This window comes from Polyodon spathula, chromosome 1, assembly GCF_017654505.1.
Source record: "Polyodon spathula isolate WHYD16114869_AA chromosome 1, ASM1765450v1, whole genome shotgun sequence".
Classification (NCBI taxonomy): Eukaryota; Metazoa; Chordata; class Actinopteri; order Acipenseriformes; family Polyodontidae; genus Polyodon; species Polyodon spathula.
In genome coordinates this window covers 94480446-94552534 of record NC_054534.1, presented here as the reverse complement: position 1 = coordinate 94552534, position 72089 = coordinate 94480446, and the positions used below count along the sequence as shown (strand labels likewise).

At 37.3% G+C, this 72089-nt stretch overlaps 1 protein-coding gene across 3 annotated transcripts; it reads left to right on the top strand.

Annotated features, from left to right (window-relative positions):
* Positions 1 to 13311: 13311 nt before the first annotated feature.
* On the top strand, positions 13312 to 51382 carry LOC121324613 (cytoplasmic polyadenylation element-binding protein 2-like). 3 transcript variants are annotated; one of them, XM_041266690.1, is made up of 11 exons: positions 13312 to 14663; positions 19857 to 20138; positions 29300 to 29390; positions 33696 to 33746; positions 38714 to 38737; positions 39537 to 39695; positions 43902 to 43991; positions 46904 to 47022; positions 47548 to 47662; positions 47902 to 48083; positions 50641 to 51382. In XM_041266690.1, the coding sequence occupies exons 1-11, from the start codon at positions 13365 to 13367 to the stop codon at positions 50866 to 50868; spliced, it is 2640 nt and encodes an 879-aa protein (XP_041122624.1). In that variant the 5' UTR covers positions 13312 to 13364; the 3' UTR covers positions 50869 to 51382. The 3 variants fall into 3 exon arrangements, with proteins under 3 accessions (XP_041122624.1, XP_041122634.1, XP_041122642.1); XM_041266700.1 differs by lacking the exon at positions 38714 to 38737; XM_041266708.1 differs by lacking the exons at positions 33696 to 33746; positions 38714 to 38737.
* Positions 51383 to 72089: the final 20707 nt, after the last annotated feature.

The following is a 72089-nucleotide window of genomic DNA, read 5'->3' as shown; positions in this document are numbered from 1 at the left end:
CTTACAACTTCTTTGTTGTAAATTCAAGAAATGTTTTCAGCATTCAAAGTCAAAAGGTGAGGTATGATTCTGAGAAAATGAACACCACTCCACATTGAATCAACACCCGCCCAGCCCATCTCACTGTAACCCAGTACACATGGAATGTGGCAGATGTGTCCTTACTTGTTTGGTTGCAGAGGCACAAATGCAATCAAATCTATTTTAATTGACTATGAAATGCAAATGTGTTCCATTTTTATCTCCACAAGATCCATTGTCTAAGCAAGCGAAGCGTAGCATAATGCCAATTACAGATTTTGCATAGTTAATAGTGAGCCTGTGAGAGTTATTCCCTGTACTGAAGTATATGATTGTGTGTGTGTGTGTGTGTGTGTGTGTGTGTGTGTGTGTGTGTTTCGATATCATTAAAATTTCAGAACATTTTAAATAGAGTTGTGTTGCAGGTATAAAAAAAATATTTAAATATTTTGTCAAATTATATTTCTAGACCTCAACAAGATGGAATTTTTTTTCAAGCAAGCTTTTGCATCATGTCAATTTATTCCAGCCCTCTCTTTCTCCATGTAGTAGCAGGAAAATATGCATAAATTTTTCTTTCCTATTGATATTTGTACTGCATTTCATATGCCTATCGGCACAGACACAGAGCAGATGGGACACATTTTGTTTTATTCTCTTTCAGCTTAAATATTAAAATGCATGCCTTCTGCCCAAACAAAGCTCTCCAGTTTTCTGTTGGAAAACATATTTTGTTTGGTCCCTCACGTCATTAGTTTACAGACACTTTCAGGTTGTCATTACAAAAACAAACTAAGAAGATTTGGTTTGAAGTGGTGCCATATTCACTAGACCACGAATGGTCCACTTTGATGCCCAAATAACCAGTCTGCATGTGATGTTTCTATTTCCAACTATAGGCAAGAAAACGCTTCTAGGGGAATGACACAGCAAAGGGGACAACACGCCAGCAATCAGAGGAGTAATTGTAGTGGATTTAAAGCAGATTATGTTGAAAGAGAATACAAACTCCTCAAAATACAGTATTGGACCAGCCTGTTTCCTGTGATCACCATTTATCAACTTTTTTTTTTTAAATAAAGGGGGTTCCACCAGTCATATGGCCCACAATGTCAAGAACAGAATCAATTAAATCACAGTTAACATTTAAAGTCAGATTATTTTAATATCAGAAGACTGGGTGCTTGATCTAGTGCCAGCTGTGTTAGAAAACGTTGAAAAATTGCTTGTCTTACACAAAGTCATGATGACAGATTTGCACTTTCCCTTTTACGAGGCACACTTATTTGACAGTAGATTTAGTCTGGGGGGAAAAAAAAAAAAAAAAACTTTAACTATCACAAAAATCCAGAGTGGCGTTCAGTCATGAGGCAGCAGCTTCTGTCTTTTGTTTTTACAGTTATCTGACTTGAGAAAAAATTATAATTGTTGTTAATATTTAATGGCAAGCACTCTTTGCAAAGGCCAAATACCAGTAATCGTGTATCTATATATCTTATGGTTTTAATCACTTAAACATCTGCAAACGCAGGAAGCAATCTCAAAAAGCAAGCTGTGGATTTATTGGACAGGCACTGCTGCTACGACAAGGATTACATCTTGATTAGTATGACACGAAAGCTTGGTTTAAAAGATAATATTAATAATAGAGGAATAAGTAGTTAAAATGATACTGCAGCTTTGCCTCCTGAACACATTTATGTTGTAAAAAGAGGTGGGACAAATGCCCCTTCTTTGCCCTACTCCCCTTAGTTGATCCTTTGAGGGCAGGCTACAGACATGCTCATGGGGCAATGTGGAGAAGTGCACACACATATACTATCCCTGCACTGGGGACAAATAGAGGACTTCAGCTGCCATTGCTGCTAAATCAATACCCTTGATACACTTTCTTTAAATAATCATGAATACTGCATTAACCGATTCAGATTTTTATAATAAATCAATCTAAGAAGCAACCCTTCCCTTCAGACATAGATCAGTTTTGCAGTAAGGAATGAACAGGGAAATACAGTTTTAGAAAGGTGTCCTGCATTGTAATGCTCTGTGTTACACAACAAATCCAAAGTAATGCAACTCAGTCATATTATGCAGAAAATAAGTTTTTTTTTTGTTTTATTTTTTGTGTTATTGTAAACAATAAAAAAAGTGTGCAAACGCACTAAAAAACAAAAAATCCAGTGTTGGGTCAGTGTTTTAAAGGGACAAATGAACTCAAGTGAGTGCAGCAATCTTGCATATGGTGGCAGGGTGGGATATGCTCCTATCTGACCCAACTGAAATCTAAAGCTTAAAAAGAGACCAGAGTAGGGGTTGCCAGACCCGGAGGTCTCGGAACCAGAGGTGTCGGAGTTGCAGCGGCTGCTGGCAAGAGTGGTGTGGTCTGCACCACAACAAGAATCACCTGTGATGAACCAAGAGTCACTGGGGCAGAGCAAGAACCGCCGGTGGCAGAGCAGGATTCATCTACAGTGGAGCTAGAGGGGATATAGTTGGCTACGGACAAGGGGGAGGAGGTGAAGAGTACACCTCGACCACAGCCCCGACCACCACCCTTACAATCCAGTCCGGTGCCGCTGGGTGCGGTCTCTTGCACCATAACACCCCGCTGGAATGCCTAGACCTTCCTGTGCTGGACCTAGTGCCCAGGTCGGAGCACCACCATGCAGTCGGTCGTCTGGTCTCCATACTCCGCCCCCCCTGAAACTCCAGATGTCATTGTGCTGTCAGTTGACGTCACTGGTGTTCTCCCTGTCTTCTTCTACTTAAGAACATAAGAACATAAGAAAGTTTACAAACAAGAGGAGGCCATTCGGCCCATCTTGCTCGTTTGGTTGTTAGTAGCTTATTGATCCCAAAATCTCATCAAGCAGCTTCTTGAAGGATCCCAGGGTGTCAGCTTCAACAACATTACTGGGGAGTTGATTCCAGACCCTCACAATTCTCTGTGTAAAAATGTGCCTCCTATTTTCTGTTCTGAATGCCCCTTTGTCTAATCTCCATTTGTGACCCCTGGTCCTTGTTTCTTTTTTCAGGCTGAAAAAGTCCCTTGGGTCGGCACTGTCAATACTTTTTAGAATTTTAAATGCTTGAATTAGGTCGCCATGTAGTCTTCTTTGTTCAAGACTGAACAGATTCAATTCTTTTAGCCTGTCTGCATATGACATGCCTTTTAAGCCCGGAATAATTCTGGTCGCTCTTCTTTGCACTCTTTCTAGAGCAGCAATATCTTTTTTATAGCGAGGTGACCAGAACTGCACACAATATTCCTTCCCCTCCTGGTGGATCAGACGTCGTTGTGCCAAATCTAAGAATCTCACCTCTGCCTGCTGCTGTAAATCACCATGTACCAAGAACAATAAATATTTTAACTGGTGATACCATCTACAGAACTGTTTGTAAATCCACTGTAACAGCCACATTTAATATATTATGATTTATTTATTTAAATGATTTAGAAAGGGACATGCAACTTTCTGATCTTTATATAACATTAGGCTAAGAGCAGCTCTGTTGAACTACTACAGGCCATAGTGATCCCCTTTTAAAAACTGTTGTAAAAATAAAAACATTTTATAGAACATTTGAACAGTCACAGGAATTAAACAATCTCACAGGGGAAGCAAACATGTATCTTACCCACACAAGTCCATTATCTTATCCTTTCCTCTGCTATAAATTGCTGAAACAAAAAAGACCCCCTACCGCCTTTAGAAATGGCAGCTGTTTATTACTGAAGGGCTGCAGGGTCATTAGGTGCCAGAATATCTTGCTACCTGGCAACATCAGGAGTCCTTGATAAGAAAGATATTCTCATTACCGTATAGAACTGACATTTTAACCTTTTTAATCCTTGAATAAACAAAATCCCTGGATTAAGAGTCACACTTTGCTTCTCAACGACAGCTAACCAATTTTCACCAATTGCTTTTTTAAAGCGGGCATGCGATTTAGCGATCACTCAACCTTCCTTGGCGTAATATGTAGAAACCTAATTTTGGCAACATGCCCCTCCTAACCACCACACTCATACTTCCCTAACTAGAATGGTGCCCCCACCCCAAAGAAATCAAAAATATTGACAAACAATATTTCATCTAAACTGACTTTTCTTCTCGTTCACATAAATGGAGCTCCCAAAAAAAAGATTCAGATCTTCCTCACCCTTGTATAATATATACATTGATGTAAATTAATGTGTCTTTTCTAAGTGAAATCCAAATATGTTGTTTAAAAGAAGACCTATTGAAATGAATAACTATGTGTGTGAATGCACTGAACAGTAAACTATAAAATACAAATGTTGTTTGTGGCTTGGACTGCAATTTGTAAAAATGTACTGAGAGTTTTAGACAATGTATCCTGGGGCATCATGGAAACTTATCTCCTGTTTCCTGATTTGTGGAGGTCACCACCCACTTCAAATTTGTGAAGATTGGAGACTAGATGAACTGGGGGCTCTACCCTTGTCCGAGTATGACCGAATGACAATTCAAGACACTGTTATTTAAACATCATCATGTTTCATGAATGTCAGCTTGTGACGGGGTACCCCCCGCTACGGTTAAACTTCCCCATCCAAGCTAACCCCGTGCAGAATGTTTAGAAAATTAATTTGGAGACACATGTATATAAACCCATAGCTTTGGCTAATCAGAGAGGGTGTTCAGAGGCAGAAGAAGAGAGCGAGACAGTAGGAACTGAAACGAAATGCATATAACAATTGCTAGGTGCAGTGGCTTTTCACCAGCATGATACACATTTTATTTAGTGCCCATTTTGTTTTGTCTGTTTGTTTTGTTTTCTGTTAAAACCTTCTATTTTTAGTAATTCACTCATCACTCTATGTCCCTATCCTTCCTGGTCTGATGTCACCATAAGCTATCCTTCTACACAGCCTTAATGTCTTGAAAGGTTCTCTTGACACTGTAACTGGGTGAGAACTGGCAGCCTTGTATTTGCCCAGCAACCATCCTAAACACTATCAATTAATCAATCAAACAATTAATTTTTATTTTATATAGCATCTTTCATAGTGGACCAACATCACAAAGTGCTTTACAAGATGCAGTAACAACAAGAAAATCCATAATACTTAAAAGACATCAGCAATGGAGAAAGGAGAGAAGGAGAAGACGGCAGGAGGGGCAATTGGAGGAGCGTCAAGGTGGTCAAGTAGTAAACTGGGTTCGTAGTGGGAGAGAGTAGAATAGATGTTGTCGATTTAGTTCCGAAAAAAAGAGAAATCATGACAGGTAAGAGAGGAGGATGAATGGGAGATTGATCTGTCTGTGGCTGGATGTAAGATTTGGTCAATGGTCTTAAAGAGAACATTGGGTTTACTGTGTCCCATAGTTATAATTTCAGAGAAGTACTTCACGCCTGTAGCTCGCAAGATGGTCAGAAAAGGATCAATACCTTTGAAAAATGTTGTCAAGCCCATCAACACATCTCATTACCCGTGGGCCTCTGGTGTCTGTAAAAGCTGTGCATCACACAGCAATGCTTGTGACAATAGTATCACAAATCTATTATGTGTAGGAATATAATAATGAAATATAAAAAGTAGGAATATCAGGAAAAAAAGGGAAAACCATCTCCATGTTTTTTCATTTGTTTCCTTGTACAGTAGTATTCGAAGGTACAATTCCCAGTTACAACAGCATGATATTGTAAGTTCCCACTTGTAGGCAGAAATAGAACACAATTAAGTTTCTAAAATTTAGGCAATTAAATGTTTTTAATTTAGCTCGGCAGTGATTCTGGCATCCTAGATTCACTCCCCCTCTGTCCCCCACTCAGCTAAGCCCAGCTTACTTACCTTCCTTTACGTCAACATTTGTCTTTTTTTTTATTATTTCTACTTTGCTTGAGGTCCCCAACCAGCATCTTTTCATCTCAACCGGAACCATTTACTACTCCCCTCTGCTGCTTCAGAGATGTTCTTCATTATGTGTTGCAACTGTTGACCATTGAATCTGATGTCTCAGAGAAACCAGGTTGTGGATATACAGGTATACAATTGGGTATACTAAAATGAATGCTGCTGCCGAGTGGGTTCATACGCAGATGTTGGGCTTACGGTAGTCATTTATTTGCATAATGTAATAGTACCTTTGTGTGGCAGGATATAGACAATGAGTGAATAACATGCATCATCCCTTTTTGTTCTGTACACCTCCTAATAGCATTTGTTTTCCTAAGCCCTTGCTTATTTTATTGAAATCCATTATTTATCAAATTACACTCAAATACTTTACAATACAAGCAAGTCAGATGCTATTAAAATGTTATTATATTTGAACTTAACTGTGAATTTGTGACTATTATGCTGTTATGTTGGAAGACAAAGGCAGCATCACCAACAGGTTGCCATTTTTCCCCCCAGTAGGTACTGTGACAGTAATAGGAGTAGTGCCCCAACAGTTGTTGCAGGGCAGTGTAACTCTGTAATTAGGATACGATATGTAGAACAAAGTACACAAATTTTCTGAATGGGTTATGATTATATAGATACATGTAAAAGTGATTTAAGAATGTTTCTTTTTCTATAGACTAGTTTATAAGTTGTCACACCAAGAGCTATGGGAAGCATGCATTTGCTGAAATAAACTGGTAGTTTCTGTACGAAATGTACTGTGAAAACACTGCAGTACTGTATGCTCCAGTAACCGTAGGTTACAGAAGAATGCCTGTATGTATAAAATGTGTACAAACTGTTCTTTTCATTGTATGTTTATTTTTCAATGCTTGCCTCTGTCCAGTGAGCTGGAGCAATAAGGACAGCTTAGGTTCATGTTATTCAACAGAGGATCATAAATTAAATGGAAAATAAAATGTTGCAAATAATCTTGTTACCAAAGGTTTTAAGCTTTATCTTTGTAGCAGACATCAGACTCCTCATCATATCGGACATCATAGTGGTTCGCTAACACATTTTAGGACCCAACTGTAACTTAATCCAATAAACTGATGTTCTTTATTTATACTTATATTTATGGATTTTTGCCAGTTAAGCCAGGGGCTGATGTTCAGTGAAGCCCTGATACACAGAACCATGCATCCACTTTTCCTGCTTATTTTGAACAATACTTTGATAAACAGTTGGTGGCAGAATACGCCTTGCCTTGCATGTACATGCATATCAGACAACGACCATAAAGCTTAGCCCCGGCAGTACTGTAGCTGCTTCCTTACTATCAGTAATAACACGCTTGCTCTACTTTTCAATCCATGATTACCTAGACTGTCAGGTTTTATTTTTTAACTCTCTATTGAGGCAGCTTTTTTTTCCCCCACCATCTGTTGACATACTCCAGAGTGTCAGGGTATATAGTCCAGCTGGTACTCCCTAAAATATGACACTTTCAGATCCCCTGAATTTGGTAAGTGGCAGTGGGACCAAGGGAACTTCAACCTCTATAGGCTGATAGCACACCAAGGCATGGGGGGGCCTATCAGAGTAGTCAGGGATTGTGCCAAAATGTTATCACTGCACAACCATCCTCCCACCCCCCCCCCCCCACCCCCCCCCCCACCTCAAAGCTTAAATTTTACAACAAGCAAACGTTGGCAAACCGTTTACCTATCAAAGGATAGTTTTTCCTGTTGTCGACGTCAAGACACAGTCCAGGCACACACGATGCGTCTGTTACGATTACCTCATTGGATAGAGCTATCATATTTTATTTATAGAATACAGCATCCTTTTCAGTGCCCTAATTAAGATTTTATTTTATTTTATTTTTTTTACAGGACTGTTAATTAAATTCAATAGTCCGCTAAATATTGTCCACGTGCACTTTGCAACACACACACACACACACACACACACACACACACATATATATATATATATATATATTATATATATATATATATATATATATATATATATATATGCCAATTACTTTTTTTTAAATTAACTCATGAATCTAGCAATATGATTAATCCATAATGCATTTTTAGGTCCGGCTATAGATAATTTTAATATTTAATATTTATTACATAACCATGGATTAAAATCTGAAATTAAAGTATTTAAACTTCTTTTGCAAATTTAAATGAATTGCTTTATAGAACTGTATAAAAAAATTTTTGAATACTTTGCAAACTGATGGTTTATGAAAGACAAACATAACTATGTAACATATTTTTGTATTATAAAAAATGCAATTTAGATTCGGTATTTGAACTGTATTCAGCAGTTTTTCCTACACTACGGTTTTTAATTGAATTGTAATGAAGTTGTATACAGGGTCTTTAATACATTTGTCTGAGATATAGTCATATGCAGTTTGCACTGAAATTAGATTTAGTTTTTTCAATGCATTTGTCTCCTTGTTTCTACATTGTGGAGCTGTGATCTATCAGAGCCCATCCCCCACATCACCCCTAACCGGCAGCTGGCTGTCTACTCTATTATTTGTGCCTGATTCAGTCTTGCTAATTACAGCCACTGATTACTCAGCATTGGGCAGCACTGTCACCTGCCTGACAGGATTATACCATCTGTGACACATGGCTGGGGTATGAGGAGCTGGCAAGGGGTCATAGAGTGGGGCAAATAGCCCTTAATGGGGTGTAAATGTGTTTATGGCGATGACAACTGACAGCGTTGCTGGGGTATAGAGGTTCACAGCTGAAAAAAAGTCCTCGGAACAGGGTGGCATGGACAGAGCCTCTGGCTATAGGGTTAATAATTAGGCAGTTCTCTGACATGAAAGCACTTAAATTATTTAAAATGTATGATTATTAGCCCCACTCCACCCCATAAATATTTGTCTGCTTTAACACATATTTATGTTTGTATGCATACTATGCTGTATGTATAGATGGTAAGCAAGCAAGACTGAGAGGATAAAAAGAATGTCCCAGAACAATATTTTAAAACTATAATTCACAAAAGTAACATACTGATAATGGGACCGAACTAGAAACAGCATCACTTTGAAGTTCCAAAATCCCGCATAGTGTCAAACCACATACCTGGGTTGGATGGGGTCCCAGTGACCCACTTCAGTGGTAGAGCGAGACAAAATGCTTGACTGCCATTTGTGAGCTGATAGGGCATTGATGTTCGTATTGTGCACTTGTGTCTGTCACCCAGGTCAACCCTGCTTTATCAAAAGCAGTGTGAAATCGCATAGCCGGCCCACATGACACTGGGTCCTGCCCAGGTAGGTTCTGATCTGGGTAGAGCAAGCGAGTGTGAAAGGGGCTGTAGACATTTAAACACAATCTTGGGAAACTATGCAGAATGTTTTTGTATGTTTTCTTTCTTTAGTGTCCAATTATTCTACATCTGTTATTTTACTACTTCACTTCAAGTAGGGGTGCATGATGCATAGTTATTTGACAATAAATAATTTATAAATATTATTTATAGAACAGCAGTCTATATGACAGACATATTGGTTGATTCAATGCTACAGGTAATTTAGAGCTGTCAAGGGTAGGGGTACTATAACAAAAACTGCAAACATGAATGGCTGATTTCACAGATTAATATCTAATATATAAGACCTAATATCACTTTAGGTAAGTTAGACCAAGACTAGTGCTAATCGGGATCTATGAACTAGCTGTAAATTGAATTTTGGGGATATACTGAAATAGTCTTTTAAAGATTAAAAAAAAAACTGCAAATCCTTCCAGCTTGCTATACTATGCTTTGGATATAATTTTTCCTTTTTGCAGTTGATAGCCCAACAAAAGCACTTCTGCAAATATTTAAGTTGCTATATAATGTATGTTAAATAGATTTCCGTATCAGTACATTATAATTTAGGTTGCTTTTTCAACCCTAAATGGTATATGCAGTGAGCATAACCCAGTCCATGTAAACATTCTCAAAAATATTTGTAAGCTGAGTGATCTTCCTTCATTTTCTTTTCCTTTGTTCTCCCTCTGCACAACCCCCACCCCCACAACAACAGAATTATGTGATGCTCCATCCTTTGGCTTTTCCCTCTTCCTGTATTCCTTCAAGATCTTAATAAAATGTTTATATTTTATGTTAATTCTTATATTTTATGCTTCTGAGTCAGTACTCTGTACTGTGTCATATAGTACAGTTTTAATGTGTTCTTTATTACAAAATACATTGGAGACAATGATGGAGAAAAAATAAAATTACATTTGCATCTGTTTCAATTTACAGGGTGATCAATTTACAGCTTTGAATGGTGTTAAGTTGAAATAAAAACCCACCAATGGTATGTTGGTTAAATAATATTAATAATAAAAAAGAGCCAGCTGATAGAAGAAATGAGAACTTATCTTTTTCTTTTTTTGTCAGTCTCAGTAGAAGACCGATTGACAAAAGCTTTTCTCCTGAAAGGCCCTTATTTGGGCCAATATTTGTGTTCTAACTATGTCCATACAAACGTATAATACTGCAATACAATATTAAATGGAATTGCTTACAAAATTCTTCAATATGTGGTCTACTTTACAGTTTAGATATCTCCAACAGTAAACATGTAACTATATGTAACTACTACACATGATACAGGTAAAAAATAAACACTTTCATGTAATGATTACACTGTATCTCTTACATTTACAACACCAGCAATCAGTGATCTGCATTTTTAGAGTAGATGATACTGTATGTTTAGGGCCAACATACAGTATTGATTTCCTACCCTAATGCGCAGAGGTAAATGTTTGATAAATAGGAGTAGAACGCCAGCCTTCATACATGTTTGTGCTGAAGAATGCAATAAAACAGAAAACATCCACTAGTTAGCAAACTTAAGAATTCAAGCGGTAGATTCCAAGATGAAATAATAATACAATGCAGATTAAGACTTCATGCATCCATACAGGACTTTCAAAAATGTACAAATATACAGTTGTTACAAAGTATCACATTACAAAATATTACATTACAGATAAGGGCAGTTATAAAATACAATAAAACAGATTTCAACAGTTGTATAAGCGACTAACAAAAATAAGAACTACATATTTGTTTCAATTCTCCCTGTTGACGCAAACTCTGATTGAGTTATCTATTTTCTTTTTTTTTCTGGATAATAAACTAATTAACGCTATTTAAATTTAGGACTTCTATTTTTATCTTTCCATCGCTTCTCAGCTGTGACCTAACTGTTTTCGCACATCTAAAAGAAGACCAAAGCAAAAAGCAGTCATTGAGATTGTTAATCTACTACGACTGAAATCCAATCCCATTGATTCCAGGCACTCTGAGGCACATCTATAACATCCAAATTTCAGTGAAATATGTATTCAAGTTTGTACTGCTTTAAAATAACTAAATGTAGATTCATGTTTTAGCCATTGTCAAAAGTACACATGGCACATAAAAGTAGGTCTTTAAGCTAGGTTTAAAAGCATTAACAGTGGCAGAATCCTTGATCTCTTTAGGAATGGTGTTCCAAGGTTTTGGTGGCACAATAACAGAAAGCACTGCTGCCCATGTAGGTGAACAGAGGGAGCATGTAACCACCCAAGATCTGTTGAGCAAAGGTTGCATGAAGGAGTGTAGGCTGTGGAGCCAAACCATGTACAGCCTTAAAAGTAGGAAGTAAAATTTTAAAATCAACACAAAATCTGACAGGCAACCAGTGCAGTGACTCCAGAACATTAGTGATATGATCCCTCTCATGTGACCTTCTCAGGATAGGCTGCTGAGTAATGAACATGTTGGAATTTGAACAGTGTGCTATTGGAGACGCCTGCAAGAGAGCGTTACAATTATCAATCTTCGTAAAAAAAAACAAATAAATGCATGAACCAGCTTTTCAGCTGCATCAGCAGTTAACTGAATGTTGACTTAAAAGTTTAAAAAATTAAATTAAACTCACTGATTTTTTTCTTAGAAACCTAGATTTAACATGTTAAAAAAAGAAGCTTTGGATCTCATTTGTCACAAGTCACTCGTTAAATATATATATATATATATATATATATATATATATATATATATATATATATATATATATATATATATATATATATATATATATATATATTACACACACACACGCAATTTACAACATTAAATCCGGAAAAAACACCGGTTAAAAAAAGTTCTAACGTTTTAACATCGTGTCAAGATTGCTGCACCAACACGTTGCATTATAATATGTCAATAACTGACCAATAAAACTGTTAATGAAATTATTAATTTCAAATATTTTAATTTGGACTGTTTTATAGACAATCAGTACTCCTATGTTTAGCTAATCACTGTATATAATCTTTCAACGTGTGGACTTTATTATTATTATTTTATTATTATTATTATTATTATTATTATTATTATTATTATGAATAAAAAAGTTGACATTTTTCAACTGGAATTTGTTTGGGAACATTTTATTTTTTGCTGTAAATTATACTTAACAGAACATTCTACTGAAAAATAAACCACTGAGTTTCAATGGCAATACTAAAATACACTACCCGCCATGGTATTATTTTTACTTAGGTGACGGGTAAACTGTTATGGACCGCTACAGTCATCGAAAAACATTTTAATGGAAACCGTATCGCTTGTCTATTTGTTGTAAATGTAACTGCTATACTTTATAGTCTACTAACCGGTGCTTTCTCCTCGCTCTGGGCACAAAGCAGTTAACTCTGATTTATTTTATTTTTTTTCCCCCACGGAGCGAGTTAACTGCGTTTCTGTGCACGTGCAAGGTTACGTCAAAACTACAGGGAGGGGGAGCGTGAAAACCAGCTTCCCCTTGTCTTTGCAGCCCTGTCAAATTCCAGCTTGGAAAACACAAGAGAAAAAGAAACAGACACACACTCTTCTGGTTTACTATTAGAGCAGCGTGACGAAGCACTGCGGCTAATTAATAATAAATAGTATATTGTGTTCCAATGCAGACCTCCAGTTGAGGTCGTGGTTTATATTAATACACAGAAGGGGGCGCGGTCGAGAAGACACTATGATGCGTTGTGACGCACATTCCGGGGTTTTTAATGATCCGCAGCAGCAGTTCAGCTGGCAGAGAGGAGGAGAGATTGGAGTGCTGTGTTGCTAAGAGGGGAATATTATAGGGAAAGAATAAAAGAAGATTAATATCTATATATGTAGTAACACGTAACAATTTTAAATGCCCTAAAATTTTCATTTCTGAATATAAAAAAGAAACTGAACTGATTTTGGGCTTCCTCTCGCTTTTAAAAAAAAAAAAATATATATATATATATAGATCATATATATATATATATATATATCATTTTATTATAAAAAATATGCATAACGTATTATTTTGTATTTTTAAATTAAATACACTATAATTCATCTTTTTTTAAAAAACCTTTTTTTTTTTTTTTTTTTTTTTTTTTTTACATAATAAATGGGGGATTACGGGTTCGGCTTGTTACAGACAGCAAATATACCCAATAGCTCCACAATCTTCGGCGGAGGCACTTTTAGGTCTTATATGACAGCTACACCGGCTTCTACCCAGTTTTCTCCTCTATCGCTCAGCAACATCTCGATTTCAAGCAGCAGCAGCAGCACCAGCACCAGCAGCGATAACGTCAGTGTATCCTCTCCGTTCCTGTCAGCTGCTGCGCATCCTCAAAACATGCAGGATGAGCTGCTTCTTGGCGTGACAACAACGCAGCAACACCACTCTCTACCATCAGAGAGAAACAACAGCAACAACATCCTTAACAAGACGGGTCAACCCACAAATAACAACCCCGACTTTGGCAAACAGCTGGATCAGCAAAACCGGCTGGATTTCTACCAACTAAACCAGAAGCAACGGCAGCAGTTCTCCGAGTTCAACCCCACGGCAAATTCTGACACATTCGGGCAGCAAATGGATAACTTGCAGCAAGAGCTGAAGAAACACCATCAGCAGATACATCAGCAGCAGGCAGATTTCGGCAAAAAACAGCAACCCCATCCACCGCCGGCGCAGGTTGAATTCAATCACTTCGCTCAGAATCAGCAGCAGTACCAAGCCCTGAACCAACAGCAGGGTTCCTCGGAATCGGATCAAGGAAACTGCGAACTGGAGAGTCCTATTAAAACCAGCTCGCCGGTGGCGGAAGAAATAGGGGTTTCTGAAACCAATGTTGGGGCAGCTGCCTCGTCATCGCCGTCTCCTGTGAATCCCAACAAGACTAAAATCCAAATGGAATTCCCCAATAACCACCTGATCAACAGCAACGGGAGTAGCGCCGCTAATAATATGTTGCCCGCAGGTCTTGTGGCCTGTTTCAATAACCTTCAGAACCAGGAGATGCAAAACCAGCAACAGACCCACGGGGGGTCATCTTCGCCTGCTCTGCCTGGTTTTGGCACCCCTTGGTCAGTGCAGACCAGCTCTCCACCGCCCCCAGTCACCAACTCAACCACCCCAAACCATGCTAGCCCCATGAATCAGATCTCCAACGCTGAGACTGACAACAGTTTTTACCCCGGGATCCCCTCCTCTGTAAACACTGCCTTTTTCCAGAGCTTTTCACCAGTGTCTGCTAATCCCTGTGCTGGCATTAACGTGCAGGGCTTCAATAGCCCTTTCTCTCCCCAGATTAATGTACCTCAGCAACAGAATAGGAGATCTCCAGTAAGCCCCCAACTGCATCATCAACATCAGACCGCTTTCCTGCAGCAGAGAAACAACTATAACCATCATCAGGTATGATATTTTCATTTTTAAGCAAACCCTGCAGATTGTGCTTGTTATTCCATGTGTGTGTGTCTGTGTGTGTGTGTGTGTGTGTGTGTGTGTGTGTGTGTGTGTGTGTGTGTGTGGGGTGGGTGGGGGGGGGGGGGGGGGGTGTAATATCTTGCCCATAGAACGGGTAACGTCTTGCAGTTGTTGACTAAATGACTAATAATAATAATAATAATAATAATAATAATAATAATAATAATAATAATAATAATATTATTAATAATAATAATAATAATAATAATAATAATAATAATAATAATAATAATGCCACCCACCGTTTCTCTCCTCATATCTGTATTAGGTATAGGAGTATAGAGATAATGTGTATAACTCACTGTTGGAATGATAGCAGTTAAATTACCGTTATCGTGTATTAACCTACACCGGTACTTTGTGCATTGTTGTTCCAATGTAATGCCCACTCTCAACTGTTACATTACGTGGTGAAATAACCCACCCCCACTTCTGCCTCCTGTGCTTCTGAAGACAGACCTTCACAGATATATTACTCACGAAGTAGTCGAGTATGGTATATGTCATAACAAACTATTTTTCAAACAAGAGTTTCTTCTAATAGTACCAGTGGTACGTCGTCAGCACTATGATCCATGAAACAATTTCAAATTGTATTTTTTAAGGATGTGGATGGTGTATAATAGACCTTTCCCCTGTCACCTGACCTGTCACTTATTACACGTATTGGAATGCTCTGATGAAACTTACTTTAGGGACACACATTGCTGATAACCCTACAGGAAACTCAGCTTGAACTCTCCAGGCAAACTGTTCAGTTGAACCCTTCTCACTGTCATTCATTCCCAGGGAAGCTACACTATTTTGTTGAAGCCAGTGTTTAAAGTTACAGTTTATATAATAATATATAATATATAGTATATATATTTATATATATAATATATATATATATATATATATATATATTATGCGTAGCAACTGCAGGTATAATTGATTTAGATAAAGTAGTCTTACCATTTATTGACAAATGCTGGATATCTGAATACTACTGTACAAATACATTAAGCAGCAAATACTCCCCACAGTACCAATAGTATTTATATTGCATTAGAATTCAGATCTCCCACCTACACAAGTACTGTATGTAGGCAGCAATGCAAGGAATCAAATTCAATACACAATGTACTTATGTATGAGTCACATTTTAGGGTGTTCACAAATATCATAATGTAATTTAGAATTTATTTGTTTATTTCCAAGCTGTGTGGAAAATGTTGGCGTAATAACAATTGTATTTACTTGAACATCAGTACCTGACTTGGCAGATTTCGATGATTAAATCCAGACATATAGAGTACGTTTGTATCTATTTTTGACAAAAGTTCAATTTGATTAATGTTTTTGTTGAGCAGACTGCTGATTGTTTGCCTTTAACTGGCAGATCTGTCTCGCTCGTATACTAACCCTGTTTAAACCTGGGCGAAGGCCTGTTCTTCAGGTTACATTACAGCCTGTTTTCTAATCAGATTGTTGTTTCCAACTGTTCAGACTTATGCTTATAAATCATACAGTGTGCAGTTTGGTTTCTCAAATGCACATAACTGCTCTGTAACAACCTTTTTCTGAGAAGGTTATATTACAAAAACTAAGTCAATATTCAAGAAAGCCAGGTATCAAAAGACTATTGGGATAGATTTGTAAAGCTTTTTTCTACACTATTGTTTTCTGTAGAGAAAGCAATAACAATTACAATTCTAAGGTAAGTAATAAACAACCTCCCTTGTATCCATCTAAATCAAGCTTGATTTTGGTAACCTTCCTTGGAGCGATGCTCCTTTTATAAATACATACATAAATAAATAAAATCATAAGGACTACATTATTGTTGCATTATTTCTCCAAATAATATGGGAAAACAACAGCCTACCACCTCCAACTTGATTATGTACTATAGCATACCTTTTATGACAAGGTTATGGGAAAACACTGCAAAAAATATATAATAAACTAAAAAACAAAACAGAAAAAAAAGACAAAATGGATATTGGTACTGTAGGTTGCACAGACAGGCCTCCAGGACTGACCGATAGATTATTTTTCTGGTTCAAGGTTATGGAGAGCTGATGTACTGGCATGATATTACTGTGTCTAACTTGTTTAACAGGCATCCTGAAAGTATCCTCACCCCGGATACTAAAACCGCCTCACTGCGTAGTGATCTGCAGTCGGACCACTAAAAGCTAGAGGCTACTGAACATCATATTTGACCTTCTAAGGAATGACTAAGCTTAGTTTTTGGCAGTCAGTTTCATTTGGAGTCCAGAATCCTGTAATGCTAAATTTGTATTAAAGTAGTGTTTGTTGGAAATGTGTGTTAAAAAAGTGAGATGTATTTTTTTTTTATTTTGTACCCACAAGCATATGGCACCCTATAATGTAGCAGGTTGTTGGTGTGTTTAAAATGAATAAATAATAAATACGTTTTTTAAATGATTTACCAATTTCATCCCTTGCTACCTTTTCACAAGTAACAACAAAAAATGTCAATGTGTGAAATACCAGAAAAATCTGTTTGTGTTTAAAGAGTAAGCTACAGTGAATGCTGTATTTAAAAAAATAAAAATAAAAATCTAAGTGTAACCTGCCTAGATTTGTATAATATATAGCATGTACTATACTGTATCCTTGGAAGGATGTTTGTCTTAAATGTCTTATTATTTGGACAGGTACTGTACTGTAAAGGAAGGGAAGACTAGGCAAGGACTTGATTGTTTGTTTTGTTTGGCATTTACTGCCATATTAGGAGACAATAGATTAAATGTTGTACTGCATTGTCTTTACTGATTTAAGTAATTAAAAAGTGTTGTTACATTCAGTTAATAGTACATGGGCCTCTTTTCATAAACTGTAGCTTATGACATCAGTTGTCATGATTTATTAACCAAGTCTTCTTGGAATTGTTCTTATTTCAATGTGTTGATGTTTGTATTTGAGTAGAGGTGGTTGTAGGGAGAGGAGAGAGGTCTCTCTGTACTGAAGTCAAATCGTTTTTTTCGGTCAAATCGGGTTTTGCGGTCTTCAAGGGCAGCTGACCAATAAATTCAGAGGCTGTTACATCGACGGCCGGTAACCGGCATAATCTCCCTAGATTGTAAACCAGCATTGGATGATATGTGAAGTAAAGGACTTCTTTACTACACAGTCATGTGTTCTTGTTAAGCCAATCACAGCACTTAATTTATCCAAGCCATTTTATAAAGCTTAACATACTAAGTCAGTTGCAGGGGCACTCATTCATTCCAACACCCAGGCTTCTGCAGTCACCGATATACAAAGCAGCTTTCAGATTAAACTCATGGTTACATTATCTTCACAGTCATAAGATGCACTTTTGCTGTCTTCTTCATCAGCATTTTTACAAAAAAAAAAAAAACAAAACGTGCGTTAGCCTTTTTAAAGTCTTAATAGAACTTCCTAATGTTCTCTTCATTGCATCACAAAGACAACTGACTGAATCATACAATTGTGAGGGAGATGTGTGTGACTCTTGACTGCAAACATTTAAAATATGCGCTGGTTATTGGAGACTCCGATTCGGAGTGTACCATCAAAAGTGGGATGTAGGGAATCGGACAGTCATTTTTTGTTCCTAGTGCCTATTCAGTGGCAAGCCGCAGATAAACTAATTTGATTTCCCCATGGAAATCGGCTGCCATATGAGCATTTTCATAACAAATTGGTAAAGATTTTTAAGTTAATTCTGAAGTCAAGGTTCTGCCTGTAGAAAAAAATACCGGACCCACATTCTTGCTCGACTACACCAGTGACCATACATACAACCGTACTGTACACGCCTTGTCTCTGGATTGTGTGATCGTTCACAGTGATAGTTTGGATATATGATTGATGCAGCAAATCACTTTTTTACTGATATTTTTAACCATTTTACCCCAGGCTCTAACAGATGGCTTGCTGTGTAAAACTGAATGGAAATGTCTGGTTAATTTTTTCCAGTGCAAAGGTGCATTGTCTCTGCTTAACCAAGTGCAAAGAGAGCACTGCACATGTATTTGAGAGACAGTATCATGCCTTTGGATCTGAGAACAGATGTGAGTTTAAAAAACAAACCAACAGAATACTGTTAATCATGTACAGTACATTTGAGGACGACTTTACCGTAAAGCCAGTACTAAAGTACATTTCATGTAGACAAAGGTTTCTGGTAATGCCTTCCTCAGTGTTATATGCCACATTACCAATGGATAGAACAAATTCGTGTTTGACATTGACATTTCTGTGTTAGCTGAAGGGAACTTTACTTTGTGATGTTGCCAAAATTAGCTAATTGACTACAGCATCAGCAAAATATTTACCTGAAAATGGCAAGCATGCACATTTCCTGTAGATTGCAGTACATATTATTTTACAGTACACGTTATTCACACTTTACGATTTGAATTGCAAATAGTGCTTTGCTGTCTGTTTTAGAGTGGATCGCTGATACAGACTGATGAGCTTGAAGGGTTTAATGGCTTCACAGGACACGTGTCTTCAACAGCGTACTGTCCTGTCATTTTTAAAATAAAGACAATGCCTTTGTTTTGCAGCAATAATTTGTTACAATTTTGAAATTACTTTAAATGCATTACCTGTTTTCTAGCCACAGTTAGTTTACACTGAGTTACTGCAGCAGCTCAATTTTATTTTATAACAAAAATGAGGACAATATATAACATTTTTATATGATGTTCTGTTCCTTTGAATGTTACAGTCTCTTCATGTGCACTAATCAAAAATGAAATAAAAATTGGGACCACTCACTGTACTGTAACAAATTGGGTAACAGTCACTATAATTAAAACCAGTGGCAATTGCTGCATGCTGAGGAACCATTATTTGACAAAAGCCATGTTTGCTGCCAGTGTGTGCTTCTTGCTGTGAGGAACAGACACTGCATTAGCGTAAAACATAAGCTCCTTACTGAAGAAATAAGCATAAGAAGGACTTATTTGATATGAAGTGGCCTAGCGGTGAAAGTCCAAGATCAGAGGGATTAATAAACAACTTCAGCTGACACACTGGTTCCATCCTCTTAAAATAACAATTCATCCCTTTCCATCCCATTTATCCAGGTGTGGCATCTTAAATGGCGGTAACCCTTTGTATGTGTTCCTCCATCAGCCTGTTATGAAGCAGTCCCCTTGGAACAGTCATCAGGGCAGTGGCTGGAGCTCAGGAGGCATGTCTTGGGGAGGGATGCACGCCAGAGACCACCGCAGACCTGGAGGAGTAGGAATCCCAGGCACCATGAACCAGATCTCCCCCATGAAGAAGCCTTTCTCCAGCAACATCATCGCACCGCCCAAGTTCCCCCGCTCTGCAGCCTCACTGACACCAAAATCCTGGATCGAAGACAATGTGTTCCGTACAGACAGCAATAGCAACACTCTGCTGCCACTACAGGTGAGCCACGGAGGAGGTGTAGGCTTGGGATAAAAATCTGCTAAAAACCTCTGAGCTTGAGTCAGACTTGATGGGTGTTGGGAACAGTGCCTTTACAAAAGTGGTTCTGATGTTTGTTAACCAGGATAGGGATAATGGGCCTGATTTTTCACTGTTGGCAAGTTGCCCATGTATTATTTACTATGAAGTTTGCCATTGTGGAAAATATAGGCCGTAACATCTTGTCTTAAAAGTCATCACAGAGGACACAACTAACGTCACTTCGGCAATATGTTCCATTTATATGGGCCTCTATAGATTTACCACACAATATATACAGTGCCTGTAGAAAGTCTACACCCCCTTGAACTTTTTTTCACATTTTGTTGTGTCAGTGCCTCAGAATTTCACCCCCTGATTTAATACTTGGTGGAAGCACCTTTTTACAGCTGTGAGTCTGTTGGAATAGGTGTCTACCGACTTTGCACACCTAGACTTGGCAATATTTTACCATTCTTCTTTACAAAACTGTTCAAGCTCTATCAAGTTCCTTGGGGAGCATTGATGGACAGCAATCTTCAAGTCATGCCACAGATTTTCGATTGGATTTAGGTCGGGGCTCTGACTGGGCCACTCAAGGAGATTTACCTTTTTCTTCCTTAGCCATTCCAGTGTAACTTTAGCTGTGTGCTCTGGGTCGTTGTCGTGCTGAAAGGTGAACTTCCATCCCAGTTTCAGCTTTCTTGCAGAGGGCAGCAGGTTTTCCTCAAGGACTTCTCTGTACTTTGCTCCAAAGTAATTACTCCTTGAGTAATGGCTTCCTTCTTGACACCCTACCATACAGGCCAGATTTGTGGAGTGCTTGGGATATTGTTGTCACATACACACTTTGACCAGTCTTGGCCATAAAAGCCTGTAGCTCTTGCAAAGTTGCTATTGGCCTCTTAGTAGCCTCTCTGATCAGTCTCCTTCTTGCTCGCTCATCCAGTTTGGAGGGACAGCCTGATCTAGGCAGGATCTTGGTGGTGCCATACACCTTCCACTTCTTAATAATTGTCTTGACCATGCTCCAAGGGATATTCAAGGCCTTTGATATTTTTTTACACCCATCCCCTGATCTGTGCCTTTCAACAACTTTGTCCCGGAGTTCTTTTGAAAGCGCCTTGGTGCTCATGGTTGAGTCTTTGCTTTGAAATGCACTACCCAGCAAAGGGAACCTACAGGAACTGCTGAATTTATCCTGAAATCATGTGAATCACTACAATTTAACAAAGGCAATTGGTTACACCTGAGCTAATTTAGGATTGCTATTACAAGTGGGATGGACACTTATCCAACCAAGCTATTTCAATTAATTTTCTGCAAATTTCTAGAATATTTTTTTCATTTGGAAGCTGTGGGGTAGGATGTGTAGATAAATGAAAAAAAAAAAAAAAAAAAAAAAAATATATATATATATATATATATATATATATATATATATATATATATATATATATATATAGCTTTGGCAATTTAAAAGTGACGGTATCGCATGATCCTCTTGGTAATTTCCACATCAGCTGCTTGGTCAAAATCTACTAATTATATAGAGCATCAGGGTATCAGGGGACATCTGTTCAGTTTTGTCATAAATATATCCTGAAGAGAAAATGATATTCTATTAGAATATTCTGTTATGCAAACACACACACGCACATGGTTTACACACAATATAAAAACAAATAGTGGTTTTTCTATTAGGAAAACAAATGTTAAAGTTTGGGCTTTGATCTCACATTTAGAGGATACATCAGTGCCCAAGACAAAGAGCAGGGAACTTGGTCAGGACAACTGTTCATCTGCAGTAAGCCAGAGGATATTAAGCAATCACTATAACCTGAAGTTGCAAGTACATTTCATCCTGTACTATTACTTTTCCCAGAAATATATGTGTCGCTTCATGGTGATAAGCGTCTCTCTATTTTATATTGAAGCTTGTTTGGACTGGAAACAGTGAACACTGTATCATTAAATCTGACTAGTGGGCTATCTGTAATGTCTATAATAGTGCTAGAAGATGTTTCTACAGTATGTCGTACATTTAGCAGGTGTGGGCTGATAGGACAGCGTTATAAAAAGTTGCAGAGACCAGGATTTTGTATTGTGGTAAAAATTAGTCACCAAAATGCTCAAACAGTTAAATGATAATTGTTGGATACAGGAAAAAAGAAAACGCATCATCTCTACATTAATCAATTCAATTCAATTCAGTTTATTTTTATTTTTATATAGTGTCTTTTGCAATAGGTCGCCACGAAGCACTTTACAAAGGAAAACACAATACATATTACTGAATAACAGTAAGCATTTAAAAAAAGAACAGAATAAAAACAAAACAGAATACATAAGCTGTATTATAAAAATATGATTTTAATCTAGATAAAATAAATAAATAAAAACAGTGGGAACAATATGGGGGCAAGAGGATATCTGCTCATCAGGATGAAAAAAACATTGCTTTGCCCATCAGACAAAAGATAATGGCAAGGGTGTTTTCAGTAAAGCCTAGTTGTCATGAGTGAATGTTGATCAAATAAATAATTCAGTATTAGTTGTTTGATCATTTTTATCTTGATTTATTAGGAAGAAAAAATAAAGTTGTTTAAAGTAAAAGGGCACTTAGTTATCAAACCCTATTCTAACCTAGTTTAATGTCAGCTCATTAATTTCATGGCAAGGAAAGGAGGAAAGAAGCCGATCCTTGAGCTGCTGTTGTTGTTGCTAGTCTCTGTGGCTTGTAGTAAACTGGTGTGTCTGGTTCAAGGGGGATGATTATTGCATCGTTAAAATATCAGATTGTGTTTTAATCCTTCAAACTTCCCACATCTGTCATTTTCACAGGGGAGGTAATTAAAGTGGTTATTTTGAGCCCTGCCTGCAAAGGTTCAAGAAGGGAATTACTTTAAATGTTTTGCTTAGCGCTCAAACAACGGAGGCATTGTTCTGTAACTGGTTAGCTGTCAGCAGCCTTTGAACAGCAGCATCGAGCTCTGTTGTTAATTTCTTTTTTCGATTCAAACAGATCAGCTGAATCCCATTTATAGACAGTGGCTGTTCAGACAAGGGCTTGAATGTTCATCAGGCAATCCCTGAAATTACAGTTTTGCAGTGACCCATATTTTGGTGACATTTCCCATTTTTTTTGTTAGGTTTGAGTTAATATGGAGAATTATTGACTATAGTAGGCAATCATGGGACTGGCCATGTCTGTCATTCCTACTTAACAGATATACTGTACCATGTTATGCTAGAATGTAGTACTAATGTTACAGGCAAGTTCTTGTTTACAGCTGGCTACACACAGAAAGAAGGCATTCTGCTGCAGGTTAGCTGTAAACTGTATACTTTTAAAATCGTACATGGTTGCACTTTTAATATACATCTGCTTCTCAGAATTGATAACAAGGAATACATTTTTTTTTTAAATATACACCGGTAAAACAAATCTTCATATCTTTATCTAAGCTTGTTTACTTTTTTTTCTTACTACTACCACTATTTACAAAAAAAAAAAAAAAAAAAAAAACAAAGGTCAAAATTTAAACAAGCTTTCACCTGCAAACTTTGCTGGTGGTCTTGACCAACAAACAGCTGAAGCACAACCTACAGTATGTATGTTATGTGAGCAAATGCTCAATTGTTATGACACAATAGCACCATTTTAATATTTCTGTCATCGGTTTTATTTGAATATTTATGGTAAACTGAAGACTTTCACATTCAATAGGATTTGCGATGCAGAGAAAGGAGTCTCATTCAGTAAATCTACGTACTTACAGCAGACAAAAAAGTTCCTTAAAAATCGACCTATATATATTGTACCCTTCACTCTGTTCTTAATTAATGATTTGATTAGCTCCTCTTAATGCTTTTACAGGCCGCTCTCTTGGTATATTTGTGCAGGCTGTTTCAGGAAGACTTTCGTTACTCTGCCCATACAATGCCGAATCTCTAGCCTTTCCATAAAAGGGCAAGGTATTTCAAGCTGAAGCTCTTAAAGGTGCAGTCCATTTCTGTTTACCAGATTTGTTGATGCTTGAACTGAGATAATTTGCATTTAAAACTTAATAAGAACTTTTCAGCATTTTTCTTCTAAGTGCGCTGGTTTCAGCAGAGGTTCGTGAATGGTTGCCAGTGCTTGTGTATTTGTGTCAGGTTTTACATTTTAATTGCAATTACAAATGATACAATTACAATTGTAATTGACCCCAGGTCTGATCACACTCATCTGATCATGGCTTATGTGGTACAATACATGTTCTTTTTTAAACTAAAAAGGCTTTTATTTTTCACCACCAACAAATCCTTGTCAATAATGTTATTCAAGAACATTGGAGACTTCTTCAGGCATATTCAATATCAGCCTTTTTGATGCCAGGCTGATTAAAGTGGAACTAAAACCATTTTGTCGTCAACAAATACTCCTCATCTCCCCGTATTCTTTAGCAGCAAGCACTCAGTGTGGTCCCTGCATGTCTAAATCGCCCCTGTTTTCTGCAGTCAGGTTTGCACTCCAGAAAAAGAAAGCTTGCTGCTGCTTAAAAGTGGATGGCCTGCCAATTGCACGCTGGCTTTTCAAAGGCTTTATATACAGCTTCACAGGAAAGAAAGTCAGGGTGTGGGCTGGGAATGGAAAAACAAGTCGGCTAAAAAATCATAATAGATACATAGGCATGATTTTGTGATAAGAAACAGTGTAAATGAAAGACACATGTATTTTATTTTATTTATTTATTTATTTATTTATTTATTTATTGCATTTTTATAGCATTTTTATACAAAAGTATCGTAAAGGACTGTACCGTACAGTGCAGAAAAAAGAACAAAACACAATACTTTTATATAGCAAGTCACATACAGCTGCCACAGTCAGACCATTTAAATAACAGATTTAAATAAAATAATACAAAAGCAGCAATTTTAAAGTTACATTAAAACCCACTAAGATAAGAAAGCCATTTTATAAAAGTGTGTTTTTAGTCTTGACTTGACATGTACCTTCTTGCATTCTTAGCAGCAAAGTTATGGTTAAGAGTTGTCATCTGATCAGGAATGGGTAACTCTCATTTAACTGACTTTCTAAACTCACCAGTTTTAATTCATTATCCTTCAGGACATCCTACCAGCTTTTTTCAGTCTTAAAATTATTTCCGTAATAATTGTGGCAAAAATCTGTACCCCTTATTTGTTTAAGTGATATTATCTTTAGTATATTTAAACAGTAAGAAGTGACTGCTTTTATAACAATTATAATCAGAAGTTACTTTTACTAGGTTAGAGAGAAACCAGAAATATTTATATTATAAAAATGTTCTCAAGCATGAGAACTATACCATTTGCCTCTCATTGAAGGCTTTTTTTTTTGTTGTTGCCACTTCAAGTTAACAATCTCGTGATAATGGGATTAGCCTATGAATCACTGCAGTAAAGTGGTGTAACTCGGTGATAACAGAGCTCCCATTCAGCTTTCAAGGCAGCTAGTACAATAATTATGCCCCGCTGGGTAGAATATCCCTTGTGACTGGACAATGGTGGTATCCATACAGATGTCACACTTACACTATATTTTGAGAGCTTGATTGGACATGCAATATAATAATCCCACCATTATATGAATACATTGGAAGTACTGGCCCTTGTCTTGTCTATAAAATTAACAAAGTGAAACTGACAATAAAAAGGTCACAGCATTGTGATGCTGTGTAAGGGCTTGTATTGATTTCTTTGGCATCCGTCGCTTTTTCCCTTAGGTGACATCACAATATTTACTTCTAAACGGCAAAGACAAGGTCAGGTAATTTGCGATTTTTACCTCTGTTGATATTTACCTCTGTTGATCAAACACATTTCAAATTTAATTCAACTTTACATGGACAGGCTTAAGGCTACTGGGAATCCCTTATTCAGATTGATGCTATTGGTGACCTAAATCCACAGGCTTGTACTGTAAGTGCAGACAGAATAAAGATATACCAACAATCTGCTTGTCTATGTTTGTGAATCACAATCTTGAAATCGTCTGAGCATCAAATGTGAGATTGCTTTATGGACCCACTCAAGCAGCCTCCCCCAGTTGTCGTTGTTCTTTTATTAGCTTTTAACAACAGTGGGTTGCATGCCATTGTTGGTGGAAGTAAAAATATAAATACAGTAAGATCTGAGAATACATATGAAGCATACATACCATTGATTGTTCCAGATGCTGGTTCTTAGTTGTTTAAAGGAAATGTGTTACAACAGTCGCAAAAAAAAATTAAAACAAAAGACCCAAAACTTTGCTATCTGGCTGTCCACTTTAGATTAAGAAATGTACTTATGGATGCAGGATGCACAAGTAAGCACAAGCCCTGCAGATTCTCTTAACTCTTTATGACAGGTTTTTCCCTTCCAGCGATGCACATGACATGTATGCCAAAATGTCAGTTCCTTTGTTATCTGCATGATATAAAAGCTAAGGCAATTTACAGATTCTTTGCAAAAATACTGTGACTGAATGCTAACACAGATTCAGTACAGCATTCCTTGGGCATTTAAGACGATTTAATGTCAGTTGTTTGATTAAACATGTCTTTTGGCGTATTTCCTTTTTAATGGAATTCCTGTATTCAACGTCTTCATTCAGAATTGAATACACGTGGCTGGTTCACTACAGGCCCACTGCTGGCCCGCCGGAGGCCCCAGCAACACTGCAAAATTGAAGTAACATTCAGGTGAGCCACAGAGGCCCTGAGTAAAGGTCCTGCCACATAAACATTAGCTGGGTCCTGTTGTAGAGCTATATACACTGTTATGTACTTTGTAAGCACCACTCGTGGAGTGACTCAAGAAAGTAACAGGAAATAAAGACGTTTGTTAACCTATAACATTGCCGTTTTATTACTATCAAAGTGAAGACAACTTTTGAGAAGATGTCCCCACAAAGATAGTAACTCCTGAAAAAACGACGTTGTGGGGACGGACCCACTTTGTAAAACACCTTTTTAAGAACTAAATACAGCATCTTGCAAACGTATTCAGACCCTTCCTACCCTTCCTTCAAACTGAAGACTTCTAAGGGTTACAGTAAATGTCAGCAAAAACTAAAGAGAAAAAACTGAAATCTGTTGATTGCATAAGTATTCAGACCCATCAACTCAATATTTGATGGAAGCACCTTTGGCTCAGATTTGCTCAAGCTCTCTCAAGTTGCTTGGGGATCGCTTATGGACCGCAGTTTTCAAGTCTTTCCACAGATTCTCAATAGGATTCAAGTCAGGACTTTGACTGAACCACTCAAGGACATTCACTTTCTTATTCCTAAGCTACTCCAGTGTAGTTTTGGCCTTGTGCTTTGGATCATTGTCCTACTGAAAGGTGAATTTTTGCCCCAGTTTTAAGTCTTTAGCAGACTGAAACAGGTTTTCCTCTAGTATGTGCCTGTACTTTGCTCCATCCATTTTTCCTTGAATCCTAACACGCCTTCCAATCCCTGCTGAGGAGAAGCATCCCCATAGCATAAAGCTGCCACCACCATGGTTGACTGTAGGGATGGTGTTGATTGGGAGATGTTCTGTGTTGGATCTGCACCAAACGTAACGCTTGGCATTTAGACCAAAAAGTTTCAATTTTGTCTCGTCTGACCACAACACCTTTTGCCACATTTTTGCAGGATCACTCAGGTGCTTTGTTGCAAACTCCATGCAGACTTTGAGACTTTCCTGTGAGTTGTCAAAGTTGTCATTGGCCTCACAGTGGCATCCCTCAACCAGTTTCCTCCTTGCCCGGCTGCTCAGTTTGGAGGGACGGCCTGATCTAGGCAGTGTTTGGGTGGTACAATGCACCTTCCATTTCTTGATGGTTGAGTAGACTGTGCTCACAGGGATATTCAGATACTTCAATATTTATTTGTACCCTTCTCCTCATCTGTGCTTTTCAATGACTTTATCCCTAACTTACATTGAAAGCTCCTTGGTCTTCATGGTTGAGTCTTTGTTTGAAATTCATTACCTGACCAAGGGACCTCACAGAGACAGGTGTCATTGAACTAATTTTGTGGCTCGTTAAGGTCATTTTGTGCACCTGAATTAATTTAGGTTTGCCACAGCAAAGGGTTTGAATACTTATGCAATCATGACTTTTCCATTTTTGTTTCATATTCATTTTTGTTTTTGCTTTGAATGTGTGGAGTAGGTGCTGTATATAACACATATTAATTCCTACTTCAATGTGTCATGACTGCAAGCTTTAAAGCAACAACATGTGAAAACTGTGCTAGGGTTTGAATACTTTTGCATATTTTAAATATGTAAAAAAAAGAACTGTCAAAATATTTAGTTTGTTGTTGACTTTCACCCTGTGCGGAGTTTTGTCTGACTGAATTAAAAATAGTAAATATAGTGAGTCAATGAATGCAAACGTGTGTGTGTGTGTGTGTGTGTGTGTGTGTGTGTGTGTGTGTGTGTGTGTGTGTATGTGTGTCTGTGTGTCTGTGTGTGTGTCTGTGTGTGTGTGTGTGTGTGAGTTAAATTGTTTTGTTTGATGGTGATTGCCCAGCCTGACAACAGTGTTTGGATACAGTATTGTTTTGTTTGAATCTTTAGTTTGGCCCTCTTGCAAGTTTGTTTGTTTTTCTGTTTAATAAATATGCGCTTTAGCGCTTGAACTGCAGCCTTCCCTGGCTGTCTCATTCCTGACACTATCCTTTCATAGTAGTACTGTCCACCAGTATATGTGAAATAGGAGGACCAAAAAAGCCCATGCTGGTTTAGATACAAAATGTGCAGCACATTCTTCTGCTACTAGTATATACTGTATTTCTATCTTCATAGAGTGTACAATGTGTATGTAGCTTCTCTACAGTAGAAGCTACTGATATTGTTATAAATACTCGTAATGTAACTAAACAGAGATGTGCCTCAATGTGCTATTCCCAGCACTGTTGGTGATTCATTTTACAATTAACTTTAGATGGTGTCTTCAATAAAAGCTGCTATATGTCTGAGTTTACAAGAATAGCAGATGTAGCCACATCTATGGGCAATTACTGTATATTGAAACCTGTTCATTTTCCAACAACTTAAAGGCCACTTGCAGTTAATAATGTTGGTAATTATGTTGACTGCCCTGCTTATCTTTATTTTGATTTATTTTCTTTGATACAGGATCGCACTAGAATGTACGACAGCTTGAACATGCACTCCCTGGAAAACTCGCTTATTGATATAATGAGAGCAGAACATGATCCACTGAAGGGTAAGGAGCTACTGTTGAAAACCAATGCGTCTGTCTCTGGTAAAAGAACCACCAATTCTGCATCGTGTGGCTGTAGATTTTGATTTTGAAGGGCCATGTTCTTAAATAATTAAAAATTATACATACAAGAAGTGTGGAACATGACAGTGTTTATTTTTGTTTACTGAATCTCAGTTCAGAATTTATATTGCATTAATTTAAATCCAAAACTGTAATGAATGTCTGAATTGCACTATTCCAGGTTACACTGTGTTGCTATGTGGATGTGGATTCCCAGAATCCTTCTGTTCAACTTAGTTTAAACATACTTTCTTTTCTTCACATTGTACTTGTTATATAAAACAAACTGCTCCAGGAATGTACATGGAGTATTATGTTTACTGAAAGCAGTATACTCTATTAATTATCTGCATTTTCATTAGATTATTCAGTTTTACCAAGTGTTTTACAAGCAGGACTGCAGTTAATATTGTTATTTACAGAGAATATAGCTTTTAAGGTCATTAAATACTGTAGTTTACTATTTCATAGTACAGGTTATTCATACTATACAAATGTCCATTTTTGGTATCAGATGTCATTATTGCAATATTTGGAAACTGAATGGTAATAGTATGCAAACTCGGACCATGGTGTGCTTCCATGTAGGCATTTTTTGCCGCAGTGGAATAATGGAAGTAATGCTTTCCTGCTTGAAGGCAGGGAAATATTTATGTTATGCCAACTTTGTAGTGTAAGTGAATTGACTCATTAAGTAAAAAGAAAGACCAGCAGTGTACTAAGCAAATGCTATTTGAAATGTATGTATACAGAGTAGCCCTTTTACAATTGGTACTTGTGTCTCAATAGGCATTGCTGTCCCCTTGTCTGGGATGGGTGAAGTGAACTTGGGGGGGGTTACTCTGTGACCTTGTATGCCTTCTGCTCAGTCATCTTAACACATCATGATTCCAATATAACTTTAATTTCATACATAGCTTTTTGAATTCTTGATTTTAAAAAAAAAAGTGCGATAACCATAGTTTTAAAATATGTATACTATTTAATTCAACTTTGAATTGGTGGAGCGATAATTCTGATTTTAAAGCCTTAGTTAGCACTCCTTTAATAACATAAATGTAGTAAAGAAAACCACATTAACTATTGGACCAAATATTTACATAAGCAGGTTAGACTGAAAAATGCTGAAATCATTGGTGACCATCATGTGTATTGTAAGAAGTTAGTTTCCCCATGCATACAGTTAGTGTTAGTTCTTCGTATATGTATGATAAATATAAATCTTTACAGTCTGCATGCTAATAAAAGACAGCTAACAGTTTACTTGGATGATAATGACATTAAGTGAAAGTCACATTTAAGCACAAAGCTTCCAGCAAGAAAAATGTTTACAAGCAGTTCTTTAGCATTACCATTTAAATGTCCTAAAACAGTGCAGCTTTTATGCAGTGCTGCAGTGTAAGAAAAAAAAGTTATTGGAATGGGAAGCATGTGTTTGGCTGCTCATGCAGCCTGCAGAGTGACTAAGCATTTTATTTCTGGTCCTTTTTTATTGCAACATAAGCCAGCAGTGGAAAGAAACCTATTAGAGTACTATCAGAGCCTGCAATTCCAATGTCTCTCTAAGTTGGCAGTCAATTTTTACTGAGATCAAATAGCTCAGTTTTTCTATGTCGGCAAAGTGCTGTGAAACTTAGTTTTGTTTTTGTAAATAATCAGACACAATTATAATTTGTATCAGTCTAAAGGATACCCATGAATCATTTACTATATGAAACAGAGTGAATGCAGCCCTGTTTAAATTGATTTGATTTTTCTTTCTTCTTCTCGTGCGACTCCCAAACCTGAATGTGTTCCATTCCTAGGACGAAAACCTGCCTAATTATGTGTACATTTGATTTGCCTTTGTGCCATAGGCATCAAACTGCAGCTGTGACAATCCGGTATGGAATTATAAAAAAAAAAAAAAGTGGTTTCATGAGTAGTCGTGCAGAGATATTTGATGTGCTTATGACAGTGTTGAAGATACTGTGGTAATGGTTGGTTAATCAAACCAGACTTAAACATGCATAGTAAATTAGATTAGCCTACTGTGCTATGGTGAGCCTTTGAATGAGTCCCAAACTTCAGTTCTGTGTCGTTTGCTATCAGGCTTGCCTCCTTGTTAGAAGTACATTTGTTTGTTTGCTTCAAGCTGCATGACCTAAAATAATGATTGTTTTTGTGGTCTACACTGTTTTACTGTCAGTGCAAACTTACTTACACGTTTACAGCAGTGACAGTATGTATTTACTTTTGATACTTGTGGGATTTACTTAATCTGTGTGTGTGTGTTTGTGTGATAAACGGTGACCTAAACAGAAGAGAAGCTTCTGGGGATTTGGATGTACTATTAAAATAATTTCTGTTCTAGAAAAGAGTTGCTTTATCCTATCTGAGTAGATTCCAAAGTGCATTGCGTCGCAGGTCTCATAGCTAAGGAATTAGGGTTAAGAAATTCATCCCTGCCTCTCTCAGGTCAAGGGCACCATTTTCTAAATACAATACTAAAAACAGCTTCTTCTTTATTTTATTTTCATTTGTACTTTTTAATCAAGATTTAACCTGGATCAACTGCATTTCAAGAGGATTATGGTTGATTATTTGTTATCTAATTATTTTTTTGCAGAGTGCAGAACAGGTTTTACAGACTCTGAATATGCTCCACTGTAACAAAGGAGCTACTGACTACTAAAAACAAAGTAATATAATATGAAACAGTGGGGTAGATTTTTTAAAGTGTTGCGTCTGTTGCAATAATCGCAAACCAGTTGCAAACAAGTTGGAAGACTAGGGTGAAATGTACTAAACAAGCCCAATGCTATTAGCGATTTTTTAGGGAATGCTTTGCGGCAGCAGTTTTTGTTTGTTTGTTTGCTGTTCAACCTTAGAAGAATATGTAATTATGGGCAAACCTGCATAAATTTGCAAAAAGCGGGTCGAGATGCAAATCGGGGTTTTCAAATATTATAATGAGGTTTACTAAATCTTACGGCAATTGCGATACTTACAATTGCATCAATTTGTTAAGAACTTTTGAAAGCACATTTTAAACAGTCATAATTAGCAAACCTTTAAAAGGCAGTATGAAAAACACTATCCCCTAACCATGGCTGCTGTGATTGCTATAAGGAGGAGACGTTTTCAGCAAGAGCGAGTTATTTGTAGGATGAGAAGATAAAGGGTATTTCGTACCCGTATTATCCTCTTAGATTTAAATGACCAAATTAAGCACAGGCCCAGGCTCGGCAGCCACATAATCCTTGAGCTGCTGTCTGATTTAAAAGATGACCTGGAGCCTGTCCCCCAGAGAAGCCATGCTATCCCTGCAGTGGTCAATTTAAAATAACCTTTTATTCGCATTGTATACCTGTGTGTACAATGCAGCAGAAACACATTAGTGTTATTTCAGCGCAATGATTTATACATTTAAAATACATTGAGCACTATAGATATATGTGTGCAACTTTATTGTATTTTTTTAATCCCGACACTTCCTTATGTCAGACAAACATGTCCGGTTCAGCGAGGGGCTACTGTGTGATTATGAAAAGCTTTTTGATAGAAACACATTTTTTATTTGGGGTTGAATGTGGGGGACCCAATATATAATCTGATGGGAATAAACTGACTTTTATTATTTATCCGAAAAAATGTTGCAATATTTTAATTATTATATTGCGGCTCTCTTCATTAACATATTTTCTCTTAGTACATACGACAAAATGCATACTTTGCGAATTGTCGCAATGAAAATGCAAATTGCAGTATGTTTGTGCTGCGACTGGCCCATCCTATACATCTACCCCACTATCTCACAAAGAACATGCATTGTAGACGAATAAGTGTGATTATAAAGGTCCTAAAAGCTCTGCAAATAAAAATAAAATAGTCTGGTTGTAAACTACAGTAGCTGCATTAACTGCTCATCCAAGGAAAAGTAATTTTGGTAATGCCACAGATTAGTAAAGCAGGCCCATTTGCAATGAAAAGCTCTCCCTTTGAGATTAGAGCACAAATTACTGATATCACTGATTGTGACAGCCACTGTTCTGCCCCTACCCCCCACCACCACCATCCCTCACAAACCTACTATATGTAAGACAAAGCGAGGGGCCTATCTCTGTCTGCTGCTGTGGGCCTGCCTACAAACTTCCAGACTGTTCATGTAAACAGAATGCTTAAATGAACACCTTGTACATATGTTGTCCTTCACAAAATGTAGAGATGGATGTATTCATACACCTTTTTTTTATATATTTTTAGGCCGAATGGGATACCCACATCCTGCGACTGACAATCTTCTTATGCTGAATGGTAATTTATTATTATTATTATTATTATTATATTATTATTATTATTATTATTATTATTATTATTAAGAACATAAGAAGGTTTACAAACGAGAGGAGGCCATTTGCCCCATCTTGCTCGTTTGGTTGTTAGTAGCTTATTGATCCCAGAATCTCATCAAGCAGCTTCTTGAAGGATCCCAGGGTGTCAGCTTCAACAACATTACTGGGGAGTTGATTCCAGACCCTCACGATTCTCTGTGTAAAAAAGTGCCTCCTATTTTCTGTTCTGAATGCGCCTTTGTCTAATCTCCATTTGTGAACCCTGGTCCTTGTTTCTTTTTTCAGGTCGAAAAAGTCCCTTGGGTCGACATTGTTTTAGAATTTTGAATGCTTGAATTAGGTCGCCGCGTAGTGTTCTTTGTTCAAGACTGAACAGATTCAATTCTTTTAGGCTGTCTGCATATGACATGCCTTTTAAGCCTGGAATAATTCTGGTCGCTCTTCTTTGCACTCTTTCTAGAGCAGCAATATCTTTTATTATTATTATTATTATTATTATTATTATTATTATTATTATTATTATTATGACTTTACCACTGATAATAAAGAAAAGAATACTGTAGATGACTGAGATTTTATTAGTTTCTATTTTGGATTAAAGAGCATGTTCTGCTTTGTGACATTAATGGCTGCAGCTGTTAGCAGGACCAAATATGTATTAAAACCCTGATGGTGGATGGTTTAATACATCCACTACATTATATCTCCTTTAAACAAAGAACATGTCTCATGTAGATTAAATATACATGTTTGTGTTTATATGTATGTCTGTTTATGCAAAACATCTAAATACTACTTGAATCATTTGTTAACCAAAAAATGGTAACCAAGTTTGTTAACCAAAAAAAAAAAAAAAAAGAATAAGCTTCTTATATAGACAGCATCAGCACTTTACTGACTATTCGATTCTGGAAACATACAGTGAGCTTGCACTACAATAAAGTCCTTTTGCAGATCTTGTATTGTTCATTTCTGTAGGATGACAGACTGCAAAAGGCAGCAGCTGTTTTTTTTTTTTTCTTCTTCATAGCTCTGCAGCAAAGGCGTTTTGACTCACTCCATTACATCAGCGCAGTAAAAAGGCCAGAATCAAATCAATCTGGTGTCATGGGAAAGGATGGGTTTCTCACAACATGTGTGATTCAATCTCATTGATGAGCCTGAAGCTAATTGTTCTTCCATGTGCAATGTCACCAAATGCATTACAGTTATAGCAAACCTCTCTAGCCACAACATTGGTTTTAGATTCTACAGTTATACCCTTGATGGGATTTGTTGTTGAGGTACCTGTAGTTCTGTATGTTTTGTTCTGATGTTTGATTTATTTTTACACACACACACACACAATGCTGTGCAAAAGTGTGTTGCATTTTTCTACTCTGTTGCATTATGACCATCAACAATTTACTCAAAGCCTCCACTAGTTTTTTCTACTATTATAACAACCTGGACTTTCATAAAGAAGGAAAAACATTGAGTGAAATAGCTTGCATCCTTCGATTTTCAAGGTGTGGTATCCAAAGCATAATCAACAAGTACAGAGAAACATCATCTGTAATTGACAAACCCAGGACTGGAAGACCCAAAAAGCTGTCTAACAAGGATGAGCAATACTTGAAGATAATAGCCTTAAGGAATAGAAAGAAAACAAGCATTGAATTGACAACAGAGCTGACAAAAGGCATAGGTGTCGTTGTCCATTCATCAGCAGTCCAAAACACCTTTGACCATTGTTCCATAGTCCAATTTCTGTGTTCTTGTGCATATTTTAGCCTTTTAGTCTTGTCCCCCTTTCTTAACGGAGGTATTCTTACTGCAACACATCCTTTAAGTCCTGATTTCAAGAGTGACCTTCGTACTGTTGATCTGATGGACAGTGAAACTTTATTTTTTAATTTTTTTCAGATGGGCTGCTGTCTTCACTCAGGTGTTGTACCAGTTATTTGGAGTTTTATCCCAAAATATATTAAAGGAAATAGGTCTCATTTTGGCTGCGGTTTTGTAATTAATAACAAATAAAATAGAATTTAGAACATAGTGGTGCATAGTGATTTATTCAGTGTGGAACGGCTCATTAGTATGCAAGCTTTGGAGTATGTGAAGCTGTGCTATATAGTATTATATGTATATATATATATATATATATATATATATATATATATATATATATATATATATATATATATATATATATATATACGGTCATGTGATGCTGTTTAACCAATCAGAGGTTGTTATTTTTCCAAGCCGTGTTATATATATGATATATGCATCATGATACTTTACAACATGATAGGAAATAGGGTGATGCGATATTTTTTTATTAACAGTTGGAGGTGAGCATTTTACTCTTTGTTATTTAAAAATGAAACACTAAAAGTATCATCCAGCCAACATTGTATTATGTTTCAATTTTGCTGCAGGCGGTTCACCTCCATTCATTTCATTGTCGACTTGTCGATATCTGTGAATTCAGCTATTCAGAATTTTTTTTTGATGTTACACTGTGGTGTGTCAGATTTAACATTTAACAGTTTATCTTGCTGACTGATAGTAGCTTTACAATAACAAAACACATGACAGAAAAAAAACCTTGTACAGCAGCATTCTTAGTATTCCCTGAAAGAGCTTGTTTGAACCAACCAAAAATTGTTTACATTGCTTCAAAACTCTTTTTAACATCCAATTTATGTGCCCCTCAAAGTGCTTGTTGTCTGTTCAGTAATATTCAGTACAGCATATAGTGCCGGTATTGCCCAAACTTTATCTACAATATTTGTAGATTTACAACAACTGCTAATAATAATAATAATAATAAAATAATAATAATAATAATAATAATAATAATAATAATAATAATAATAATATTATTATTATTATTTATTTATTTTTTGTACTTCTTCAGGACATTCTGTAATGTACCCTTAGTAGTCATATTGTAAACAGTCCTTATTGTGAATAGCTTAACTACTGAGCTTCTCTCCTGGTGACACTATAAAGCAGCTTTATTATCCCCACTTGGTCACATTACTTCTAGCGGGTTACCAGGTTCCCCTGTTACCACAGTAACTTCAAACTCAATAGTTTGAACACTTAGTCTTATGGGCCACCAGTTCAGTAAGTAAGATACCCTGTTAGCAATTTAACTGCAGTTTACAGTATACACTTACAGTACTGTATATACTTACAGTTTTTTGCTTTGTTATACTTCATAAACATATTTTTGATGTATGTTCTCTCACTTTCTTTGGGGGTTTGTATCTCAAAGGAAACTAACACAGTTGCCATGGGAACCCTGTGCTGCACCTCAATAAACTAGAGCCCCTTTCACTCTGGCACTTCTACCATGTGCCTGGGTCGTACCCGGATCCGAGCGACCCACCTCAGGATGTGGGTTGAAGCGCTTTGACCTGAGTTCAGTGAGACACAATGCATGATGGCCGATGAAATTCCACAAGGAACATTTCTGTTTATTCTGCTTAGCTAGATTTTATTTGATTGAGACACAGCATGAGCCAGATTTGGGCCAACGGTTCAGTCCAGAGAAGGTTGGATGGAAGCGTCCGTAACAAGCTGCTTCCGGGGCATTGATACGTGTATTTTGCACTTGCGTCTGTCACCCAGGTCAACCCTGCTTTATCAAAAGCAGTGTGAAATCACGTACTCGACCTGCATGACAACGGCAGGGCCGGCGCAAGCATTTTTGTCGTCCTAGGCAAATGCAATTTTGCTGCCCTCCCTTTTCACTCTTTTTAGAAATGTTTTTTTACATCTTCACAAAACTATATACACCTATATACAATCATCACTCTGGTTACAATCAGTAGTGACATCTACTGTCAGCTCTACAATGACAATACTTATGATCAGTGGATTCTGACCCGGATAGATCATGCCAGTGTGAAAGGGCCTTAGGATCTAAATGCTTTAAATTCAAAAGCTTTGGACGCTTGCTTTTAATTAAGGATTACTAGTCCATGTTGCTGATAAAAGGCATGTTTCAAGAAAGGTTCATTAAAGGTGTTTTATATTGAGTTAAACCTGTACACTACATCCTCAGGTTTAAATATGTCATACACATTCTGTCGGCATTACTTAAGTGAAGATAGTGAAATAAGTTGAAACGGTATATCATTTGAAAAGATTAGGCTTTGCATTGCAGTCTTGCCTGCAAAGGCAGTGTTGCCCATGTGACCATTTAAGTCACAATTGACATAGCAAGTAAAGAAATAAAGATTGATTTCATTAGCAGTTGGGGGAGGCGGCTGTTGCAGGAGACAGCCTGCTGTATTCGTGCTCTACCAGCCTCCAAGCTCATGTCCTCTAAAGGAAGGTCAAGGGTTACAGCTTTATTCTTCATCTCAATAACCGGTGGTGTAAAAGGCTCTTATGATAAAAATGTATTTCTACTCTTAAGCATATCCTGCTACATTACTAGGACTCTTTGTTTGCATGTTTTACTCTTGAGTTTGACAGCTAGAAAACTAGAAAGGAGAGTTGAGTCAAGTACCAAACTGCGAAGATATTGCTTGCTTACAAAAATGAATACTCAATGTGGTTTTTTTTAGATGGATACAGTATGTCCAGGAAATAAGCTGTTTTGTGGACTAAAAGTGGGAGTATTAAATTTATTTATTTTTGCTTAAGAAAAATAAAACTTAAAAAATTGAGAATATATACAGTAGTCACAAAAGGACAGATTATTCATTCTAGCTTTAAACAGAAATTGTTAGTGGAGGGTGACTATATACAGTATAATACACACAGCCTTAAATAGTTTGTTTCAAGTAAATATGTTATGCAGAATTGTTTTTCAACTCATTCAACTACCAGAGACCACAAGAGAGCCAGCACAGTATTGTTTCTTTTTAAATTTGTTTTCTTGGTTTTCACACTTATAAAACCACTTTGTTCTTTGTTTACATGCAGCAAGGAGTTATGGGAGAAGACGAGGTAACTCACTTCTGTGTTTTGCTATTTGGTTCAGCATATTTAACCCCAGTGGTTGGACTGCTACTGATCAATGTTGTGACTGCCATTAATTCATTGATTGAGAATGGTTTTCTGTTTAATTACCAAATGCTGTACCATTCTGCTTTACCAAAATGGTAGGAGAGGTTAATGATAAAGCATTGAGCGATTACCATACCTGCAGACCAATTTAAAAGAAACTAAAGCTAATTAAGGGGGTGGAAATATATATTACAGTACTTAACTTTTACCAGTACATAACTAAAAGGATATAAATCATTAGTAATTATGCTGTATTCACAAAAGATGTGTACCTTTTTAAATATGTATATTATATACAGCTGGGGGGGGGGGTTTTTTTTTTTTTTTTTTTTTTTTTCCTGCGGTCTTGCTAGCTTTTTGCATTGTTTATTTTCTTGTTCTGGATTAACTGAATGTACAGTGGGAAACTATTTCATAAAGCCGCATAAACTCATTAGTTTCCTTTTTATTGAGTGTTTTTGAGAGTTTGAGGTTGAATAAGGTGGCAGAATGTCCGCTTCTTTTGTGGCCTGAATCCAAAGTTATAAAAAGTTATGTAAGCAGGATTTAAGTTAGGTTCGGATTTGACTGAATATTATAGGTGAGTGGTAGGTTAACAGACTCCTGTATTTGGCCATAATATAAGTTCTGGCTAATGTACTGGGATATCTTTGAAATCCAGAATATGTTGAGGAATCTGACCTTCCATGCTGAAATGCTCAGTTCAAGAATTCTGACCTGTTCTCAATTTGTTTCCCAGGGCGCTCATCTCTGTTCCCTATAGACGATGGGCTACTGGATGATGGGCACAGCGATCAGGTGAACTCCCACAGCTGTTACCCCCACCAGAACGGCGAGCGCATTGAGCGCTTTTCAAGGAAGGTGTTTGTTGGTGGCCTGCCTCCAGACATTGATGAAGGTAAAAGCAGTCGGGCATCCTTAATAATGCAGCAGCAGGGGCTCTCGACTGGGGCCTCTGGTAAAGGCACTCCGTGTGGAGTGCAGGATGCACCTTATAGCCTGGAGGTTGCCAGTCCGAGTCCAGGCTATTCCACTGCCGACCGTGGATGGGAGTTCCCAGGGGGCGACGCACAATTGGCCGAGCGCCGCCCGGGGGGGCTTAGGTTGGCCAGGGTGTCCTCGGCTCATCGCGCACCAGCGACCCCTGTAGACTGGCCGGGTGCATGTGGGCTTCCCTGTAAGCTGCACAGATCTGTGTTGTCCTCTGACGCTGTATCTCTGGGTTGGTTGCATGGTGGGCCTGCAGAGTGAAAAGAAGCGGCCTGATGACAGCAGGAGGAGGACAGGATGTGTTTGTCTTCTCTGTCTTCTCAATTCTCTCATATTACCGAATTACAAATGGTACATTGAAATTTCGTTCTGTTTGATATTTTATTTTTAAACACTGAAACTCAGAATCAGTTATTGTAAGGTGACATTGGTTTTATGGTGGGAAATATTTTTAAGAAAAATAAAAAACTGAAATATCTTGCTTGCATAAGTATTCAACCCCTGTGCTGTGGAAGCTCCCAGTTTGGACCGATGAAAGAAATTGCCCTAAAGAGGATACAATTATCTCACCATTGGCCTCCACCTGTGAACCATTAAAGTTGCTGTCACATTTTCTGGATAAAAACCCCACTGTTGAAGGATCATTGATAAGGCCGTGAATCTGAAGGAAAATGAAGACCAAAGAGCATTCTACAGAAGTTAGAAATAAAGTAACACAAATGCATAGATTAGGGAAAGGGTACAAAATAATATCCAAATGTTTGGATATCCCAGTGAGCACAGTTGGATCAATAATCGGGAAGTAAAAACTGCATCACACCACCCAGGCACTGCCAAGAAAAGGCCGTCCCTCAAAACTCAGCACTCAAACAAGAAGGAGACTTGTGAGAGAAGCCACAGAGAGGCCAACAATTACTTTGAAGGAGCTACAGAGTTCAGTGGCTGGGAGTGGAGTAATGGTGCACCAGTCAGCCATATCAAGAGCTCTGCATAACACTGGCCTGTATGGGAGGGTGGCAAGAAAGAAGCCGTTACTCAAAAAGCACGTCTGGAGTTTGCCAGAAAGCATGAGAGTGACCCAGCTGCGATGTGGGAAATGGTTTTGTGGTCAGATGAGACCAAGATAGAGCTTTTTGGCCAAAACTCAAAGCGCTATGTGTGGCTCAAACCTAACATTGCCCATGCCTCAAGACACACCATCCCTACAGTGAAGTATGGTGGTGGCAGCATCATGCTGTGGGGATGCTTCTCATCAGCAGGGACTGGGCATCTTGTTACAATTGAAAGAAGAATGGATGGAGCAAAATACAGGAAAATACTGCAACAGAATCTGCTTCAGTCCGCTAGAAAACTGAAGCTTGGGAGGAAATTCACCTTTCAGCAGAACAATGATGCCAAGCACAAGGCCAAAGCAACATTGGAGTGGCTCAAGAACAAAAAGGTGAATGTCCTACAGTGGCCCAGTCAAAGTCCTGATCTCAATCCCACTGAGAATCTGTGGCACTATTTGAAAATTGCGGTCCACAAGCGTCGTCCAACCAACCTGAACAACCTGGAGCAAATCTGCCAAGAAGAATGGGGTACATACTTACCCCAAAAGACTTAAATCTGTTATTGCAGCGAAAGGTGGCTCTACCAAATATTAATGTGTGGGGTTTAAATACTTATGCAAGCAAGATATTTCAGTTTTTTTTATTTTTCTTAAAAATATTTCCCAACATAAAACCAATGTCACCTTACAATAATTGATTTTGAGTTTCAGTGTTTTAAAATAAAATATCGAACAGAACGAAATTTCAATGTACCATTTGTAATTCGGTAATATGAGAGAATTGGTCAGGGGTCTGAATACTTTTGCAAGGCACTGTATATATATATATATATATATATATATATATATATATATATATATATATATATATATATATATATATATACAGTACTGTGCAAAAGTTTTAGTCAGGTGTGAAAAAATGCTGTAAAGTAAGAATGCTTTCAACAATAGACATGTTAATAGGTTATATTTATCAATTAACAAAATGCAAAGTGAGTGAACAGAAGAAAAATCTACATCAAATCAATATTTGGTGTGACTACCCTTTGCCTTCAAAACAGCATCAATTTTTCTAGGTACACTTGCACACAGTTTTTGAAGAAACTCGGCAGGTAGGTTGGCCCAAACATCTTGGAGAACTAACGACAGTTCTTCTGTGGATTTAGGCAGCCTCAGTTGCTTCTCTCTCTTCATGTAATCCCAGACAGACTCAATGATGTTGAGATCAGGGCTCTGTGGGGGCCAAACCTTCACTTCCAGGACTCCTTGTTCTTCTTTACGCTGAAGATAGTTCTTAATTACTTTCGCTGTATGTTTGGGGTCGTTGTCATGCTGCAGAATAAATTTGGGGCCAATCAGATGCCTCCCTGATGGTATTGCATGATGGATAAGTATCTGCTTGTACTTTTCAGCTTTGAGGAGACCATTAATTCTGACCAAATCCCCAACTCAATTTGCAGAAATTCAGCCCCAAACTTGCAAGGAACCTCCACCATGCTTCACTGTTGCCTGCAGACACTCATTCGTGTACCGCTGTCCAGCCCTTCTACGAACAAACTGCCTTCTGCTACAGCCAAATATTTCAAATTTTGACTCATCAGTCCAGAGCACCTGCTGCCATTTTTCTGCAACCCAGTTACTGTGTTTTCGTGCAAAGTTGAGTCGCTTGACCTTGTTTCCACGTCAGAGGTATGGCTTTTTGGCCGCAAGTATTCCATGAAGGCCACTTCTGACCAGACTTCTCCGGACAGTACATGGGTGGACCAGGGTCCCACTGTTTTCTGACAATTCTGAGCCGATGGCATTGCTGGACATCTTCCGATTGCGAAGGGAAGTAAGCATGATGTGTCTTTCATCTGCTGCAGTAAGTTTTCTTGGCCGACCACTGCGCCAATGGTCCTCAACGTTGCCCGTTTCTTTGTGCTTCTTCAAAAGAGCTTGGACAGCACATCTGGAAACCCCTGTCTGCCTTGAAATTTCTGCCTGGGAGAGACCTTGCTGATGCAGTATAACTACCTTGTGTCTTGTTGCTGTGCTCAGTCTTGCCATGGTGTATGACTTTTGACAGTAAACTGTCTTCAGCAACCTCACCTTGTTAGCTGAGTTTGGCTGTTCCTCACCCAGTTTTATTCCTCCTACACAGCTGTTTCTGTTTCAGTTAATGATTGTGTTTCAGCCTACATACTGAATTAATAATCATTTGCACCTGTTTGGTATAATTGTTTAATCAACCACCTGACTATGTGCCTACAAAATCCCTGACTGTGCAAGTGTACCTAGAAGAATTGATGCTGTTTTGAAGGCAAAGGGTTGTCACACCAAAATATGGATTTGATGTAGATTTTTCTTATGTTCACTTACTTTGCATTTAGTTAATTGATAAATCTAATCTATTAACATGTCTATTTTTGAAAGCATTCTTACTTTACAGCATTTTTTCACACCTGCCTAGAACTTTTGCACAGTACTGTGTGTGTGTGTGTGTATATATATATATATATATATATATATATATATATATATATATAGATATATATATATAAAATGCAGCAGCATTCCCCAGGGTAATGGCATGCTCTTAAGCTGTCATGCTCAAATATGTACAAAGACAGCTGGCAGTTCAGTGACAAAAATGGTTTGTTCTGGAAGAATGTAGATGTGTAGGAGTACTAAAAGGAAAATCCCAGACAAATGTTTAAATGAGAATGGTGTTAAAGTTCTTTTAGCTCTGCTTTTCTTTCTTTTTTTTAAACTCATTTTCTGGATGATTGACCCAGCTCCAGTCCTTTTCTGGATAAGTCAGTTTCTAGCTTTGCATGATTTTAAAGCATAACTCTGCCAGTTCTTAACCTGTGCACTCTACTACAAAACCAAAATTAAGGTCTAATTCATGTAAACAAACAAACAAATAAATAAATAAAACTGGTAGTAGTCTGGTTAATGGTTTTCTGCACACATCCTGAGCTTGTCCAGATTTTAACATCATGTTGTCTGTTTTAAAAACTTTATTTCTGTTTATTTATTTATTTTTAAAGTTCTAAATGTTTTTGTTATTTACAGATGAAATAACCACAAGCTTCCGACGTTTTGGACATCTGGTCGTGGACTGGCCTCACAAGGCTGAAAGCAAATCCTACTTTCCACCAAAAGGTAATGCAGATGGATGTAGAGTAGAAATGCACCGAATCCAAGGCTCCATCTCAAAAGGTTCAGCAGAATACCGAACCGAATGCCGAATCTACAAAAACTGTCAAGAAAAGTGAAGGAAACTCTTCAATGAAAAACAGACTGGCAGCTACTAACAAGGGACGTGCACAACCTATAGCTTTGAGCCTTTTAGTTAATAGTATTTTTATTACCAAATGGAAATATATCCCTGAATAAGATTTTATTTTGAAACTTACACAATTTACCGCTAGCCCCCTCCACCCACAACAGAAACGTTAAACTACAGAACCGTTTACTTTACCTTTACAAGAAAGCCATAACCCACTATTTTCTTTAATGGCTTTTCAACCTGTGTCAACTGATCTGAAAGCTAGGAGTAAAAAAAAAAATACTGGGAGTGACCTGATTCCCTGTAAAATAACATCCCACATTGATTTAAATGCACCATGTGTGTAACACCTATCAAATAGGTTACAGAATAGTTTTAAATTATTTTAAGAAAACACAGCAGTTCCCAAATGGTTCAGCTTGTATTGGCACATTGCTATAATCATAAGAAGATGCAGTTAAAGATCAGAAGTAGCAGATACATAACAGTCTGCGTATGTCATAGAGAAACATGAGAATAAGACAATGAAAAATCAGAAGTAGCAAAGACACAACAGCTAATTACAGATATCAGGGTTAAAGAGTATGGAAAACAAGAGAGAACAAGTGGGTGATTTAGAGGGGTTGAGTTTAAGGTGATGCTGAAAGGCAGGTAGAGATACAAGAGGAGATATCAGTCAGGCCTGTTTGAAGGCAGAGGGGAAACAGACAAAGAGCAGAGAGGTGTTGAGGAGTGGACATTAAAGGGAGTAGAGCAGGGGGCAGCAGCCTGGAAGGTGAGTGGGAAGGGGGTCCAGAGCACATGTGGTGGGTTTGTGGCCCTAGAGTAGGAAGCAAAGAGGGGTGAGAAGGAGGTGAGAAGGAGGATAGTAACGGTTGCAGAGGGAGATGGTGAGTGAGCTGAGGACGGGGTGGGTGGGTAAGGAGGCGAGGTATTGAAGAGTTTGTGGATGTCTGCGATTTTGGATGAGAAGAAGGTGGCAAAGTCATCATCTGAGATAGAGGAAGGGAGTGCTAAGGAGGGAGGAGAAGGTAGATAAAAGTTTATGGGGATTGTTGGTAGAAGACTGAATGATAGAGTGGAAGAAGTAGTGTTTGGCAGAGGTAAGTGTACAAGAGAAAGAAGAGAGGAGTGAGCGATAGAGATCCAAGGCAGCATCTTCCATTTCTTTTCAGCAGAGTGCAGTTAGATACGAACTGAGTGGAGCACACAAGAGACAGGACTGAAGCAGGGAGGGGCGGGCAGGTCAAGGGGTGAGGGGGCAAAGGGATTCTAGGCAGGAAGTGAGGGAGGAGAAGAGGGTGGAGGTAGCCGAGTCTACAGAGAGTTGGGAGGTGTTAATAGGGGGGAGGTGCGAGAGAGCAGCAGAGTAGAAGACCGAGGGGGAGAGGGAACAGAGGTTTCGACAGAAGGTGACAGAGGGGGTTGGCAGAGCAGGAAGGGATGGGAGCGAGAGAGAGAAGGAGATAAAATAGTGGTCAGAGATGTCGAGAGGAGTGACAGAGAGGGCGAGGGGAAACCAGTCCCTGGTGAAGACTAGGTCCAGTTGACAGCTCGTTGTATGAGTGGGGGGGACGGGGAGAGACAGAAGGTGAAAGAGGAGAAGATATTCAGCAGAGTGGTTAGGGTTGCAATAGAACACCAGGGGTGGAGGGAGGAGAGTAGGAAGTCAAGCTCATCAAGAAAGTAAGGGGTCCAGGAGGACGATAGAGAACAGTGAGGAGGAGGCGACAAGGGGAGGTGATTTTAACAGTGGAACTCAAAAGGCGCTAACAGAGAGAGAGGAGAGAGCAGGGGGAGAGAGCAGGTCTTTTTCCCCACCTTGTCCAGAGGGACGAGGAGGTGGGACAGGAAATAGAGAGAGAAAAGGGCTGCCGATTGGTAGTGTTTTCAGGGGATATCCAATTTTCATTGAGAGCAAAGTCAAGAGAGAGGTTAGAGGCAAAGGCAGAGATAAAGTCATCTTTGCTGGAAGCCGAGCGGCCATTCCAGAGATCACCAGAGAGGACAGTGTTGGGGGCGTGGGGGGAGGGTGAGCAGAGGAACGAGAGGAGAGGATTACAGGGATATTAAAGTTAGTAATGGCAGGGCGCAGTAGAGGAAAGGAAGTAGAAATGGCTATGGGAAAAGGTGTTGCCAAAAGGGAGGTGAAAACAGACAGGTCCAGAAGGAGCGAGAGCATTATTTAATAAAAGAAAAGAAAGAAAAGTACGCAAACCTGGTCTGGTGTTGGAGCCTTCACGTTCAATGCTTGGGTAGAAAATTTTGCAGTCGATCCACGTTGGCCTGCCCTCATGTGGACTGCCACAATTTAGACTATCGGCCCTTCGTGCGAGCTGGCGATGAGTGCTGGCGCACTAGGTTGGCGTCAGTGCTTATATAATACCCTGGAGCTCGAGAGCTGTGTGACTCAGACAATTGCTTGCAAATTTGGCAAATTGTTAAATCACGTTACAGCATCAAACTAGCAATAACTCACATTAAAACAACGTGTATTTATTTACTTACAAGAGTGTACTGAACCGTCTGCTAGTCTGCTCCAAGCGTTACCTGCTCACAGTGTCCCTTCATTAGAGGGGAGAAGTGTATTACTGTCCCAGGGGTAATCATGCAAAAAAATATATACAAAAAAATTAAGAAGGATGTAAACAACCCTTTGCATTAAGCCAAAACTGATCCTGGTTACTGATCCTTCACAACTGTACAAAGGTAAAGAAATGTAAAGAAATTGTGTAGAAATGTATGTCCTCGCCTTGTGAAATAACCTATTATACTTCTTTACCAGGTTACGCCTTCCTGCTGTTCCAGGAGGAGAGCTCAGTTCAGGCTTTGATTGAAGCTTGCATTGAAGAAGATGGAAAACTCTATCTCTGTGTTTCTAGCCCAACAATCAAGGACAAACCAGTAAGTACATGTTAGGGAGCAGGAACCTGGATACAGGCTTTCATTGTAAGTTTACCAGGGACTGGAACAGCAAAATTCATTAAAAGCAAAACCAAATTGTAAAATCTCTAATACACCACTGCCATCAGAAATATTTCATAAATTATCAATTAATATTGTTCTATTCCAGTGATTCAAGATTGTATAATTAATAACTAACATTACACTGAAACAACTAATTTTCTAATAGTATTCATGGTATTTTATAATAATATTGTCTAATCATAGGATGCTGATCAAGCAATAACCTTAGAGTACAACTATGTGATGCATATTGTTTTTATTTTACTGATTTGTTAACAAATTTGATGATGTGACGCACCAAAGACAGCTCCTCAACAAAAGGACCCAGTTGAGAAGACTTTTATGCATATTCTGTGATACCAGTATTTGGATACATTTTGTGAAGTGTTATATCACATGGTATCCCATCAGTGCATAATAGTTGTTTTATTAAAGTTAACAAGTGATTTTGATCTCATCTAGGTCCAGATCCGCCCATGGAATCTCAGTGACAGTGACTTTGTAATGGATGGTTCACAGCCACTGGACCCTCGTAAAACCATCTTTGTTGGCGGAGTTCCTCGTCCCCTCAGAGCAGGTATGCAGTGAGTTCTTTTCCCCCGGCCTTCTGATTTAAAATGGAAAAACAATGACTGAAAGTGGGCATAAAGGATTGTAAAATCAACTAATAAACACGCAATAGTAGTGTTTAGTTTAAGGCATCATGTATGAGGTGCTTCTGTGAACAGTTAAACATTTAGAATTACAATTCTGTAGAGCAAATTGCTTCTGATTCATTTGTTGATTTATAAGCAGTGGCTTTTCCTTTGTCTCCAGTGGAATTAGCTATGATAATGGATCGTCTCTACGGTGGAGTTTGCTATGCAGGAATAGATACAGACCCGGAGCTGAAGTACCCCAAAGGTGCCGGGCGCGTTGCCTTTTCTAATCAGCAGAGTTACATTGCCGCCATTAGTGCCCGCTTTGTTCAGCTGCAGCATGGAGATATTGACAAACGGGTAAGCAAATCCCACAATTATTAAGCCTGGTGTATATCGCTCACCATTTATTTTTGAGACTGAACTCGCATTGACGAAAAAATACAGTAGCGGAAAAGTATCGCAGTGGAAGAATTTTAGAACAGCAAAGTATTGCTAGGTGAACGATGTCTTGCAGCTGAGACATTTTCCTATAGTGGCAATTCTAGCCACTCAAATAGGTAGTTTGGGATTGCATGATGCGTCATATCTGGATGAAAACTTCAGAATATCCATTAACATGATTTGTGTGATCACACATGTCTATACAATATGATGAAGTAGTGCGTGTATTCAAGTAACCAGAAGACACGTGTGTGTGTGTGTGTGTGTGTGTGTGTGTGTGTGTGTGTGTGTGTGTGTGTGTTTATTTATGTGTGGAGGCATTTGTGGTGTATTCCATGTTGAAAATGGTGTTATGTAATTAGTAAACATGTTTATTAATTTCTGGTATAGCCATGGAAGTGAATAGATTTACTGTTATTAAAAAAGTATTAATCCAGAAAATTAATTTAGTTCATTAAACGTAAAAAATAAAACAATTTAATTATGTTTAATTGTCATACCTAAGATTTCGTCATTGTATTTATTTATTTCTAATTATTGTGGCAGAATGTTACACCATGTATTCATCAGTCAAACTCTGAATGCAGGTGGCGTTAAAAAAATGAATATGATGTATAGCTCAGCACTAAAGAACCAGTTTTGTGCATTAGTGTGGTTTGTTTGTTCCATTGTTATATAAAATGGATCCACAAATCTCCAAAGAGAAAAAAGCATTTCTGTGGCCACCCCTCTTTAAAGACGAGTTGGGGGGTTACTTCCAACCCTGGGGAAAAATGTGGATTTAGACTGCATTTATAACCTACAGGTTTGGGGATTTGATCACTTTTATGAGAGCCATTTTGAATCCCCAAGGTGGGGGATATACCAGTACTTTGCCGGCTGCATTGCGATGTATTAGAAAATGTTTAGCTTACTGTAGCGAAGTGCGTGTGAGGTGGTAATGAAGGCAATGTCCAGTTGTTACTTTCTCAAAAACAGTCCATATTTATTATCAAACTAAATAATAAATCTGCCCCTCTACCAACTACGGTATCGGGGGGGGGGGGGGGGGGGGGGGGGGGAATAACCGGGTTACAGTCCCAAAAATAAACAACAACAGTTCTTGTAATTTTGGTGTGTACGGAAACGTGCTCGACGTCCCTCAATCCCGCTGTTGCTGGGCTAGCTTGAACATCGCTGAGCTCAGATTCTTCATCTCGCTTTCACATTTACATAATACTAAGGGTTTGTTTACCTTGTCTGTCTGTATTTTTAATGATTTGTGTGATACTCATTATTAACCTTCATTATTTAAAAAAAAGTTGATTATTTCAAGAGCTTATTTTTGCATGAATTGTAAAATGTATTGGAAGCTGATTAAGTCAAGAGGCCCTCTTATGCAGTTAATTTCTGAGGAAAAGGAAATTATTTTAATGAGTATATAAAAAAAAAAAAATGTATTGCATTTCATACAACTTGGCAGTCACCACTGTTGAAATACATTTTTGGCATGTAAAATGATAAACACATATCTCAGATCAGTAGTAAATGGGTAACATTTTGGCTACCACTGTGCTTGGGGTAGTATACAAAATAATATCTGTTAAGGAATACCAAGATATTTATTAAGAAAGATAAAACAGACTACCAGTACAGTTTTTAACCTTTTGGTAGGTCAGACTACTTTGTTGTTAACTGCTGTGTTCTATGTAAACAAAACAGCTAAACATTTTTTTTTTTTTTAACTAAAGAAAATTATGAGTAGAATAAAGCTGCATTAGGAGGTAGGAATCCTTCATATGTTAAACTTTGTCTTTACTGTGTTTCAGTACATTGTTATTAATGGATTACAAAAAGAAATAAGCTACGACTTCCTGTGGTGTCTTTTTCAGAGATGTTCCCACCCTTTGGTAGCAGAATACAAAGGGCCCATTTACTAAGATTTCGCTGCAGTGCACATTTTATCTAAGACAAAATGCTGATACTTGTCCAGAGCTAATAAAAAGAAAAAAAAGGAAGATATTACCTTCTATTAAAAAAAAAAAAAAACATTGTTTGATGTTTTTCAACAAATTGGAGCAAGTTTACTGTAGAAATCCAGTCCGATGTCAACTTGAATCCAATTTATTTAGCTCTCCGGAATGCCCTGAGTAATAAATTCCACAAGTGTGTTTATGGTAATAAATTCCATATAAATAATATGGCAGGGAGCATGTGTTGAACCGAAGCAGCCACTACAGTAAAGTCATTCAAATTCAGTACCCGTCAGAAGCAATCACTATAATATCTGTTCTATCACTTTCTTTTGTTGCTGAAGCAAAGGATAACTCGCCTGAACGCTTTGCATGGTCAGCAGGAATTACAAATACAAATTGGGAACACAGGTAGAGCGGGATCTGTCCATCATGCACATCATTCAAAAAATGGTTCTCAGACAACCATGTTTCTGCAAGATCTAGAATGTGGTTCAAATTTGTCTTGTTTTGTTTTGAAGGTGGAGGTGAAGCCATATGTCCTGGATGATCAGATGTGTGATGAGTGCCAGGGAGCCCGTTGTGGTGGGAAGTTTGCTCCTTTCTTCTGTGCCAACGTCACTTGCCTGCAGTATTACTGTGAGTTTTGCTGGGCGAACATCCACTCTCGTGCAGGGCGCGAGTTTCACAAGCCGCTAGTCAAAGAAGGGGCTGATCGTCCGCGGCAGATTCACTTCCGCTGGAACTGAAGGGCAGGGTAAAAGATCCGCAAGACGGCCCAAGAGTGCATGTGGCTTACTGTTTAAGAAGATGCCAAGACATTGAGGGAGAAATAAGTGCATTCTTCTGCCTCTTTCCCTAAGCTATCAATACAGTACATATATTTTTTGTAGCAGCCAAAACACTACAAGCCTCTGTTTTTCACCAAAACCCTACATCTCAGGCTTTACTAACTTTTTTGTGGTACTTTCATGTTTTTTAAAAGAATAAAAAACAAACAGTTTTTTGTAGTTTTTTCAAATTATTTTTATATGTAAAATTTAAACTAGATATAAGAATGTTTTTGCATGGGGACACATAATCTGCTGCTATCTCCAGTAGGTGAAGCATGCACTTATTTCTGGGAAATCTTGATTTTTAACTCTTAAGACCTGCCCCAGTGATTTTACCAAAGGTAGTAAAAATGATAGGAGGCAAAGTGAAACATTTCTGCCACAACACAAATTTTATTTTTGATTCTTGCTATTTGCTTTGTATTCTTAATGGGAAAAAAAAAAAAAAAAAAAAAAAATAGGGTTACTTTTTGCTCTCCATTTTGACTTGCAAAAAAGAATACCTCATTATAATAATCTGGTTTGTTATTCGCTATTTTAAGAATATTTCATCACAAGCTGTATTAGAGGCTTTGCTGCTATATATAGGTGTTAGATTTAATGCCATCTATTAATACGTTATTGAAGAAAAAAATAGATTAACTGCATTGCAAGTTGAAATGCAAGTGGCACATATGGCCTAAACTGCCATAAACTTAAAAAACTGAACTGCATGCTTAGTGATTTATATACACCATATGCATGCAATTGAAACAATCATTATAAATGGGGGGGGGGGTATTAGAAACATATTCAAGTACGATTCTAGTTAGCATGAACAAAATGACATATTTAAAACGTATATACAATAATTAAAATAGAAATAAAAAAACATTGCATGCATCATTGTAAGAAGTTACCAGAGTGTACTAAATATGGACATTAAGCAAAAATTGTTATAGATTAGAAAGTGCAGCCATTTTGTGAAACTGGTAGTTCGTAGAATTTTGAGGGGGGCGGGGGGGGGGGGGGGGATTGCAGACTGGATGTAATATTGTGATCTCTGTGTATTTGTCTGGTGTGTAGTCCTGTTTAATGTGGAGTGGCATTAGTACAGGTACGACCTTGGTGTAGAACTCTGACCATAACAGCTTAGATATCCTCTGCAAACCAAAGATGGCCAACACACTGCTAAGTAATACCCAAATTTAACAAAACCTGAATAATGTGGTAAAGATATTTCTACCTTAATATAGTCTTTGCTGTAGTTAACTAATCCAGGTAAAGTCAAAATGGAGATGGTGTTTTTAACAAGGGGCTAGTTGCAAAGTTCAAACATACTATTAGACTGGAACAATAAAATAGTTATAGTTAGTTATAGTTTTAGTATTCTCTAGCTTGGATTGATATTTGCTATTTTGGTACTTTTAAATTATGCAGTGAAATTTGAAAACAAACATGTATGTTCTCTCAGTAGTAACACTAAAGAAATAAGAAACACAACCAATTATTTTTAAAACAACTTCAAACATAGAAATCAAAAACACTAATTTAAGATTAGAACACAGTCTAATTAGGATTTAGTATTGTATTAGCACTTCACTACTTGATTGATTTGCCACTGAAAAGTTTTGCTTCTTAACCTTCAATGAGAGGGCAAGGTTAGTAGGCAAACGTCCTTCATATCGAACAGAAGTGCTTTGCCATGGTTGTGCATAAAGCCCCATTTTGATGGATATGAACACAGCACAACAGTAAGAAAGGGAAGGCTAAGAAGCATATCGTTTTTTGTGGCACAATGTGAAAAAATAATGTGCCCCTCAAAATTGAAACCGCAGTGGACTTTTTCATAAGGTCTACATCCCGAGTGGTTATTGTGTTAGAAATCTGCAGACCAACTATATATATATATATATATATATATATATATATATATATATATATATATATATATATATACACACACACACCCACACACACACACACCACACACACACACACACACACACACACACACACACACACACCTTTTGTCCTAATGGTGAAAATACAAGGAAGTTGTTCTAATTCTTAGGGACAATCTTTATGTAAGCAAAGTGTTGCTCTTGAATATCGGCGGTCTGCCGGTGTGTTTTTTGTTTGTACTGTATGATGTGTGTTTCATGTCCAAGTCTGCTGTTTCTTTATGTCATGGTGGTTGTGATTGAAGCTTTTAATTGTCAATGCTGTGTTTACGATATTAGTTATTTGTTAATGTTTCCTATTTGTTATTGTCCCTGATCCTTCAGTCTTTCTTGAACTTCTTTGTTTCCCTGCCAAACCTTAATCAATCTTGACCATTCCTTATGCACTACTTTTATATTTTTTATTTTTTAAAATGTCATTTTCAAATGGTTAGCTAATTTTATGCTATACGTTTTGACTGATGACATCGCTTTTGCGATACCTCAGTATTATTATTATTATTATTATTATTATTATTATTATTTATTATTATTATTATTATTATTATTAGTATAATAATAAACAAAAAAGAAATCAAGGATTTTACTTTTAATGTTTTAATGTTTAATTTAGTTATTATTTTTTTAAATTATTAAATCATTTAGTTATTTAAAATTGTGAAAGGCCTAGTCAGTTTTATATAGAAAGTAAAATATTATGATTGTCTAATATATTAAACATAGCAAAGAGATACTGCAAAGGAGGATCTAGTCTGGCTAGTGGAATAGAAGATTAAAAGAAAACGAAAAGGAAATAATACAAATCCATGCTGGCTATTTGTTTTGATTAGCAGCATCCCAAACTGGAGTAGAAAAATTGCTTTGGGAAACCAAGTATTTCTTTCTCTTTTTCTAGTCCCACATCAAATTTAAAAATTTGAGACTTACGTTAAACAATGTCCCCTTCCTAAATGTGAGGTAGCGGGGGGGAAAAAAAGTAATTTCCACAAACCTTCCTCTTCCTATAATACTCCACTTTCCATGTTTGTGTATGTACCGAGACTAATTTTCTATGTGTTCAACACTTGCATTTTTTTTTTTTTTTTTGTAAATCATATTTACTTCCCTATTTTTGTAGACAAAATAACTGTTTGATTTTGATTGTATTTTTGTATTTTGATAAGCATATACACCTATATTCCCTGAATGTATGTATGTATCACTGACCAGATGCAGGTCCCTGCTGAAAAAGAAGAAAGAAAATATTTCTAAATCCAAGCAATTTCTTTTTATTTATTTATTTATTTATTTATTTATTTATTTTTATTTTTTTGTAAAAGAAGGAAACATTAGCATTTCTATTAAGTTTATGGAAAACACTTGAGATTTTATCCCTGTTGCATCTGGCCACAGAAGGCCTCTCCTCAAAGATGCTACAAAACTTGAATATAACACATTTTGAAAGGCTGATTAACCTCGATACTGTGTTGTGATGTGCAATACTGTTTCTAATGTTTGTATAAAAAAAAAATATAACAGCGTAACCCTTTTTAATGCAGATTTATTTTTTTTCATTGCATATTCTGCAGATTTTATTATCCAGTGTCATTTTTTACTGTCCAGAAAAGAACCCACTTTTGTCATTGCAACTATTTTTAAATCCACATATCTTTGTACTGATGTAAATTATTGTAGTTATTTTAGATAGTGTTTTGCTAAAAGGAGAGACTTTTTTTCATGCATATTTATATTTTATTTTATTTTTTAATTTTATTATTTTAATAGTAGCAAAATACTCTCAATAATTTTTCGTATTCTGTGTCATTAATATTATTTTGTATTTTTATGTGGAAATATATATAATTTTATGATGCTAATTTCTAAAGTTTATTTTATGTTGAATTATTTTTGGAGCTGAACTCTTTGTAATATTGTTAAAGTAACTAGTTTCTAATTCAGAGTTTGTTTATAGATTGACACAAGTGGTTTACGGAGTTATTAATGAATGGTTCTTTGATATGCAAAAATATATTTTTCTGTTTTGTTTTGTTTTTTTGTTTGTTTTGTATTTAAATGGGGTGTTTTAAATTAGTATTTTATTTAATTAAATTTGTTCTTATTTTTTTTTTTTTTCCCAAAATAAAAACTCTTTTTTTTTGGACACAAAATGATCACCTTTAGCTTTTTTATTTATGGTTTCTTTTTTTATTTCTCTTGCTGTGCATCATTTTTTCAGGTCAGGTGTCTAATTCTCCAGTCTGTCTGTTGTACCGGTAATTTAACTCTGCAATGGAATAGTTTGCTGCCAACTATTTATATTAAAGTCATTTTTAAATATTTGTAATATTGTCGATTGAATTAATAAAGCATTAAATTATTGGCATGTTTGCTTTTCGCTGAAGATGATTTGGCCTTCCTTGCTCTTAGATACCACTGGTGTCGCAAGTGTGTATGAATTCCACTGGAGGGCCTAGTTTTAAGACATTCTACTGGAATTCATTATAAATAAGACAAACATTTATTATAAAATAACTACAAAAAATAAAGTATTCGGGACACTGCCAGGAAAATATCTTTACAACTCTACTTACATGGAGCCTCTAAATTGTTTCTAAAAAGCTGTCCCACACACTCATACACTGCTATAAAAACTAGGCTATCACAAGTAAAGTTTGTTGACAAGATGTATTTTTCTATAGTTTGTCTTAAACTGAGATATAGGATGGCAGCAGTTTTGATAATTTCTCTGCAGTTTTGGTAAACTGCTGCTGCCAATGTGCAGATGTTGATGAGTGTTGCCTGCCTTCCTGGCACTTTTTATATGCAAGATGAGATTTATAAATGACATCTAAAGTATATCAAACGGGAAACTGTGTACCAATTGCTGGTCGCAATGGATTTTATTTCAGTATCTAATTTATCTTTCCTTCAAACCAGTCGCACACTGTGTGTTTTACGTCTATGTTGTGCCATTTGTGGTGGTCAATTAAACTTAAGTGCAAAGGTTTTTTTGTTGTTGTTGCATTATTGTTAATACAATGGACTGTTAATAGTAGTTGCTGCTGACTGAAATGTCAAAATGTGCTTTTCATGCTGAAAATCACTTTCCAAATAAAGTGTTTGATAGTTACAAATACATTGCCACTGATAGAGGGGATTCAGTAGAATACACGCCTTGCAAAGTTACATATTACCATTGTCCTAAATTGTATACAGGATACTGTACAAACCACAAATGTAATAATCTCACCCACAAATGTAATATCTCTCACAAATGTGATAACCACCTGCTCACAAATATAATGTCTACCACAAATGTTGCATCCATGATAATGCCTGTGAATTACTTAGAACATATGTATTTATATATTTAAATAACAGTTTAACTTATAATTAATAATATTCATTAGTGACGGTTTTGGATATGAAGATAAAAAAGCCATTCACATAACCCAAATAATGACTGCCCAATGATTAAGGTATATACTCTTGTAGTTATGACAAATGTTTGTTGTTTTGTTTTTTGTTTTTTGTAATAAATAATAAATGTTAGCTAGCGTAGTTTGGGGGGCGTGCAGCAGGGGGCTTCAAATTTCCTGACAATTAGTACCTTATTCTCCGTTTAAGCCCTGATCGCTTGCACCTTCGCTGCCTAGTGTTTCGTTTTTGTAGCAAACGCGCAGACACCATCTTTTCGTCCTTCACTGCTAATCTACACTTTGTTGCCTTTCACTGGAGGTTAGTTCTCTGCGCAGCGCTCCCAAAATATTATCAATTATTTTCCTACCTACTCTGGTGATTCTTCTCATCATTCAGCTTCTCTATTCAGCTGCAGGAGCTCCAACGTTAGTCTTTCCTGCTCTTTCCAGCCTCCAGCCCAGCAACAGCACCGTCCAAACCACAGCTTCATTACTCTACTTGTCCGCGTCTTTATTAGACAGACTGGCCCTCCACTAAAACCTCTAAAGTTTTTCCAACAAGACATCGACATTCCCATTGTCAGCGTTTGCCTTGCCATAGCTCCTCTATTTAAATCCACCACAAAGCTATGTCAGCTGAATCTTCCTTTACTCTTCGCTTGCAATCAAGCACCCCTCCTCCGCTCCCAGAGCCAGCACAATTTACTGTTCCTTCAGAAGATCCTGCCCTGGATTTCTGTTAGCTACTTTCAATGTTTTAAAGACTTATCCAGTCAATTTCATACTCCATTTCAACTTGTGGCGGCTTGTGCTTTCGACTGGTCACAACATGCTCCAACAACACTGCTGTTATACAACTTTTCCACCAGCGCCTCTCAGTACCTGACTACCATGGCAACGCCCTCACTGAGTGACTGCAGGGAGTGGTAAGTCGCCATGGTGACCAGGCAGCTTCATCTGGTACTGCGAGCTCCGTGCCTCAGTACTGCAATCTTCTGGTTTGCTGCTGCTGCGCTTTCACAATCTGCAAATAGATGCGAATTGTGACATCTAAATACTGTGTTGATGTATTTATATACATGACTAACTGTCCTAAAACATGTAACAAAGATATTAAAATCTAAAAGAATACGCAATTGTTGTTCTACACTGACGAGGATTTTAATCACAAGAATTAATCACTCGCCAGCAAGCAGACCTCCCTCCTTTCCTCCACCCTTGCCTCCGAGCAGACCTCCCTCCTCTCCACCCTCTCCTCTGAGCAGGCCTCTCTCCTCGACTCCACCCTCTCCTCCAGAGGCAGGCCTCACTCCACCCTTGCCTCCAGAGCAGGCCTCCCTCCTCTCTTCCACCCTCTCCTCCGAGCAGGCCTCCCTCCTCTCCTCCACCCTCTCCTCCGAGCAGGCCTCCCTCCTCTCCTCCACCCTCTCCACCACCCTCTCCTCCGAGCAGGCCTCCCTCCTCTCCTCCACCCTCTCCACCGAGCAGGCCTCCCTCCTCTCCTCCACCCTCTCCTCCTAGCAGGCCTCCCTCCTCTCTTCCACCCTCTTCTCCGAGCAGGCTGGCCTCAGTCAGTGACCACCTTCTATCCTAGTTTCCATGTCCAGCTTCGTTGGTCTGCTACTAGAGTGGGCCTCGCCCACTCTTCTATCCTAGGTCCGGTCTTTTCTAGCCGGCACTCTATCCTACTTACCGCTCCCTTCTGCCCTATCCTTACACCCACAGCTCATGCCCTGTGAACTGAAAGTTGGTAGATAGGTATAACATTTTTGGGAAAGATTATTACATTTGTGGGTACTTACTACATTTGTGGGCAGGTGGTTATTACATTTGTGGTTTATACAATTACTCTATGAATGTTCATGGAGTTACTGTGTGATATCCCACAAATAAGAATGTTCCAATCAATTTCACACTCTCTGCTTTTAGCATTCCATCTATAAAAATGAATGGGGACAAACAATATTTCTCTTACCTGTAGGTACACCACCAATTTAAATGGAAATTTGTGCTGCATTACACTTTTTCATAGTAAAATGGTATTCTATTTTTGTTTTACTGAGAATATAGTCACAATAGACTAGAATATATTATAATAAAGCAAACATACTTAAATATATCAGCATGGCATTGGAAGAATTAAATTAATAAGCAGTCCTTTTATACATGTTTTGTTAAAATATTTAAAACAGATGAAAATGAGTTCAAAACATGTGTGGCAGGCTGGCGAGTGGATAGAGGCCCAGAAACAGTTTGCAGTTAAAAAAAAAACTAATTTTATTATAAATAAACAAAAATACAGGTGCACAAGGGCAAAACAAAAAATATTTAAACACAAATAAAACAAAAAACAAAATTCACAAAAATAAAGGTTTCCAGGCTGGACAATGCCTTCACTGGATTCAAAACTTTAAAAAATACCACAAAAAACCACCAACCTGCATCCTCAACTCCCTCCTCTTTAATGGGAAGCAGAGGCCTCCTTTTATGTCAGGTGGCTGGATGCTGATTGATCGTTAATTAAACTAATCATCTAATGAACCCCAGCCACCTGAACACAATGAACCCAGGCAGGTAGGGGAATTTAACCCCATCCCTGCCAATTTCTAAAGAGCAGAGCTGTGCTCTGCCACAACATGTTTCAAAACCTTGGTAGTGTGTGTGTGTGTTTTTTTTTGTTTTTTTTTAACTTTTATGATGGTCCAATAAAAGCTATTCAATGGAATCTGTGACATTTAAAGGTTGTTTGTTTTTTTGGTGCACACCACTTTACATGGTGATTTTTAGACTGCAACTGGTCCCAGTTCAGAAACTCAAACCCAAACTCTTACAAAGTGCCCATAGCACAGCAACCAGTAATTCAATTCAACTGGCTTTGTGCATTACAGGATTGATTTCTAAATGTTCCTGTTACCGTGCAAGAGTATTCATGGCGCAGCTCCAACATTTCTCAGTTATTATTTTAAATCTAGCTACTATATGTACCTACCCCACCTCAAGTACTCTTCTGATGCTGGGAATTCAGTTTCCCAGCTGTAGTTCATGGCTTCACTCCCTGTTTGCAATTACCATCCAAAGGACATCTGTGACTGTTCTAAATGTCAGATGATAGAAGACATGTCTAGTTTAGGACTTGCTGTTGATTTCCCAAAGAAGTAGATCTACCATATTAGGCATTTTCAAGACATAATATAATTTGTGGAAAACTTTAAGAATCAATTGATAGTTGACAATATGCCTTTGAGATCAAGACCATCTGTCAAAGATGTTGCCTTGAGTTTTGAATTCCTATTTAACTCATTAAGGTACTTTTGAGCGTGACTCAAGTATTAAGAAAACTGATCATTTTGATGACCAGATCCAACCTACATTTTACATTTACATCAGTACATTTTAAACCCTGTTTCGTGCAGCTCATTCCACAAGTCAGCATCATTTTATTTGTGGGACACATATTTCCCTTGTACCTTAAAGGGTTAGAGGGAATTGAAAACATAGCTAAGAATTAGCCATACAAGAACTGTAACCTGTATTGGGATTTAACATAACAGCACAGACTATCCAGATACATGAATAAATGAATCGAATTGGTTTAACATATAGTATAGAGTGATGTATTGCTGTTACAGTATACTGCTGACCCTTGTGGGTAAGACAAGGTCATAGGATAAAAAAAGCTTAAAAAAAAAAAAAAAACACTTGGGAATCGATCCTTGCACAGTTGTGCCCCCAGCCTCTACTGACTGTTACATTGTTTCCATTGCTCAGATTCTCACAGATCGACAAGGTCATAAGGATAAAGAATGTGATTGACAGTATTGTTTTGTGTAAGAGCTTCTGTTAAAGATGCAAGATTAGTAAATTGAATCTATGTATTAAAAAGGAAAAAGGGTTCAGGGGATCAATCCTTTTCTATAGTCAGTGGTTATAATTGATATATTCAGGCAACTACTTATCTGCTACCAACAATCTTTGTTCTAAATAAACTTGTAGGTATTTTACATGCAGAGAACAAGAAAACAGGTTATGCAAGCTATTTGCACTATTAAGGAATGTAAAACTGTTAATGTTAAATAACTAGTAAAAAGCAACCCAGTAGGTTAATTTGAGAACTAGTGTGAAGACCTTGATAAATATGGACCAATATACCTTACTACAATCTAAACTGCTGGCCTCTAGAGTATTAAAATTATAATTGCACCCTAATTCTAGTGACAAACCACTTTTAGTCTATCCCTCTGTTGAGGCTGATCTTACTTCAGCAGACAATTATGTGTGCCGTGGAGCTGCATATAATTTGTTTATTAGTCATGCACTGTATCACTACACAAATGTACATGGAATGCATATATTTTATTTGAACATGTGCGATTCACAGCATCTAGACATTTGTATTAATCAGTAGAAAGCTGTAGAAAACCTATACATTATCCATTTGTGTTAAATAACTCATTCAGCCTCGGCAGCCTGTAAGCAAAATTTCCAATGCCTTTCAAATATGACATGTATTCAATAGGTGAATTGGCTTCTACTTGAGTAGAAGCAATCTAATTACAACCTATAATTATTGGCTCTTAAACACTACCTTTCACTGACCTAGCTCTTATACTATGACCTTGTGTGGACTCCTTTGTAAATTTAACCCAATAATGTCCTGCGTTAAACTGGTGGAAAACCTCAATAGTGGTTTCTAAGGGTTTAGGCACAAACAATTCTACATTTCATTAACTCATTTCAGTGGAGTATTTTTAAACTTGAATAAGGGTGCAGCCCTTGTTAATTTTGTTTTTGTTCTCTGTTTTCTTCCTTAAGCAAGAGGTACAAAATGACTACTAAAACCAAATGCGACCAATACACTTTCAAACCATATGATTGAAATTCACTTCATTCATGATCATGCCTTATTTATGAATAGGGTATAAGACTGCTGAAGCCTGACACTTGCTGGTAAGCTCTGATGTACAGTATACTATGACATATCTTCATTGATCAGGCACTAATTAGAAAAACGGATAGTTTAAAAGTGTTTTTGCATGACACATACATAAATATTTTGGACTTTAATCCAGGCAGAATTGATTTTCAGGTATTAATTCCTTAATTAACTTTACTTGGAATAAGTCCTTAGTTTAAAACACTGGTCCACTGTGCCAGGGACAGCAGTTCGACATGATTGCTGTAACTCAAGAGAAAAGAGAATGCAAATTGCGTTTGATATTTCTTTTTGACAAGGCACCAGATGCATTAATTATGTGCAACTGTATGTTTGGTTATTATATAAGTCACATGTGCCAGCTGATTTGTGCAAACACCTGTGCTCAAATTGATACTGATGTTAGATGAAATATAGGTCAGATGGTGGCTCCAGCAGGACATAATTCATATAGTATTACCTTGCCTTCCACAGAACTCTCTGAAGGAATCCTGAATGTTATAGCAAGTCTCAAAATAGATTCCGGCCTTTTCTGCTAGCAACTTTCAAATGAGCTTGACAGCGGCCAAATGACAACTAGATCCAAAAGCCTGAAACCCGTTTCATGCCAACTGTTCCCCTGACTTCTCATGATTCGCTCACATCATTTGGGTCTCCAGTCATATCCTCAGGGTGGTGCCCTGAATGATAGATATTGGCACTGACATAATCAGAATATGGTACTGGTAACCTTAAAGTTACATTTTATATGGGCCTATTGGGTTACTGAGAGGAATTGCTTGTGCTACACTGATTTTTCTCTCTCTTAATAAAGCTGTAATATACAGAACTGAGTTGCTGACTCTTCTAAAACAATGTACCATTTTCAGTATCTTACTGCTACAATCCAGACCACTGGGTTGAATACAGCATTATACTGCATCCTGTTTCAGTAGCAATAGTGTGCTCTTTACTTTCTGTTATATATATATATATATAATATATATATATATATATATATATATATATATATAATCAATTAATTTTGTTTGTACACTGGGGCCATAGAAGGTTTTTGTCTGGTGCCATGTGTTCTAGTTTTAAATAAAACGTGTGACAGAAGGTTTTTTTCTTCTTTACTTTTCCAACCCCTACAAAACCAATCCATATTTAGTTATCACAGCAGACACTGAAAAGAATCACTTCATGTAACTACAAGAGCAGTCAATTGTCTACTTGCATTTTTCACAATTTCTACAAGGTAACTGTTGTTAAGTTAAAATAAAAATATTGTACACTTCATAATACAGATGCATTAACTACACTGTATTTATAATTTACTAATATCTACCGCAAGTATTTTATCGTTAACAACATGCATTTAACAAAGTTATCTTCCAGGTCAAACGATTTTGTTGCAAGTTCATGCATTAAATAATGTAATACAAGTTGTATTGTACCTGTACCTTATGTTTATATTTTAAAACACAAACACACACACACACACACACACACACACAAACAAACACAGTGCCTATAGAAAGTCTACACCCCCTTGAACTTTTTTCACATTTTTTTGTGTCAGTGCCTCAGAGTTTCATGCATTTAAATGAGGATTTTTTTTCCACTTCTCTACACACCATATTCCACACTGTTAAGGGGAAAAAAGTTTTTATTGAGAAAAAATATATATATAAAAAATACAAAACTGAAGATCATAATTGGATGTCTCCACACCCCCCTGAGTTAATACTTGGTGGAAGCACCTTTGGCAGCAATTACAGCTGTGAATCTGTTGGGATAGGTCTCTATCAAATTTGCACACCTAGATTTGGCAATATTTGACCATTCTTCTTTACAAAAATGTTCAAGCTCTGTCAAGTTCCTTGGTGAGCGTTGATGCACAGGTGTCGTCGTGCATCCATCAACAGTCCAAAGCACCTTTGGCCATTGTTCCATAGTTCAATTTCTGTGTTGTGCATATTTTAGCCTTTTTGTCTTGTTCCCCTTTCTTAACAGAGGTATTCTTATTGCAACACATCCTTTAAGTCCCGATTTCAAGAGTGGCCTTCATACTGTTGATTTGACGGACAACGACACCTGTATCTTCTGCCAGTTCTGTTGTCAGTTCAACGCTTGTCTTTTTTCCATTCCTTAAGGATATTATCTTCAAGTATTGCTCATGCTTGTTAGACAGCTTTTTGGGTCTTCCAGTCCTGGATTTGTCAATTACAGATGATGCTTCTCTGTAATTGTTGGTTATGCTTTGGATACACCTTACAAATAGAGTGATGCGAGCTATTTCACTCAATGTTTTTCCTTCTTTATGCAAATCAAGGTTGTTATAATAGTAGAAAACACTAGTGGAGGCTTTGAGTAAATTATTGATGCTCATAATGCCTCAGAGTAGAAAAATGCAACATGTCTAACACTTTTGCATATATATATATATATAAGTGACATGCTAAGGAGTTGTCAGGTTGTGAGCAAGGTCACCATTATACTACTAAAACTTACTGTATTATGAATGGTTTATCAAATATTTATGATCTCCAGTGTTCTATGATAAAGCTACACACCATCCCCTTATCACAGCAACATAGGATTTACTAGAACTAGTTATATAAAATGTTCATATACAGTGAGAAACACAATTGAACATCCTTCTGAGGATAATGCATCTAGGAATGGCAGGGATACAAACATTGTAAGCAGCCACCTGCTTGTTTTCACACAAGATGGTTGCTGAGTATTCTATAGCAACCAAACACACTGCCATCTACATACAGCATACCAGGGAAGTGGTGAGCCACTGGAGTGTTGAATGACTTTGTACTAATGAATGAAAAATAGAGATTGATGCACTTGGCCAACAAGATTTTCACGGCTAATTTTACCAGTTTTCCTTGTGCATAAAAAAATTTGTAAATCATACTAAATATGTTTATAAAAGTAATTCTTAACACAGGTTAATTCTTCTGAGAGGTTCAGAGACTACCCCACCCTTCCATTTAACTACAATTACTTGACTGCCTCCTACATGTACTATAAATACCATACTCACATGTATATATCTTTTCATGCTCACATGACCCCACCATCTGCATTAATTCTCTTCCCCTTTCCATCATCCCATCCTCTAGCCAGTCAAACTGTAGCTGACATCTCAGCAAAGAAGAGGATTAACCAAGTCTCCTTGGGAAAGAGAATTGAGGACAAGAAAGTAATCTGTGTGTCTATTTTCTGTGTACGTATGTTGATTCCATTGGTCTTATAATAATCTCTGTAGCTCTGTGAATAAAAGCCCATTTGCTATTACTGCCACCATATCGAGCTTTTTTTTTTCTGGTTTTTTTTTCAGGTGGCTCAAACCATCTTCATTACATCTGTGGAAGTTTAGATAATGTTTTTCCACAGCTATCTTTTTCAGTGTTTTATACTTTATTTAGAAATGATAAACCTGTTTTGTAGCAAATGTCCGTTCAATAAGCAGGAAAAAACGAGGTAGAGAACTTTTACAGATAAACTCCAAAGTTAGGGTTAATATTTAATCACTCTCAGTCCACAATTCCAAGAGCTCACTTTAAATTCCTTTATTAAATATGTCCTACACAAACAAATGACAAGATAGCCTCTGCATCTGGCTTTGCCTGGGGGGAAAACTGAATATGACTCCTTTCTGATGAATGCAAAATATGACCATAAAAGTGTTTTGCTCTACGTGATCATTTGATTTATCCAAAAATACTCTACCTTTCTGTTCATTGTTTTTTATATATACAATATATATATATATATATATATATATATATATATATATATATATATATATATATATATATATATATATAATTTTTTTTATTATATTAATTATATATAATTTCTACATTATAACATTGCTTGTATGTAAGTTACCGCATATCTGAAGATGGTTTGGCACTTAAAAAATGATCTAAAGGCATTAAAGAGTAAGGTAATTATGAAGAAAATAAGCTGTTTTGGCTATTGGAACAAGTCCTGATTGTCAACACTCACACAGCGCTTCACTGACCTGGTCAAAGCTCTTTCAGATTCGAGTGGTCCCTGCATTATCCCTGCTGTCACTATTTAGTTACAGCTGATCTCAACATGAATTTAAAATATATCTATTTAAAACAGCCATTAGTGCGCCAGCATGCTGACCTGTGCTGCATCGAGAGGTCTAGCTTTTAATTGGCACTTCTGCCTGCTGGGTTGGGTTCCAATCCAGTTGAAAGGCTGTAAGCTTCTGCAGTGACGAGGTGTACGGCTGTCCTTGGCTGATAGGGGGATTACTGCAGATCCCTCACAAGCAAGCACATGGCAAACTGCTGATCAGAGAAAGGACTGCCAGCAGGGATCTGTGGAGTACAGCCAGGATCTCCTAGAGGGGATACTGTGAACACCATATGAGAAAGAGATATCTCAGCTGGGTACATGACTGGACGAACTGATATATCATATACCAATATATGGGGCATGGACAAAAAAAACCCCCAAAAACTAAAATCTGCCAACACTGTCATGTAGGGTCTACGGGCACGATTGACAGCTTGGACAGCACAGATAAACATTTTTTAACTTTTAATGTTTACAAACATTTGTTCATTTTTTTTTTTTTTATCCAATCCCTATTTTACTTCCATAAACTTATAACTTTTTTTCGGCATTTTGTGCATGAAAGAGTACTCCAGAAACCTTGAGCACCACAATGTGATCAGAAGCTGTGTTTTAACAAGAGTTAATACCAGCTGCCAGCTGCCAGCTGCCAGTTGTAAAATATAGAAGGGCTCCAGGTCCATGCGAGAAAAAAATAAACACTTGAAATTTCGATTTCAAAAACTTGAAATATTCCCATTCTAAATGAGCTGGGTCTGGGGAACATAAGAAAGGTTACAAACGAGAGGAGGCCATTCGGCCCATCTTGCTCGTTTGGTTGTTAGAAGCTTATTGATCCGAGAATCTAATCAAGCAGCTTCTTGAAGGATCCCAGGGTGTCAGCTTCAACAACATTACTGGGGAGTTGATTCCAGACCCTCACAATTCTCTGTGTAAAAAAGTGTCTCCTATTTTCTGTTCTGAATGCCCCTTTTTCTAAACTCCATTTGTGACCACTGATCCTTTTTTTTTTTTTCAGGTCGAAAAAGTCCCTTTGGTCGACATTGTCAATACCTTTTAGAATTTTGAATGCTTGAATTAGGTCGCCACGTAGTCTTCTTTGTTCAAGACTGAATAGATTCAATTATTTTAGCCTGTATGTATATGACATGCCTTTTAAACCCGGAATAATTCTGGTCGCTCTTCATTGCACTCTTTCTAGAGCAGCAATATCCTTTTTGTAGCGAGGTGACCAGAACTGCACACAATATTCAATATTACTAATGCATTGTACAGTTTTAACATTACTTCCCTTGATTTAAATTCAACACTTTTCATAATGTATCCGAGCATCTTGTTGGCCTTTTTTATAGCTTCCCCACATTGTCTAGATGAAGACATTTCTGAGTCAACAAAAACTCCTAGGTCTTTTTCATAGATTCCTTCTCCAATTTCAGTATCTCCCATATGATATTTATAATGCACATTTTTATTTCCTCTGTGCAGTACCTTACACTCTTGTCTATTAAATGTCATTTGCCATGTGTCTGCCCAGTTCTGAATCTTGTCTAGATAATTTTGAATGACCTTTGCTGCTGCAACAGTGTTTGCCACTCCTCCTATTTGTGTGTCATCTGCAAATTTAACAAGTTGCTTACTATACCAGAATATAAATCATTAATGTAGATTAGGAATAGCAGAATACCTAATACTGATCCCTGTGGTACTCCACTGGTTACCACATTCCATTTTGAGGTTTCTCCTCTAATCAGTACTTTCTGTTTTCTACATGTTAACCACTCCCTAATCCATGTACATGTGTTTCCTTGAATCCCTACTGCATTCAGTTGAGAATTAATCTTTTATGCGGGACTTTGTCAAAAGCTTTCTGGAAATCTAATTAAACCAAGTCATATGCTATGCAATTATCCATTATCAATGTTGCATCCTCAAAAAAATCAAGCAGGTTAGTTAGACACGATTCCCCTTTCCTAAAACCATGTTGACTGTCTCCCAGGATACTGTTACCATATAGGTAATTTTCCATTTTGGATCTTATTATAGTTTCCATAAGTTTGTATATAACAGAAGTTTGGCTTATTGGTCTGTAGTTACCTGGTTCAGTTTTGTTTCCCTTTTTGTGGATCGGTATTAAGTTTGCAATTTTCCATTCTGTCAGTACAACCCCTGTGTCAAGAGACAGTTGCATGATCTTGGTTAGCAGTTTGTAAATAACTTCTTTCATTTCTTTGAGTACTATTGGGAGGATCTCATCCAGCCCAGGGGATTTGTTTATTTTAAGAGCTCCTAGTCCCTTTAACACTTCAGCCTCAGTTATGCTAAAGTTATTTAAAACTGGATAGGAACTGGAAGACATGTTGGGCGTGTTGTCCATATCGTCCTTTGTAAAAACTTGTGAAAAGTAATCATTTAATATATTTGCTATTTTTTTTTCTTCATCTATGATTTTGCCATTTGTATCTCTTAGACATTTAACCTCCTCTTTGAATGTTCTCTTGCTGTTGTAATATTGGAAAAACATTTTGGAATTGATTTTAGCCCCCTTAGCAATGTTCATTTCTATTTCTCTCTTGGCCTTTTTGACTTGTGTTTGCCGTTCTGTGTATTCTTTCTATGTATTTTGTTTTTGGTCCCTTTTAAATGCTCTGTAAAGTGCCTTTTTTCGCTGAATATTTTTTTTTAAATTGATCTATTAAACCATTTTGGCAATTTAGTTTTACATTTAGATTTGTCTACTTTAGGGTTGTAATTGTTTTGCACCTCTAGTACTACATTTTTGAAGAACAGCCAATCTGTTTCTGTGGCTGTTTTCTCTATTTTACTCCAATCTACTTCTGTTAGTCTCTGTTTCACACCTTCATAGTTTGCTTTTCTAAAATTGTAAACCTTAGCTTTAGTCATTACTTTTGGGGTTTTAAAAAGCACTTCAAATGAGACTATGTCGTGGTCTGAGTTTGCTAGTGGTTCTCAGACCTCTGTTTTAGTTATTTTATCTCCGATATTTGAAAAGACTAAATCAAGGCATGCCTCCCCTCTAGTTGGTGCCTTGACAAATTGTGTTAGGAAGCAGTCGTTTGTCATTTCCACTATTTCAATTTCGTCCATTGTGCTAGCCATCGGGTTTTCCCATTTTATATGGGGGAAGTTGAAATCCCCCATTAGTATGGCTTCTCCTTTGCTACATGCATTTCTAATGTCATTGTATAACGGATTATTTTGCTCACCGTCTGAATCTGGTAGTCTATAGCATATTCCTATTATTATGCCCTTTGAATTTTTGTCTGTTATTCTGACCCATACTGATTCGGCTTTATTTTCTTTGTCCAGGTTTAACACCTGGGCTTCAAGACTGTTTCCTATGTTTAGCACTACCCCTCCACCTCTTCTGTCCTGCCTATCTTTCCTGTGCAGTGTATACCCACATTTTGTCTCTTCGAAAAAATACATAAAAGTTTGAAGAAATGCAAATGACATATCTAGTAAGTATTATACCGATAATACAAAGCTGTCTTTAGTGTGTCATTCATTTCTAAGACTTTCAAGTTTCGAAGTCAAAGTTTCAAGTTTTTAATTTTTTTTTTTTTTTTTAGTAAAATGAGTGCAGGCAGGACTTCATTGTATTAAGTGATAATCTTGTCACCTCAATAGTAAGTATATAGAGTACGCAAATGAGTGACACAGACTCTGCAAAATCTGGATGTGAGAATATATATATATATATATATATATATATATATATATATATATATATATATATATATATATATATATATATATATATATATATATATATATATATACACATACATTATACATTATTGAACATTATTTCTAACCTTGTTGTTGTATCTACTGTTTCTTTCCCCTGGTGCCCAATTATATAGCGGTGATGGACTCCAGTCACAGTGTGCTCTGGGGTCATTTTCATAATAAAATCCCAGTGTGTCTTATGAATAATTCATCACCCATGGTACAATGTCAGTGTATCAGCAGCTGGCATTTTGGATTTGGTATTTATTTACCTGACTGGTGGACTGTGTCACTCAAAATATTAAGCTGAGACATTAGTTTATCTTTTTTTTTACATAATTAAAAAAAAAAATCTGTATAAGGTAGTGTGATGAGTCAAAGGGGTTTCGGTCTGCAATTCACCCACCCAACAGTAGAAGGGATCAAAGCAACTCGGGACTTCCCTTCCCTTCCAAAGTACGAGTATGTAAATTCCAGCCACTGGAGTCAAGTGAAGTTAAGGATATCTGTCAGTCTGGGACTGGTGATCCACTGACTACCGGGGTGGGGTTTGCATACTGAAGAACGTGCTACTGTATTCGAGGTTGGTCCTGAGGAATAGAGGCGGGGAAAAAAGGCTGGAGGGAAGTACGTGCAGGGTGGACTGTGTTATTTACTTTTAATTACGGACGGAGGCCTTACTAACTTTGCACTTTTCTGTTTTTATTCCTTTTTGTTTCATTTTGGATTGAGCAGATCACGAAGAGGATTAAGAGGCTTCTGTTCCTTTATTTTTGGTTACTCCAGCACTCCCTCCCTCACATCCTTCTTTATTGTTTTTTTTCTTTTCCGTGTAATATTAAATAAAATTTTAATTTTTTTAGATGTAAATCGCTGTCTGGAAAATCAATTTTTACTCACACGCCTCACAGGTAGTGAGAATGTTTCAAAATAGTATCATTACAGTGCAATTCAAAAAGAAACATAGAAACTTAATTGTGATATCGAGTTGAATTTTAAATTAATTCGTAAGTACACAATAAAAAAATGATATATTTTATATTCATGTTACACCTACACATATTAGCCAATGTATTGTGGACCCCCCTGGACTGCATCAACCACCTTTTTTCATAGGCCATGCTGATGTAGCCACAGAGAGGTGGTTTATATTATCCAGTGTGTCCCACAGTTCTGTAAAACACTCTAAGAATTCTACAATGGCTTAGCTGGGCAGGCTGATCAAATCAACGAATCAGAGCTCAACTGAGGCTGCAGAGGTCCTTTAAAAAGTCACAAGGATGAGACGACTGAAACAAAAATGGATGCAAAGTGTATCTAAGCAACAAGACAAATGCATGACTTAAGATAGCGCCATACAAAGCTGCTTTTTAGTCCTAATATTAACATTTTTAGCAATGTACTGTAAGTGGTATGTGTGGTATTAGAGGATGAAAAACAAAGACATTCATTCTCAAAACCTTAAATGAGCCGCATCCGTAACCAGGCAAGCGCAAGAATAACTTATGCTTGCCTGTTTAAAGATATGGTTCATTTCAAGTGTGACATTTTAAACACTTGTCATTTCCGGTACATTATGGAAAAAGAAAAGGCAATAACTTGAATATCAGGTTGTCCTTGTAGTAAAATATCTCCTAGAAAAGGAGGGCCGGACCAGGCTGGGCCCATGTTAATCAGAATGCCGCATCAATGGGAAGGTTCAGTGGCATTTTAAAGATTATTTTTTAAACTTAATAACCTTACAGTGGCTCCAACTCAGGGCATAATTTGCAATGTTGATCCAATATGAATGATATTTGAAAAAAAAGTTATGAGTGAGATTTGAGAATGATGGCATGTGAGATTGTTAAAATTAATCTAATGTGAAAAGTTCTTCCTCCAATGGGATGAATAATGATCTTGAAATAATGGCTATCAGCAACAGAATCCACAAGGAAATTCAATAAATTCCATCACGACAAATTATCTTCCAGAAGATCCTAGCTCCATTCTCTGTGTGACATTTTAAAAGGTTGTGTTTATTTCTTTTAGTTTATTTATCAACTCGTTTTACTCCAGTGGGCTTTTACACAACAGTATAGTCTCATCAAAAACTTAAACTAGAAATTAAGAGTTGGGGGTCATCTTTTATCCTAATCTATCATTTGAGACTCATATTAGGGAAGTTACTAAAGTATATTTTTACCATTTGAGAAATATAGTCTAACTTTGACCAGTTATTTTCGTAGCTGATGCTGAGAGACTAATGCATGCCTTTGTTTCACTTAGGAATGATTATTGTGATGCACTATTTTCTGGTGTCCCAAAGTGTGTGGTATCCTGCTTGCAGCTTGTTCAGAATACCACTGTAGATTTCTGACTAAAACCAGGAAAAGTGAACATATTATCACTGTTTGTGCCTCCTTACACTGGTTCCTTGTACAGTATGTAATTGATTTTAGATTTTGCTGTTAACTGACAAGGCCCTGAATGGATTAGCACCTTGTAGGAGTTACTGACCCTGTATCTTCCAAACCACACTCTGAGATCACAGGATGCAGGGCTGCTGGTTATTCCGAGGGTCAATAAAAGCAACACAGATTTTTCTTGTAGATCTCCGAAATTATGGAATGCTCTGCCTTCATTTGTCAGGGAAGCTGAGTTACAGCTTTCAAGACTGAAAACATACTTTTGTAAAATGGCTTTCTTATCTTAGAGTGGGTTTTAATGTAACTTTAAAATTGCTGCCTTTGTATTATGTGTATCTTTATTTAAATATGTTATTTAAATGGTCTGATTGTGGCAGCTATATGAGTGACATGCTACATAAATGTATTGTGTTTTTTTTAGTTTTTTTTCTGCTATGTACTGTACAGTGCTTTGCAATACTTTTGTATAAAAAGAGCTATATAAATGTAATAAATAAATAAATCCCTGCTGTCAGGGATCTCCATATGAACTCACTGAGCTATAGGCTGGGCTTTGGCTCCCTCTGTAGACTGTTAATCAAATTACACT

Bases quoted from the DNA above. Each gene is read 5' to 3' on its own strand.
- LOC121324613 (XM_041266690.1), top strand. From the start codon at position 13,365: ATGGGGGATTACGGGTTCGGCTTGTTACAGACAGCAAATATACCCAAT. The intron at 14,664-19,856 runs GTATGATATTTT...TTCCTCCATCAG, and splicing joins ACAACTATAACCATCATCAG to CCTGTTATGAAGCAGTCCCC. The intron at 48,084-50,640 runs GTAAGCAAATCC...TTTGTTTTGAAG, and splicing joins ATGGAGATATTGACAAACGG to GTGGAGGTGAAGCCATATGT.